We start from the raw sequence: 62,023 nt of genomic DNA on the forward strand, positions 1-62,023 counted from the left end.
AGACAGGGTCTCATTGAGTTGCTAAGTGCCTCACCATTGCTGAGGCTGGCTTTGAACTCACGATCCTCGTGACTCAGCCTCCCAAGATGCTGGGATTACAGGCCTGTGCCTGGTTTATGTCATTATTTTAAGTAGAAGTAGGTCTGTGTGATTATCTGAGTGACAGTAAGAAGCGGGTTCCTATCCCAGTTGGAAGAAGGCAAGGGGAGATGAAGCTGGATGAAGCTCTGTGGGGGTTATGTGGTTCTCAAACTCCTCAGGGAGAGTGTGGCCAAGGCAGACAGTCAGCACCTGGGAGATCTGATGGGACACTTCGGAAAAATGAAATACACATATACTAAGTAGGGATGGAAATAGACTCTCACCCAGAGAAAACAAGTTCAACTGCACACACTTTATTATGTACATTTTTGGGAGGGGAGGCCGTGTGGAAAGATCCCTTGCACCAGGGCTCTCATCCCCCAGAGCTACCTATATGCTCCCCATCCCTGCCATGTAGCCTAATGGGCTAGGAATACACAAAGATGAAAAGCGAAGGTCATTTTGTATCTGCAGAAAGGGAAAGTCATGGAACCAAGAGCACTGTTGCTCTTCATCTGAGAAGACAGTCTCATCAGGATTTGGGGTTTCTTGGTCCTCAGTGGCCAAGGGTGAGCCCCGTCACAAAACAAACAATGCCATCATTCAAAATTCAAAATATAAATGCAATTCGAGTACCGAGCTGAAAGGCTGCCTAGGCTTCTAACATAGCTTGGAACCTGGATAGCTGCGTTCAAGGCTTTCTTAAAAATAAGCTTGGAAATGGGGTGTAGGGGAAGTGACATCCACAGGCTGGGACCATCAGAGGGCTTTTAGCTAGGGGCAGGAATCAAGAGTGGTGCCGGGAAAGGAAACTGTTATTTTTAGACTTCTGTAGGTGAATTTAGAGCCTCAGAGAGGAAGTGTCGCAAATGTCACCAGATAGCTGTCCAGGCCAGGTTGCTCAAATTTATAGGCACTTGCAAAATGGAAGGAGCTTCCTGATGTTACAGACTAAGAAACCGTGGTCCAAAGGGGCTGACCCCTTCCTCTTTCAGCATAGGCATATGTGATTGAGAAAGTAACAACGAGGCAAACGAAAATCTCACATCTATCTTGACATCCAAAGCTTAACAGGGTCTGCCCCAGATCATTGGGAATTACATGCCCAATATATGGTGAACTCCTTGTACAGCTAAATGAATGGGATTGGTAATCAGAATATTTCACAGAGTACCACAGTTAACAGCATGCAGACAGGAAAATATAATAGTTTTCTGAAGACATTTATGAAAAAGTCTCTTAGCCCTTGGTGATTCAAATGCGTATATAACAATTGTTCATAGAACTTAGAGAAAACTTTTATTAAAAAAATCAGAACTATTCAAAACCTGATATATGAAAATAGGCAAAAGTCAGAAAAAACACATTTGTTTTTATGATCATATCGTTTTTATGATCACTATTCAGCTGGCTTGAAGGAGACCACGGAGGAATCATTTACTCATGAAGGAGGCTCAAAGAAGTTAAAAATGTATCTACTATTTTCAAAGGGACTGCCCAATAGTGACTTTAAAAAATCGTTTTCACTGATCTTGACCACTTCCTCAAACTCTGGCAGTTGTAGACAAGAAAATACCTACCATCCAATGAGCATCATTTTGAAATATAGTCTGGGTTCAGAAAGTAAATGGACATTAGGAAAAATGTCCTTAAAAGATTCCCTAGAAGTAAGGCACATGCGGCCCAGAGGGGCTGGTTATAGCACAAGGACATCACTTTCTGCAAATCATGTATCCGCCAGGGGTATCAGGTGGCAGTCCTGAACTATGCTCTCGCCTCTGGCCTGCTGTTGAGAGAGGGTGCAGAACTACTCAACAGAAGTGGAAAGAAGGACTTCACCTACTACAGACCAACTTACAAATGCAAACTCTTAAATATTTAAAACAGTAGATTATCTTATAAATCACCAATCTTTCTCAGTATTTATAAGCTATCAATTCTTTCATCTACTTTTATGATCACTATACGTTCTAAGAACCCCATATTCCACATACATATAGAAAAGGAAAGAGGGAGGATAATCAAGGCTCCCTGCCCTACTCTTTGTGAGCTGAAGGCTAATTTGGTCCCCTACTTCATCCTTGGCAGCACAGAGCTCACCTCTGCACTGACCTAGGTGGCTCAGCGTTTTGCCCCCATGATGCCTTGCAGCATATCTATGGGCAGAGGGAAGACAATAGTCGAATTTTTCTCCGCAGCAATGGTGGTCAGTGTCTGAAGGTACCGGAGCTGAAGGGCTGCAGGAGACTCGGTGATAACCATAGACGCTTCTTTCAGAGCTCTGGATGCATTCATTTCTCCCTCAGCTGCAATAACCTATGGAGGAGGGAGGAGAGGTCAGCCTGGAAATCCCCAGGTGCTGTCATGCAGCCATCTTCAAACTGGGGTACCTTAGGTGGTACCCCAAACTGCCCAGGAGTATGCCAGAATAGTTCCAAGGAAATCAACCCCAAGATTTCTAGATACTCAGTTTCTAGATTTGGTTTCCTAACTGATTTGCCTGAGGCTGTGCCTGGCTCAAGACACTCTCTTTTACCAGGGACAAGTCACAATACTGTGTGGGGGTTGAGAAGGTGAGCGAAGGTGAGGACTGAATACAAATCCTCTGGCAGTCAGACAGCTTTCCAATGCTTTGATTTCAAAGAAAGAAAAGAGAATCTTACTGAACTGCAAACTGATAGATCATTAAAAAGTAAAAATATATTTTGACGAAAGATTGCTCTACGACTTTTTACCACACAAATTCAATTTTTTTTGAGCACAAATTCTTAGTGCTCAAAGGGAGCACTAAGAATTACACGATGTTACTTCAAACAAAACTTTACTTCTCATAAGTTTTCCTAGTTCTTATGTTTGTAAAACTAAAAAAGGGAATAAAATTGATGCTGAATTGTCATATTCTAGCAATGGTTAATAGCTATACACATAGTTATGGTTTAATTCCTCATTTGTTGCATTTAAGAGAACCATTTCTAGTAAAAAAAAAAGTTTCTTATTTAGGAGAAACTCTGAAACATTTGTAGAATCTTATTTATAATCATAGGAAAAATTTTAAAATTAATTCTAACATATACTAAATGTGTCACAATACGGTAGTAAAATATACTAGGGAAAGAATATCTGGGGAGGTGGAATGGAAATATAAGATCAAGAAGAAAAAGACACAATATACCTGATGTTAAAAAGGGTATTATCCACATATTTTTAAATAGGGGATTGAGTCATTATGTTGCTTAAATTTCATAGGATACATTTATAAGAATGATGTTAACAGTTTCACTTTAAAATGTCAATTTTTACAACATGCCAGAAATTAGATGCTTGGCAAGTACCTACATTGAAGATAAAAATTTTTACATGCAATTTGAAGTGGAATATATAACTTTCAAATTCTTTAAGGGTTTATATGGGCAAAAATATTTGCAGATCACTGGATGGTGGAGAGAACAGGGGTTTTGGAGGGAGCTAAAGATACTTAAGCTAAAATCCCAAATCTAACACTTACTAGTCGTATGTTCTCAGGGATTATTTTACATCCTGAATCTCAGTTTGTTATTCTTTTTTTTGGTGGGGGTTGGGATTGGGGATTCAACCCAGGAGCACTCAACCACTGAGCCACATCCCCAGCCCTATTTTGTATTTTATTTAGAGGCAGGGTGAGTGCCTCACTGTTGCTGAGACTGGCTTTGAACTTGGGATCCTCCTGCCTCAGCCTCCTGAGATGCTGGGATTACAGGCGTGTGCCACCTTACCTGGCTCAGCTTCTTGTTCTTAAAACAAGACACAACTTATTCATAGGACCCGTGTGAGGAAGAAAGAAGGCATATAAAGGGTTACATGAATGAGTGGAAATTGCTACAAAAGAATGGCAAGTGACAAGCCAAGACCTGATCTTTGAATCCAACTATGCTTTAATGCACACAAGATTTAGAATCTAAATCAAGGCTGCTAATTTCAATTCATAAGTCCTAGAAGAGGAAAAGGTACAAAAATACCATAATTATCAAGATTAAAATTGCAGTTTCACCATGTTGTCCCACAGGGATCTCAAAATACATACTTCATAGTATTTTGTGATTGTCAGAATGGCAGCAATGCTCTTGTGCCCAGGGAGATTTCATTTGCTTATACAGAAAACTTTGGGGGCCTTCTAGGTATTAGTGAGCGCCTGCAGGAGCTGGGGATGAAGGGCAGCAACACTGGCTTCCTACAGCTCCTGGTCAAGTAGGGGACATAGAGCTGGGACAGACCTTTTCCTTCTAGTGTGATAAATGCTGACAAAACCGTGACAAGCTGAACACTGTGAGGAAGAGGTGAACAGGGCCAGGGCTCCCAGGGCAGTGAAGGCCAAGGTGTTTGGTCTCCGTTCTGTAGATGAGTAAACTCATCAGTTCTAGCTGGAAAACACTGAGGGGTGCTGAATTTAGAAAGGAGGAGATTGGGAGCCGTTAGTGGAACTGCTTTAGAGGGGTCGGTGGGATTCATTGGTGTTGGGGACTGGGGACAAGTTGGACTGGGGAGTGATGGGAGTGGGAAACAACAGTACTTAGAGGCTGACTGGGCATGGGGAGGGAGCGGACAGGGGCTGAGTCCCAAGTTTTGAGGTTTTGGTTGCACTGGAAGTGCCATTAACAGAGAGACAAGGGATAGTACTTAGTGAGAGAAGGGATGCAATTTGCAGGATAAAAACCTTATCAAGGCAAACCATTGTGTCCTAGCTAGCTCTAGAAGAAGGGGCGAGTGCCAGACACACTCAAAGAGAGCTATGTAACTGTACTCCAAGGCAAGCCTTACAGAGGCCTGCATAGGAACAGCAGGCTCTGATTTTTTTTTTCCATATCATCTCATATGTCCAATTAGGCACTTTTTTTCCTCTGGACATGGACCAACTGCAAAGATATCTCATTTCCCACCACCAATCAATACACAATCTCTTGGCCGGGAAGCCAGACCACCAGGATGGGCACACATTTTGTTTGCAGAAAAGCTGCTCTAAGCAAGCTGCCAAAGACGTGAACATAACACCGCAGGCTTTGTCTAGATACAGGCTGAGTACACTCTGTTCAGCAAAGCAAGCTCCTTGTGGGTGTGTGCGGCTTTTGCTAAGCATGCAGTAACTGCACATCAATCAATACTCTACGTTCACAGATCATCATTTTATTTGTTTTTGTGGTGCTGGGGATGGAACCCAGAGCCTTGTGCACGCTAGGCAAGTACTCTAACACTGAGCTTCACTGCCAGCCACACAGATCTGATGTTTTATTTATTTATTTTTTTTTAAAGAGAGAGAGAATTTTAATATTTATTTGTTAGTCCTCGGAGTACACAACATCTTTATTTGTATGTGGTGCTGAGGATCGAACCCGGGCCGCATGCATGCCAGGCGAGCGCACTACCGCTTGAGCCAAATCCCCAGCCCAGATCTGACGTTTTAAATAGTAACCTTTTCACATGCGTGAGACTGGCATTGTTTGTACCCTTCCTGAGACCAGGTGGGCTGGTCAGAGGGAAGGGAAGAGAAAAAAGATCTTGTTTGGTTTTGCCCTCCATTCTTTCAATAGACCACTAACCCTAGAAATATGAGCTGGACAGCACGTGCCAGGCATTTTTTCTGAGAGCTATCAAAAGAAGGAAGGGAGCATGAAGCACGGTAGATGCTACATTCTGAGTATAGGTCTAAAAACTTTAAAAAGAGGTTTGACTAATGTGCAGTGCAATGTGTAGAAAATCGGTCCTCTTTTGTGTCTGGCTGCTTCTCCTCAAATTATGTCATGAGCAGTTACACATTCATCTTCTACTACATTGTTCTTTCATGTGACTAAACCACAATTTATCTCTTCACCTAGCAAGGGACATTTGGGTAGTTTCTAGTTTGTGTCAACGAGGCAGTGCTACAGTGAATCTCCCAGTGCCTGCCTTTTGGGAAACAGAATGAATGAAAGCATTTTCATGAGATACATACTTACCAGGGGAGCTATAGGCTCACAGGTTGGTATGTAAACTTTCGGTTTGGATAGATGCTACCATACTCTTTTCCACACTGCTTGGACCAACAGACACTCTCCTGAGCAGCGAATTTCCAGTTCTTCTCCTGCCACTTTTGGTCCCTTTCTTACTTTTTTTTTCCCCACCCAAGCCATTCTGGTGGCTATCTAGGGTGGCATCTGCCTATAATTTGAATCTGCATTTCTCTGATGGCTAATTAACTTCAGGAAATTTTCTCTGACTTTTCATCTATAGGTTCTCCTAACCCCTCTCTCTGTTCCTCTGCAATTTATTTGTTGAAGAAATGATAACCCCCTATTTTCCATGAGAACATGAATTTATGCCCATGGCTTCTATTTTTGTTTTGACAATGATGGCAAACAAATTTCATTTTTAGGGCTAACTCCTAGCAGTTGAGGGTTGTTACTTAGACTGTTACAGAAGGATTCTGAGGTCAAGCTTAGTGGAAACCGTACAGTACTTAATTACTGGCATAGGAACAAGGGTGTGTGTGTGTGCACAACTGGGTGAGGTATGTGTCACTTTTGGAAGACAGTTTCTGAGGATTCTTCAAGTGCTGACAGTCTATGTAGTCTGTGTAGGAAAGTACATTATTTAATATGGTTTAGAAAAGGGGCTTTTGATTAATGACAGATTCTAGTAAAAGCAATTCCTGATTTTCAGAATAATTAGACACTAATAGGGAACATTTGATAACATTGTAATAAATATAATTAGTCTTTTAAAAGGGACAGGTGTGTGTGTGTGCACGCGCGTGCACATGTATGGATTGAACCCAGGGCCTTGTGCATGCTAGGCAAGCTCTCTATCACTTAGCTACATCCCCAATCCTTTTTAAATTTTTCATTTTATTTTCGAGACAGGGTCTCACTAAGTTTCCCAGACAAGCGTCAAATTTGTGAGCCCCTGCCTCAGTCTCCCAAGGAGCTGGGATCATGATGTGTGCTGCCAGCAGGCTTGGCTAGAAGTGACAATTTTGAAAGAAGACACTTGAGGATTCTGAAGTATCTTCAGGTTATTATCATGAACACTGACGATCACATTAGGAAAACCTAAAAATTATGATTAATAGAATATTCTGGAGGCAGCATGTCAAATGGGGTACTTTTCTATTTGGTACTAAGAAATTATAGTGACCAATTTATCATTTAAAGGGCATCCTAAGAGAAGAAAAGGTCAGGGTTCTGTGGCAGAGTGGGGCTGTGGGGCCATGTTAGTATATGACTTTGCCCTTTGGCCAAAGTTGGACTGAAGAGAATCTTTCTTCTGCACATGTGCAATCAGGACTGGTTGGCCTCCTTTACTGGTCACCTGTGAATGCAGGTGAATCTTGGAGTCAGATGTCCTCCCCACACAGTAGTTCCAGAGGGATGTGGCTCAGAAATGGGATGACCAGCTCCCTTTAGTGTTAGCGCCTTCTGGTTCCTGCATCAGGTTTTGGTGAGGCCTGACTCTACTTCCTATCTTGGGGTTTGGTGAGATATTCCTATATTGTTATACATTGATGTCTCAAAGGCAAGGTGGTGACATAAAGAAAGGAGAAAGAGCAAATGTCAGAGAAAGGAAAGAAGAGGAAGAGGTAATAGGAAGAAGGAAGAAGGTCCTGAAAAGAGAAAGAGTGAAAGAGAAGACAGAATAAGTGAGGAATGGATGACAACAAATTGACATGATGCCCATCTGCTCTCAAACTGTCAATCCGCCCTTGACAGTGGGCTGAATAAAGTTGGAATAAAGAATAAAGTTGGGGCTCACTGTCATGAAAGAATGAGCTGACTCTAATGGAATGATATGCCCATCAGGTATTAAGGGAAAAGGGCAAGGTACAGGGCACTATGAACCCTGTGACCCTGCTTCATAAAACAAACAAGCCAATAATGCAACAACCCAATCAAAACATTACCTTGGCTCGAGCCTCCCGGGACGCTTCTGCCTCGGCAGCCATAGCTCTCTGGAGCTGCACGGGCAGCTTCACATCCTTAATTTCCACACGTTCCACCTTTATTCCCCAGTCGTCGGTGGCATCGTCCAGAGTACACTGTCAGGAGGAGAGAAGGCAAGTAAGAGTGGTCAGCCCAGCCCAGACGGCTGCACCCACTGGGATGTGGAGCAGATAAGGTGCTGGGGGAGTGGCAGAGGAAGGGTTAACCTGCAGTGGAAGGAATATGCTGGGGAGGGACTGGGTCACTGGAGAACTGACCCTGACTTGGCTGCTAATAAGCTAATGCAGGGCTTGGCGTGCTTCTTCTAGCAGGGCCGCGCAAGATTCGCTTCTTTGCAGTCTGGTCACAACTGTTCAACCCGCTGCTACAGGTCAATGGCAGCCATGGGAATACACAAGGGAATGCACGTGGCTGTATTCCAATGAAACTTTACTTTCAGAAACAGGTGGCCAGGCTGGGGGCTATACATATGACCCTAAGCTCATGTGTAAACCATATTACTTCTTTGTGTTTCACTTTCCTCCTTTAAAAAGGCAGAAATGAAACCATATTATTTCATAAGGTTGTGGAGAGTATCAAATGAGATTTGACCCACAATGAAGTCTGCACAAATAGTAAGAATTCAGACTTTTAACTCTTTACTTAACATCTACTACTCAAGAAGATTGGGAAACAGGCACGAGAGACTTCTTGGGACTCACACACAGAATAAAGCTTCAAAACCTGCCTGCCTTGCAGGACAACCTCTGAACTATTATGCTTAAATAAAAAGGTTAATGCTGATACTGGAAAAAAGAAATACAAAAGTATACGTATAAAAACGACACTTGTGTCGGGGTGTTATGAACCCATGAACTCTAAGTGTGAAAAGCATCTCCTTCCATCAAGCCTGAGGAACCTTACTATGAAGGTAAAAAAAAAAAAAAAAGGCCAGATTCTCACACAACCACCAGCGCTTTGCTTCGGTTTCCAGTCTCTAGCGGGTGCATTCCTTACCTGCATGTTGTGTGCAATTTCTTCTCTGTCAGAGAGGATCTGAGAAAGGTTCTTGGTGCCCAGAACATTCCTGAGAGTAGTTTGTGCCAAAAGACGGGTGGCTGAGTCTGCATTGGTGATATTTGCCACAGCCAGGGTGGCATTCTGAACACGGTAATAGACCACCCCATCCACACTGATGGTCACCGAATCCTTTGTGAGGATCTGCAAGATGAGGGAAGCAATTCTACATCTGTCAACCAACCATTTCCTAATTGTAAGAAATGTTATCTATAGAGCATGGTAGAATGCTAGCTGATTTTCTTTAATAAAGTATCAGAAAGTTATCTTCAGAAACTTAATAAAACACACTCATTTATTCATTAAGTCCATTAACTCCTTCAGTCAGTCAACATACTTTGAGATGCCACACAACAGCAGGAACCAGATTAGGCATAAAGGTATGAAAAAACTTGGCCACTACTTTTAAGGCTGTGGGGGAATCAAGGAGGCTTTAAGAGATGAGATGGGAACTTATTCACACAGGGGTGAAAACTCAACTGAATCCACACATACTTTGTGATGCCAGAAATCATACCCACATCTTATAAGAACAAGCCTGAGAACTCCACATTATTCTCTGCATTTTTTAAAAGCCATCTTTCAAGGAAGATTGACTCTCAGAAGGAATAAATAAATGGAATGAATAAAAATGTTCTGAGAGTGGAGCAGCAGGGGTTCAAGGCAGAGAGAATCATGTGTGAAAAGACACAGAGGCAGGAGGGAGCCAAGTTCCAATGAACCACAAGTAGCACAGCCTAACTGGAACAAAAGTGCATGAGGAATGTTTATAGGGCAAGGTCAGGGAAAGAGTATATTCACAGCCAGACACGGTGGTGCAAGCCTGTAATCCCAGCAACTGGGGAGGTTGAGGCAGGAGGATTGCAAGTTAAAGGCCAGCCTCAGCAACTTAGTGAGACCCTGTCTCAAAATAAAAAGAGCTGGGGGTGCAGGTAAGTACAGAGTGCCCCTGGGTTCAATCCCCAGTACATCAAAAACAACAAAACATATGTCTAGATTTACAGCATGATACATAAAAATGCTTAACACGGCAGAACTCTGTTTTGAACTAAAATGTTTTCTGAGTGAGAGGCACCAGGAAAACCTCTCTGGGATTCAGTTTCCTCACTTATATAGTGAAGACTAATAACAGTACCTGCTTCCGAAGATCATTCTTTGAATTAGTTCGTTAATCCATTTACGTGCTAAGAATAGTGCCTGACACGTGACAAGAGCTATCTTTATTATTATTTTTTTCCTCTTAAATAATGATGTTAACTGAATTAGGTAAAACGCCGACCTTGTTAGCTGTAAGAAGTTAAATAATGAGGAAAAAAGCCATTTCAATTTGTTTGGAATTCATCCCCAATACAGCAGGTTGACTTAAGATAGTTCAGCTTATTTATGAGGTTCAAAATCAATAGGTGTTTAGTAGAAACTGAAATTCAAATTTTGAATTCTGTCCAGCAATATGCAGTGTCATGTGAGTCTCTTATGACCCTGGGGAGCAGCAGTGAGCTGCAGCTCTCCGTTGGCCCAGGACCATGAGGCAAAACACCTGATGACTCCCTGTAGCATAGGGGTTACTATGTGGCTCAGTAGGGTGGATGTCTTAAGTGCACAATATTTTCAACTTGTTTATCGGGATAAAACTGGGTCATGTAAAGAAGCACCTGTATCTATGCAAAAATGGTCTTGCAACTTCATCCCTAATTCAGTTATCTCTGACACAAATGCTTCAATGGCTCCCTACCACCTTCAAGACAAAGTCCTTTGACATCTGGCCCTATAATACCTCTCTGCTCCCTGCTCCTGCACACTTCATATCAGGCCACATGTGGGTTCCCTGCATACGCCAAGTTTGTGTCCCAAGACTTTTATGCTAGTACTGTCCTCTGCTTGGCTGTCCTCTGCTCTGTCCTTCACAAAGAGACTGGCATGTTTCTAGTCATCATTCAAGTGTCCCTCTCTGTGCAACTTCCCAGCCCCACCTGCCAGAGTCAGCACCCTCCCCTGCACATCCGCTGCACTGTGCTGGAGTAACATTGTTTAATGGTCCCTCCACTTCTATATTAGACTGTGCATTTCTTGGGGGAGGTTTTTCTTTGTATCTCCAGCACTGACAGAGCGCTTGATACATGGCAGGTGGTCAGGAAGTGGGAGATGAACCAAATTGAAATGTGGTCTCCGGAAGAATGACGGGTGAAAAGCACAGGCGTGAAGTCCAAGCCCTGGACTGTGCTTCCAGCTCTGTGTATCTGCCCCCGCCCCCACCCAGGTGACCATTAGCAGTACTTTAAGCCTCTGACCTAGACATCCCTCTGTGGGGCTAATAATAACTGCCCTATTTTACCCAAATTTCTGTTAAGATCAAATAAGGGGCTGGGTTTGGAGCTCAGGGGTTGGGCACTTGATTGGCATGTGTGAGGCTGGGTTCGATCTTCAGCACCACATAAAAATATAAATAAAATAAAGATATTGTGTTGGGGGGGTGGGGGCTGGGGTTGTGGCTCAGTGGTAAAGTGCTCACCTAGCACATGCGAGGCCCTGGGTTCGATCCTCAGCACCACATAAAAATAACTAAATAAAGATATTGCGTCCAACTAAAAAATAAGTATTTTAAAGATATTGTGTCCATCTACAACTAAAAAAAATATTTAAAAAAATTTTTTTAAAAAGAACAAAAAGAAAGACATTTGTGAACAAAGCCCTTTCGAAACTGCAAAAGAGCTGTGTAAATAGAAGGTAATTACAATCATGTTGCTATGTAGCTGTTTGGCCCTGCCAAGCATCAAAGCAGTCATCTTTTTTTTTTTTTTCTGTAATCTAAAAATACCTATAACTTGGAAGAGAAATGAGGGATTTCAGTATATTACCATCTTGTGTCAAAATTATTTCCCATGATGTGATGGGAAAATGAGTGTCACTCCTAAACAGATTCCTGCCACTTCGACTCTGCCACAGCTGCTCTCAAAGCAGCAGCTTCTCGACTGACTGTTTATGGCAGGCAGAGTGTTTATCTTCCTTCACAGTAAGTTCACAGGGGATCAGCAAAAGGAGAGCTTGCCAAGTTCCAATCCACTCTGGCTCAGCAGCCTGCAGGGAGGAGAGAGCAGCTGGAAGGCAGAAGCTCCCAGCAACCCAGCCAGATGCCTGCACTGTTTACAGAGGAAAATGCCAGAATTCCCAGCAACCCTGGAAGGGGCTCCTTCTGAGAGTCAATCTTTCTTGAAAGATGGCTAAAAAAAAAAAAAAAAATGCAGAGAATAATGTGGAGTTCTCAGGCTTGTTCTTATAAGATGTGGGTAAAAATGATTTCTGGCTTCATGAAGTATGTGTGGATTAAAAAGTCTGACCTCACCAACTATGTGGATCAGTACCAACAAGGGAGTCCCTGAGTGGGTTTCTACCTTTTGTGACAAGAGAAGGCAATGTGGCCAGGCTCTGTCATCATGCTAAGGATCTGGCCTGTGGCCAGGAAACACAGACAGTATCATTCCATCCCTCTCTTCACCAGGTTCACAGGTTTTTTGTCTGCAGTGGTGACGGTGCCTCCTGAGACATGGGTCCCAGGACAGCCATCGCTTCCCCAAGGCCAAGGTGGAGCTAATGTAGAATGCATTTAGCCCTGGACATGGAATCTGAAGGGCTGGAGTTCAGTCCTCATTCTGCCCTCTGTTCTGAGGGATTCCTTTGTCTCACTGCAACTATATTCTTTCTAGGGATTCTGTTGTGAGTGTCAACTGTGACAATATTTGGAAAGTAGTAAAAAAAAAAAAAAGCACAAAATAACTACCAATATATCTAAAATGCCAAGTGAGTACTTCTCATTATTTGGCTTCTAACCAATTTATCTAGAATAAAGTCAAGAACCTTAAAAAGGAAAAATATTGGGGCTGGGGTTGTAGCTCAGTGGTAGAATATTTTCCTAGCATGCATAGGTCCTGGGTTTGATTTCCAGTATCACAAATGCATACACAAAAGAATGATGAACCAGGGCTGGGATTATGGCTCAGTGGTAGAGCACCTGCCTAGCATTATGAGGCACTGGGTTTGATTCTCAGTACCCGCATATAAATAAATGAATAAAATAAAGGTCCATCAACATTTAAAAATAAAATTAAAAAAATATTGAACTAAATAGGATTCTCTACCTGAAACCTATACAGAATTGTGGTAGTAAAATCATGACAAGAATGGTGGTTTTAAGCAATACACTTCCATTATCATTACACTGTTTTTTAATAATAATAGCAAGCAACATATAGTGTTTGCTATTTATTGGATGCTGTCCTAAGCACTTCACATATACTATCTCATTAGCTTTCACCATAACCCTATAAAGTGGACCCTACTATTATAACCTTCATTTTATAGATGAGGAAACTGAGACATAGAAATTAAAGATCTTGCTCAAGATCACGGAGGTGGAAAAGGGGAAGACAGGACTGAAAGCACATGCCTCTCAGTAGAAAGCACATTTCCACTGATCCCTCATTTAGCCACACAGAAGACAGCCTCACCTCCTGAGGAGGAATGTCAAAGGAGATGGTTCTCATGTCTACTTTGATGAAGCTGTCCGTGCAGGGCAGAATAAAAAACAGACCTGCAAGAAAGATGCACAGAGCATCAGACACCCAAACCTTGGCAGCTCCTTCCTCCGTTCAATTCTGATTGAATCAACCTCATCAATGGAAGCCACCAGACCATCTTAGTGCATGAGCCAGAAGCCTGACTCCTCTTGCTTACTGCCCACTCTGATTGTCCCCACTAGGGCTCTATACCACTGCTGCTGCACCTCTTCCTTCACTTGGATCAGTGTGATTGCTCCCAAAGCCACCTTTCTCTCCTACAACCCATTTCCTAAGCTGCAAGCAGAGTGCTCTTTCCTAGGATACAAACCTTGCCCCATCCGTGCTCCTGCCTGACCTGCTTGGGCTCACCTACTCAGCCAGGTCCCTTCTCTTCATCCCCTGCACTCTGACAGGACTGAGCTGGAGTACTTCCTCCCTACACTGCTACACACTTGTTGCTATTTCTGCTGGGAACAGTCAACACCTTCATGTGCCTGAGACTCAGCCAAGCTGTCACCCCAGAAAGCATGGTGTCACCTATTCCTAGTTTGGGGCAGTCAATCTCCTCTGAGTTTCTGTCTTCTCAGGCCTCTGTGTAGCTACTTGATCATAGTATTTATCATGTAAAATGTACTACCTGTTTCCTTCTTGGTGTCCCACTGCTAGATAATAAAATCCTTGAGGGGAGGGACCATGTTCTAGCCTCCCTTAAATTCCCAGAGCCTAGAATACACAGGAGCACTGTCAACATCTGCCAAAGGAATAACTAAAAGTCTTTGGTAGAATTCTCTGCTCAGACGTCCATAGCTATAGCTATTCTGGCTCAATATAATCTTATCAGCTCCAATGGGAAGGGGAACAATAGACTGGCTCTAGAACCGCCGCTACTGAAAGGCAACTTCTGCTCCCTTAGAAATCACATCAGTAAAAAGAACTACAGTCTCCAGAAAAGCAACCCAGAATCCCGGTACTAACCAGGTCCTTTGGCTCCTCCTTGTAAAATACGACCCAGTCTAAAGATGATGGCTCTTTCGTATTCTTTTATAATCTGGAATAAAAACACGGATGATAATTTAACATGAGGAGTGCAAACATTTATATGCATAGCTTCTTAAATATATTTTTGTTCTAAAAAGGTTAGACGCTTCATTATTTCTTCCTCTATATCCAGATGATGTCTATAAATAATATGTTCAATGTTGTCCAATGCTCTCCAAGCATATCCATTTACTATTTTTGACTGATTATAAAAACAATAGACACTCATTGTATAAATTTGGAAAGTACAGAATAACATATGGAAATAAATTCATTACCTTACTCTTTAGTCATAAATATTATTATTCAATTACTCATTTATTCAGAAAAAGAACTTATTATTTTTCTTCCAATACCTTTGTTTTAATTAATTAATTTTTTTCCAGTGCTAGGTGCTTTACCACTGAGCTACATTAATGTAGCTTTTAATTTTTTTGTTCTTAAGGCAGGATCTTCCTAAATTGCTGAGGGTGGCCTTCAACTTGTAATCCTCTTGCCTCAGTCTCCCAAATATCTGGGATTATAGGGCTGTGTCATTGAACCCAACACTCTGATACTTTTAATTATAATAATACATTTATCTGAGAATGCTTGGAGCCTATGTTATATTTTTAGGATTATGTAAATGAAAATCATTTATCCAAGAATTAACAACTTTGTAGAAAAAAAAAACAACAGCATGAGAGCACTTTACCATGTGTCATGCTCTGCAGTAAGTAAGTTTGGCACACTAGTTCATTTAATTGTCACACCTGCAGAGTAGATACTGTTATTTCTCCCATTTTACAAGTGAAGAAACATGGCAAATATTTCCAAATGTTTCCCTTTCCTATATATGAAACAGTTTCTGATTACAAAAGGCAATGTGTGCCTCACATGGTAAACAGCAGAGCCAGCAGTCAAACACCGCCCCCACAACTCTGGAGAACTTGTTCTCAAAGGCCACCTCAAACCCCTGACCCAGAATTTCACCCCCTGCTCCCCACCATGGCATGGGGAATGGCACCCAAGGCCTCCTGCATGACAGGCAAGCACTTGACCATGGAACTACATCCCAAGCCCTGGCCCAGAAAATTTTTAATGATGATCCACACAGACAAAGCAGGCTTACATAGGTAGGAGTTTAACCCCTTTGCTGATGTGAGTGAAATGTTCTTTTACCTTTATGCACATCCATATTGATATGGGAAAAGTTATAAGCGTGAACAGGAATGAGACAGCCACCAAAATCCATCCACAAGGTCCAAGGCCTGTACTGGGGCTATCTGTTGAAAACAATAACCGAGCAGCTCTTATCACTGTTATCAGCCTGATCACCCCCAGCTTTGTCCCTGCTATTCACTGAACCTCATGTGCTTGGCCTTCTGCCAACTGCTTCACACGAACTTTGAACTTTCCCTGCTCAATTCCCATTCACCTCTGAAATGCAGGTATGTTACCTTCCCTGGTCTACTTACCACCAATACTTCCCCACATTACTCGTTACTTTCTCCAGCAAACATTTATTAAGAACCTCCTATTTCCTCTGCCCTGTGCTTGGTACTAAAGCAATAACAATAAATAAAACTCGGGCTGGGGATGTGGCTCAAGCGGTAGCGCACTCGCCTGGCATGCGCTGGGGCCCTGGGTTCCATCCTCAGCACCACATACAAACAAAGATGTTGTGTCTGCCAAATACTAAAAAATAAATATTAAAATTCTCTCTCTCTCTCTCAAAAACAAAAACAAAAACAAAAAAACTCAGTCCCAGCTCCCAAAAAGGATCAAGTACAGTGGGGAAGAAAGAAAGAATTAATTATAATCCTAGGGAGTATGTATAGAGTATCTGTTAGGAATATCTTGAAAACACAGAACAGGGCCACGCACAATACAGGTGACAGTGGAGTGGGATGGTGGGGACAATGGGAGCTGCTGTCTGTCTGAGGGTTTCCTAAAGAAAGGAAAAGTATGGAAAAAAAGGAAGAAGGAAAAAAAAGGGAACTTTAGTCCAGGGTATAGCATGATTCAAGGTGAAAACCATTACATATGAGAAAAATTGTGCAGAACTTCCTTTTAAAAATGACACCAGCAAAATATGTCACTGGGTCTATGAATCATCATTTATTATCCATATCCTAATCTTCACAAAGGTTGCTTCTGATTCCTAACTACTCAAAATAAGGCTGTAATGAGCATTTTCCTACACAGCCTTCTGCCCACATTTCAAACTGTTTCCCTTCTCTGTGTGTGAAAGAGGGTATCTGTCTGGTTCCAGAGAGTAACATACACCCTACTGCAAAAAAATTCAGAAAAATAATAGTGAGAAAAGATACTCAAAATCCAGGGATAAGAAATGCTCTGGTGGATTCTTCTAAACCTTTTCCTTGTACATACAACAATATTTTAAAACCAAATAAAATCTGTAAGCTACTTTTCTCTTCTTTTGTTATGTTCTTTTACCTGCTTCTTTAGTCTCTGTAGCTGTTTTGTACTTTTCCTGTTTTTGTTTTAATTCTTTATCAAAGTTACACTTGCATAAAATTTAAAAAGTCAAACATTCTATAAGATAAATGAAAAAAGGCCATCCCTGCTTGCCTCTTCCCATTTCTTCCATCTCAAAAGTAATTGCTCTTTTGGCTAAGTATTTTAGTATTTACCTTCATGCTTTTAAATAATGTGTGTGTGTGTGTGTTTTTAGTACTTTGTGCTTTTACAGTTTTTTAAAAGTATTTTTTTAGGTGTAGATGGACACAATACCTTTATTTTATTTGTTTACTTTACATGGTGCTGAGGATCGAACCCAGTAACTCACACATACTAGGCAAGTGCTCTACTGCTGAGTACAACCCCGGCCCCTGCTTTTTCAGTTTTAAGAATTATAGACATTATGATTGCTGTATGTATATAGGTAACTCTATGACCAGTGTGATTCTGCAATCTGTACAATTAGAAAAATGAGAAATTATACCCCAATGATTCAAATGTATGAATTGCCAAGATCATTGTAATGTCATGTGTAGCTAATAATAAAAAAAAAATTTTAAAAAAAAAGAATTATCTATTAATTTTCCTCTATGGAGAAACATTTAGTTCTTTTCCTTCTCCCTCCCCCATATGCACATACTTACTCCTCCAGCATAAGTACATCATCATTTTGGTTAGATGTATATAAAATGTTACATTACCATGAATATGCAAATGCTATTCAAAGCTAACTCAAGACAGTATAGATAATCAGCTTTCTTTTTTTAAATATCTTTATTTATTTACTTTTATGTGGTGCTGAGGATGGAACCCAGTGCCTCACATGTGCTTGCTAGGCAAGCGCTCTGACACTGAGCCACAACCCCAGTCCCTGATACTTACCTTTCTTTTCCTGTACAACTTTTTATTTTTACTTTTTGTAATGTTTGGTTTTCCCTTTGCTTAGTCTTCTATGTACTTTTCCCTGTCCAACCTCAAGCCCTTCATCCTTGTCTGAATCTCCTTCCGAAACAGTCAGGTAGTCTACTGATATCTTCTTCTGAAGGAAGTCTCTGGGAGCCTGGTGCGGACTCCTCTCTTCAGGTCTATACAGTCATCATTCTGTGACTGCTCTGCGCTGTCATTCTGGGAATTCACCATTGCCTCTTGTGTTGGGTTTTCTATTTCCTCCATCTAGTGTCTTCCTGATTTTCAGTTTGTTTTTCCTTTCTTGGAGACTATAGGAACTGAGAAGGCCAGATTGATTTTTTAAGGCTTTTCCGCCATTTTTTCAGGAGCTGTTTTGATGGTACAAGTTTGACAGGAAGGATAGGGGCAGGCCTCCATGTGTACTACTTAGAAGGAAGTGCAAAAAAGCAGTGAGACAGGCTTTGGAAAAACAGGAGACCAAGAGATATGCAGAGGGTGCAGGCAGGAGCATGGGAGAAGAGGGGGCCCATGCTGGCTCCCAGGGCAAGTGCTCTGGAACACAGGATTAAAAAAACAAAAACAAAACAGAAACACACACTGAGAACCTTGGTCATATTGAATTTGTAATTTTTGATTCTGTGTCAGAGAGAGGTTAGTGTCCTCATGCATAAAGTGACATAAATTAATCCTGGATATTAAGCTATAGTTTTGGGGGTACAGATATTCACTGAGCAAATATTCAAAGCTGGGCCTCCGTGCTCTTGTGGAGAAAGCCCTGTCAGGCATTATCACAACTGATAACACAGGAGCGGATCGCAAGGGTGTTCTATACCCTAGGCATTGTGTAAAGTTACTTGAGACATGTGTATCATTTAACTCTCACAATAGCCCTGTGAAGCTAAGTATTTTAACCAATGATGTAATGAAACAACCTCACTTTCCCAAGGTCACTAACAGAGCACTGGGGATTCAAATAGAAGTCACTGACTCCAAAGCTCCTGTTCTAAATCTCCGATCTTTCACCACTGAATTTAAAGACCTCATTAGAGATGTTTTCAAGTTTGGAGCACTTTCTTGATAAAGTGTCCAAACTGGGATGGCACGGCAGGAGTTTCGAGAATGAAATCTAATATTCTTTGGAGGAAGCCCTTTTAATTCCAGCTGTGCCTATTTATAGTAAAAGACAGATTCAAGGCTCTGTGCCAGGCTCTGGCCTAGATTTTGAGTGAAACAGATTCCAAACAAGCAACAGATTGGCCACAAACACTTATCTGACAGCATTTGGTGCTTTCCAAACTACTGCCTCAGGTCTCCCATATTCTAGGCAAAGTACAAAGCTCTATGTCCTGGAATTACTACACTGAAGACCCCTGAGGGCAGAGATGGTTCTTATTCTTTTTTCTTTCTTTTTTGGTGCTGGGGATCCATCCCAGGGCCTTGTGCGTACTAAGCATGAGCTCTACCACTGAGCTACACCCAGCACTTCTTGCCTCTTTCTGTATTTCCAATGTCTAGCACAGTGTCCTGCAGAAAGTGGGCATAAAATAAAATACTTCTTACCCAGCTTTCCAGCTAGATGTGTTTTTTTCTTTCCTCTAAATCCTGACAACACTTAAAAAAAATCTCTCTATGGCACTTAAATTTAGGCTAATACTTTAATTTCTTGTGTATTTATACCCCTTCTTAGACTGAGCTTTCCTGAGCAAAGGAGTGTGTCTAGGTTTGAATTTCAATTCTGCAGCTTCTTAGTTGTCTGATCTTTACTTCTTTGAGCCCTAAGTTTCTTCAACTATTAAAAAAAAAGGATTATTAGGCTGGCCTTATAGAATTGAGATAGTCCTCAGTAAATATAGATGATAGTTTTCTGTAATTCTTCCATTTGACTCAAGTGTTTAAATCACCATAATGAAAAATGGAAAAAGAGTTAGTACTTAACCTAAGAGTGCTCTACCACTGAGCAACATCTTAAACCCTTTTCATTTTTTATTTTGAGAGAGAATCTCCCTAAATTGCCTGGGCTGGCCTTGAATTTGCAATTTTCCTGCCTCAGCCTCCTGAGTTGCTGGAAGTATTAGCATGCACACTGACCTCAGGACACTTGATTATATATATTTATATAATTTGGTATCAGGGATTGAACTCAGGGGCACTCAGTCACTGAGTCACATCCTCAGCCCTGTTTTGTATTTTATTTAGAGACAGGGTCTCCATGAATTGCTTAGCGCCTCGCTGGCTTTAAACTTACAACCCTCTGTGTCAGCCTCCAAAACAGCTGGGATTACAAGCATGCGCCACTGCACCTGGCTGACTTTTTATTTTATTTTTTTAATGAAACTTCTTAAATGACTTTATTTGCCCCTTGCTTTATGCCATTCCCAGCCAGCATAGAATTGGCAAAAATACCCAAAGAGATCCACAGGGGACAAGACAGAAAGATCAGGCAAATTTGTTCTGTGCTGTGTTCATTGTCACACTGTGTTCATTGTCACATGTGTCACACTGGCTCAGTGGCAGAGCACTTGCCTCACATGTGTGAGGCACTGGGTTCAATCCTCAGCACCACATATAAATAAATAAAAAAGAATGGTATATCAACAACTAAAAAATATTTTTAAAAAAGTATAAGGGATTGCAAATCAAGAGGAACAAGAAGTGACATGGATATTGTGAAAACTGGGCTTGCTTCTTCACACAGCAGACACTCGGCTAGAGTGTGCACATGCTGGGGAAATGACATTTTCTTATTCTCCTAATGCCTTCACAACAAAACTACCCCATTCACAACCCTCACAATCCTTCCCAAACTGGTTACAGCTAAAAAAGGTGTTTAAACCACATTCCCAAGAGGTGAGACTTAGACACTGCAAGGCTGATAAGTGAACCCCAGTCACCTGCCATTCTTCCTTACCCACCCAGAGAGGAAGATCCACTCTCAGTCATTTCATGAAATTCCTGCCCTTCAGGTTTCCCACTCACTACTTCAGAAGTGAATCCTTGGTAACAGCTTTACCAGGTAAATGACAACAGGCAATCTGTATTCCTGAGATATTTTGGTTGATATACTTGTCAAGTTAGCCAGGTGCAATACTCTTAAAGATTAGGGATCTGATGATACTAGGTTGTAAATACTACTTTGTTAGGTTTAGAGCATTTTTTTTTTTTCTGCCAACATCTTTCCTGAAAGCTGCATTAGAATACATTTTTAGCCAATCAAAGCCAGGGTCTGGATACAAGCCTAGATATTTAAATTTCTGTACTGAGCATTCAAATTAAGCTTATCTCCAGGAAAATAATGTTTTTAAAAATATACTTTTATAAAAAGCAAAATAGTCACTGTAACAATTAGAAATTATAGCTCAATGAAAACTTATGTATACTCTCATCTCTGGATGGGGTGATACATTATTTAAGCCTTTTGTATCTTTCCCCCACCACAAGTGGAATAATGGAATACTGAATGATTTAAAGTTTACACCCCACATACTGTGAACATCTTTTCATTCCAGGACATAATCTTTATCATTATTAGTGGCTATACAATAGTCTATTGTTGCATGTGATGAACGTTTATGTTGTGTCCAAATTTCTCAACTAGAAACTCTGCTGCATTGAATATGCTTTTAGTAAAGTTTCTGAAATCCTTATTTATGTGTTATGTAAATTAATTTTGCTGAAAAGATGAAATAATACAATTAAGTTCCTCTCATTCTGGTATCTTTTATTACTACCAATAGCAACTACCATTTCTTTTTTTCTTTTTTTTTTTTAGTACTGGGGATTGAATTCAGGGTAACTTCACACTGAGCTATAGCCCCAGTCCAATTTTTTAAAAAAACTTTTAAAAATAAAAATACATATTTTAGTTGTAGATGGACATAATACCTTTATTTTGTTTATTTATTTTTATGTGGTGCTGAGGATTGAATTCAATGCCTCACACATGCAAGGCAAGCACTCTACCACTAAGTCCCAGCCCCACAATTATTTATTTTGACACAGGGTCTAATTAAGTTGCTGAAGCTAGCCTCAAACTTGCCATCCTCCTGCCTCAGCCTCCTGAGTTGCACAGGTCACTATGCCTGGCAATAACTACTATTTTTCTTTTTTTAAAAAAATATTTATTTTTTAGTTGTAGATGGACACAATACCTTTATTTTAATGTGGTGCTGAAGATCAGACCCAGGGCCTCTCACATACCAGGCAAGCACTCTACTACTGATCCAGAACCCCAGCCCAAATGACTACCATTTCTTGAATATCTAATATATGTTAGCTCATCATATACACTATTTCTAATGCTTACAAAACTCTGTAGAATATTCCTCCTGGATACCTAAAATAACAAAGCAAAAGATCTGTGAAGAAACCAAACCAAACCATAAAGCAGATGAAAAAAGAGAAGTTGTATAGTAATTTGTGTTGGATCAGCTTTTAAGGAGAAGCAGTGACACATTCTTTCTAAGATCATAACCCAGGCCAATGTTCAGAGCACTGTATGTTGTCAGCCATCCTATAACAGCAGATTTCCTCTAAGATATATTATACTTGTCACGCCTGGAAGTCATATGGAGTAATAAATCCCATGAATCATTGGGACTTAATTACCCTGAAGTTCAAAACACACTGGATTTCCACTGCTGAGAAAGGCCAGAACCACACCTTTCACCATGGCTAAAAACTGGACTCCAGAATCATATTCATTATTGCACAAAAAGAACTGGATGGGCTCAAGAGTTATTGAAATAACCTAAGTTGCAACATTTAAAGGCAATCTTTTCCTTCTCCTTCCAGAGTGTGTGAAGCACTGTGTTATAAACTGTCAACAGTGTGGTCTGGGTGGGGAAAGATAGGATGGTTGGGAATTTTATCTCAAAACACATGCTATCGGTTTTAGCAGCATTTTATAAGGGGTAATAGTAGGTCAAAATAAAAGGTCTAGGCAGTTTTTGAATTTTCTTCTTAAAAGCAATTATATTTAGGATATGAGTTCTTTGGGGCCATTATTATTCCATATCAGAAATTCTACAGCAGGATTGGGCCAACGGCTCCTGTAAAGAGCCAGAGAGACATGTTAGACTTTGCAGACCATCAAATCCGCTACCACAGCGTGTGAGCCCTCACTGGCAAAACAGACATAAGCGAACATGGCTGGGCTCCAATAAAACTTAATTTATGGACACTGAAATCTTTCATAGGCAATGCAACATTATTCTTTCTGTTTTGTTTCTTAAAGCCATTTCAAAATACAAAAGCTATTCACACCTTGTGGGCCATACAGAAACAGCCAGCCAGCCAGGTTTGCTCCACAGGTTGTTATGACCCCTATTCTTGTTCTATGTCATACAGTTATTTATTTGTGAAGGAAGACTTTCATAAATTAAACAGTGCACTTGATCTTTCTTCCTGCTATTCAAATAGGGATGTTTTTCAGTGCCATAGTTTCTCTCCTTTGCTTGTTTTGAAGCAAATCTTCCTAAGATCTGACAAATAAAATCTCAAGGTAAAAAATAGTTAAAAGGGTCATTTTCAAATGGAATTTTAGGAGAAAGACAAAGAAGGGAAGAAAATAGCAGAAAAGAAGGAAAATAAGAGAAACAGGAGAAGAGGAGAAAAAATAAAAATGAAGGCTGCATCCCACAAAGAGACAGATGAAAAGACAGAGGGGAGAGAGGGCAGAGGTTAGCACATGGTAGGGTCTCTACTTGGAGATCACAGCTTGCAACTCATCGAGACAGAGGATTTCAAAGCAAACAAGCCTACACTATAACTGGTCTTTCAAATGATTATTTTCATTAGGCCCAGTTGTTATTAGAAAGCCCTTATTCTTAAATCTCCAGGGAAGAAATTATTCTCTGGCCCAGAATGACTTCAAGCCAGAAGCTATCAAGTTAAGAGCCATCTGAAAACTGTCACTTTCTCTCTATCATAAGCCATCTATAGCTACTGATGACGCTAGTCCAGAAGAACTGATTTGACAATGCACTACATGGTTTAAATTACAAAGCTTAAAAATGTGTTTACCATGAAATATTAAGGCAAGGAAATGGACTATTTTTTAAAAAGATTTTCAGCAAAATTTGAAACAAAGGGAATCCCTTTGCTTGGCTTAAAAATAAGGAAATTAAATAAGCATAAATATTCTATTTCCAAAACATTTTGAAGACTTTTTGCAACTTTCTTTCATTTGAATGTTTCAGACCATAAAACAGGAGGGAAAAAATAGGTAAAGGAATACCAATAATGTAAAATTTGGATGCCTACATCTTTCTAAGCTGCTATAGATCATTCTACTCTGCTTAAACAATGTTTACCACACTTATAAATATCTTATTCAATGCCTATCCTCTTCACAATATTGATCCTGTTAAAACATGTAGCATCATAATGGCCTCATGGGAAAGTACCTTATCTTTCTGTGCCTCAGTCTACTCATCTAAAAACAGGGTTAACAAGAGAGCCTCCTTAGAGGGTGAGTGTGATGAGGAAATGAGCTAATATGGAAGACACCTAATGCATAATGGATGCTCAAAACACATTTGTTAAGTAAACAGTTGTTGAATGGTGAATTAAACCTGTTTCTTTGGGGAAGAAAAGAGACTACTTATCACATAAGACAAACTAACAACAAGGGTAAAAAACTCAGGCAGGGAGACGGACAAGCTGAATACAGCCTATGTCTGGAAACACCAAAACATCTATGTTCATAAAAATTGGAGAGAAAAACAATTTCATAATGGGTATTAAGTTCATTAAATTTAGAGGAGGCCCGAAACACATGAAAATGGGACCAAACCCTCCTACGTTCTAGTGCTGTTTTGTTCCCAACTCTTTTATTTGGATATCTTAGAAGCATACATAATTAAGTTATTCTCATAAAAATAACCTCTTTGGAGGGTAACATTACTCTCACTTAAAAATGGAAAAGGCGAGCCTAAGGAAACTAGATCAGAAGGTTCTGGATTCTTTCCTAAAGATGCATGGTTAAGCAGTAAGATTTTGAAGTTTTGGTATAAGATTCTAATTCTGCCACTACATCTTTTCAGCAGTAAAATAGGAGAAAATGGTGGTAATGATTTCACATAGTGTTATGAAGATTAAATGAGAAAATAGGTAAAGTGCTTGACACTTCGAAGTGTCCAGTCAGTGTTGGTAAATATTATTATTACTACAACTTTAAGATCATTATTGATCCCGTTTACAGGAATAAACTTTTTATTAAGTGAATTGTCTTCTGGGACCTATACACCATGGACGAAATATCAAGACTTAACAATCTGCTTGGGGACTCTATCTCTGGAGGAGAAAAGACCATGCTCAGGGTGATAAGTCAGAGTTCTAAACTTCATTAGGCCATCTGTCCTACAAATCTTTCAAATCTTTCCCTAAATTTGAAGGCTTTTTCAGTAGTACTCCAAATATACTGTTTTAAGTTGTAGGTCTAAGTAATTGTTAAGTTTTTTATTTTTTTGTTTTCTCCACTAAATAATATCTTAAAATTTTTTTATTTTAAAAATTTCAAAAGGACATGTTTTCACACTTGATACCTAAATTCCTGGGAGATAAATAGGGCAGTAAGATCATGCCCAATATATAGATGAGGAACTGGCTCTCTGGAGGTTGAGATTTGCCCAGGGTGACCCAGACAGTAGGCAAAGACACTGGGTTCTCAATAGAGATCTTTTCATTCTAAATTTTACCCACACTACACTACACTACCTTCCTGTAAGTGCTCAGAATGGTGGACTAGTTTGGTATCATTTAATTGTCTAACTTGAAGACAGACATTTTCTTGGTTGTATCTTCAAGGCCAATCTACTGAAATCTCAAGGCAAATGCTATGCTAGGGGTTCAAGTTTTTTTTTTTTTTTTCTTAAACTAGTCCCAGAGCACAAAGATACAAAAAGATTGGAGGAAAAAGTCCATCAACAGAGAATTAATACTTTCTCCTTTTTATTGACTGGGATCTCTAACTTCTTTTTTTCCTTGTTATCATAAATGAGGTTCCTTACTAGATATATTATCTTGACAATTACAGTCCCTTCTCTGTTAGTAACACAAACCGAAATAGTCTAGTCATATATATATATATATATATATATATATATATATATATATATATATATATAATAAAGAATGTGACGGTCACACCCTGAAACCAACAGTTTTGGGTAGAAGAAACACTAAAACAAGTTGTCGACACTAAACAAACATTTAGTCATGTGATTTAGTCTCCTTTTGCTTCCTTTTTCTTTCAACAAATGTGCTCATCTATATGTACTTGATTCGGAGCAATTACAATAAAGGAGGACATAGTCTATTTTCAAAAGCTCTCATGGCTTTTGGGGGTAATGAATAAATCAAATGATAATTATAACACTATGTAATAAATATCATGATAGAGGTATACACAGGATTCTAGGCAGATATAGAAGTGTACAGTTTTTTATGGTTACAATAGTTTTTAAGAAACTGTCTTCTAGGGCTTAAAAAACTGATTTTTGTATTCCATCTATGTCACTTTATCAACATCTTCAAAATTTTTTTTTCAAAGCTGACTAGGCAGTCGGTTTTTATAATGTAAAATTTACACTATTAGGTGGTACCAAGAACATACTTAATCATTAAAAAAAAACCCACATAAGTGACAGTTTTTGTGGTGTTGGGCTTTGATATTTGAGTTAATTTCTGATCACTACCAGTTTAACTCAGATTAATTATTGAAGAAGTCATGAAGTTCTCCCCAATCTGATCAGCTATAACAACTGAAATAAACAAATCAGTCCCATGATTCTGCTTATTTTCAGTGATTCTCCCAAAGGATTTATCCTGTTGACATGCTCTTAATTATAATGATATATTTCTTTGCAATACACCTGCATGATTTCATTACGAAGTAAATGTACTGGCTTTAGGAAAATCTAGTCCTGTCCTGGGTTTGGTTATATTTACCTGCCTGGGACTAATTCCCAAAAACGTCAGGAGATAAGAGTTTGGGTTTATGAAATTCCACTGCTCCCCTCAGAAGCAGTCCTCTGGAGTTGCCTTCTCCAAGAGGTCTTGACTGAAGCTGGGTTCCTCTGGGCTTTCTTTGCTTACTTTCTCTCACTTTCAGTGAAGTCCTAAAGTTAGACAAGACCCTGAACTTTGGTATTCATGTTAGAGAGTTCTAGAATGGGAAAATGGTTTGGAAAACCAGATAGACTGGGTTTGAAACCCACCTCTGAAATATGAGCTGTTTTATTTTATCACTGTCAGTTTCCTTATGGTAAAATGGTGAATAATGACATTTTCCTTTTGCACCTATTGCATAATTACAAGAGATAAATGTTTGTAAACCACTTAGGCTGTGTTTGGCACATGACCAACATTCAAGAAATTCTATTTAATACATTCTAGAAATAGTTTTCCTACCAGTGCCCACTTTTTGAGGTTTACCATTTAAAAAACAAGAAAAAGTGACTGAGCAAAATTTCCTCTGTATGTGTACTTTTCCAAGAGGATTCATTTGTTTTCATCAGTTTTTTAGAAGATTTCTATCTAAAAATTTTAAAAAGTTAAGTGAAAAATCAAAAAAAAAAAAAAAAAAAAGAACTTAGAAGTAAAAAACTGATATGTGACCATGAGAAAACTAAATGAACATTAAGTACAAGATCATGTTTATTCCCAAAGAACTCCAAACTGTTTTGCCTACCTAATTAGGAGATCAGGGTACAGAGGAAAGGATCCTATCCACCTTCTTATCTAGGAAAAGACAATGAAGGAAGAGATGGTCCTGTACTCTTTTTTCCCTGTTTAAATCTGAACTTAAAATTAAAATTTAAAATTTGGCTCCACTAACCTTAACTCCAATAGTGCGACTTTAAGTAATTTAACCTCTTTGAGTATCAGTTTCCTTGAATATAATGTGGTGACAGGAATAGTACCTACCAAGTTGGTTGGGGGCATTCAATAAAATAATGCATATAAAATATGTGGCACTGATCTTGAGCTATTTAGTGTTCAAAAATTTTTATTTTTTGCTATTATTCTCTCTCAGTAACTCTCAATGTTCATTTGGGAAGCTATCTCTATAAGGTGTATAGTAGATAAAGGAACTGATGAAGATCTCTTTAATTCGTTCTCTTTTTCTTTCTAAGGCTGATCTACACCACAGCCCTCTATAATTTTTTTTCATACTCCTGGGAAGGAATTAAAGCCAGAGATTTCCTTGCCTGGACAAGGAAATGGCACTTAAATTAGGCAGGTGGACAAAGCTGGCTTTACCAAAATAAGCAGAATAAATGATTCCAATACAGTGTTCTTTGTGGGGTGCTGGAGAAGCCACCCAGCCCCCTAAGACTGCTTTCATTATATCCTCCTGTTTGAAATTCCATCTTTAGAAAGAATTCCTTTGAAATTCCTAAGGGCTCCTAAGAGGATAGCAATACTCCTGGGAGGGTTATCACCTCTTTCCCTCCACCCTAAGGAGTTAGCCAATAAAGGCTCAAGGTGGAAGCTCTCTCATCAAAGGCACTAATTTCTTCACAGGGGAACAAGATTGCCACTCACAGTTCCTGCATTCCAGACAGGGAAGACCCTAGTCTCGTGGTGAGGGTCCTGAAGGAGAGTTCCCTAACACCAAGAGTAAAGTGGAGTGGGGCAGAATGGGGCAGAGGGTGGAGCTAGAAGGGGAGGGAAGAAAGCCAGAGACTCCTTTCTTTTGCAAATAAGGCCTACTAAGTGTGGGGAGCTGGAGCTTTGCATCTTACTATGAAAAAGGCCAGGTTCTAGAAGTGGGCAGTGGCCGTAGCGTGCAGGGGTTATGATCACGTCCAGAGGGGCTCACATTGGGGGCGGTTGAAGGCTGAGTGGAGGAGATGGCCTCCGAGGGGTTGGGAGGGATAGAAAGGGGAGTGGACAAGGAGTGATAACACGGGAGTCCCCACTCCACCAGTCTCTGGCTGCCAGTTACTAGTGCGTTTCCTCGACCGCGTGGATGGCACAAGATAAGGAAGCGCTGGCATCTGGCCTGGCATCTGAAGACCTAAGAATAACAAGCGCTTCTGCACGGTCTGTGCATTGAAACGCCCCCTGCCTTTGGCGCATCCACCGCGTGGAGGGCCAGGATGTGCCCTTTGTCCTCCCCCCACATCATGTCGAAATCGTGACCCCCCGGACTGCAAAACAAGGTATGAGAAAACCCGGGCTTTGAGAAGCGTTCGTGCATCCAAAAGCGGCGGAGACCAGCCCTGGATCTGGGTTGTCAGACCTCGGAACTCACGCTGCAGGCAGGGGCTTGGTCCCTAGAGGAAGGTTAAGGGTTGGGGGACTCTCAGGCCTCTCCGGGGGCGTGGACTCACCCTTGAAGGAGTCTGGGAGCCGCCGGGCCTGGGTTTCCTCTGTGCGCCGTTTATCAGACATGCTGCCTGAGCTGGAATCCACAACCACCCAAGCCTGAGCCTCCGGGAATGCAGCAAGCACCTCAAGGGGCGCAAGACCCAGGCTGCGGCCCCGCCTTCTCCTAGGGCACGCCCCTCTCCAAAATCAGCCAATAGAAGCTCAAGAATGAGGAGGGCACGCCCCCGCTTCCCGCTCTCTCCCTCCCCCGGGCTGCGCCGCGCCGAGCCGCCTTGGCTTCCCTAGAGGTTCGGGCTGAGGGGCGTGGCCTGAGCGGTGTGGCGCCCCCTGTGGCTGAGCCGGCCCCTGAGGCAGCGCGGGAAGGGAGGGGCGGAGGCTCAGGGTGTAGCGGAGGCGGCTGGCGGGCTGGCCTGAGGAAAAGGTGAGAAATAGGGAAAGGAGCCCTACTGGGTGGAGTTATTAGAGCAAGGCGCCTCCGCCAGCGGAGGAATTAGCGGAGAGAAAATGGCACCCCCCGGCGACGGGACGGGGTCACTGACACGCCCAAGAGAGCGCGCTGAGGCACCCCCTGAGCCGCGAGGGCGGGTGGTGAGAGGGGAAGGGCCCGACGAGACCACCCTCTAGCCAAAACGCACGAATTCGAGTGAGGTGCACTTGGCTGTATTCAAACAAAATCGTTTTTGAGCCCCTGTCCTTTGGCGGTGGTGTGCGCACTGCTGGGGATGCCGGACCGGGCGACCCGCGTCGCCTCGTGGAGTTTAAATTCACCTGGTGGCGGGTCTGTCACCAAGAAGCAAACGGAGCAGGACACCTGGCGAAGGGCGCTGGGAAGGGAGTGAAGCGGGAACCTACTCTGGTTAGATGGATAAGGGAAGGCTTCTGTAGGGAGGTGGCCTTGAGATGAGAAGAAGCCAACCTCGGGAAGGTGTTGGACTGTGCAGGAGGGGAAAAGGGGGAATCCAGAGAGAGGGAAAAGCACATGCAAGGACATTCCCAGCCTCAAGCTTTCTCGGTCTGGGGTTGTGACTGAAACATCACATTTGAAAACGACACTATGTTTTAATTTCCATGACTTGTCCTAATGCAAACTGTTCAGGGTATGCTAATGTACACAAGAAGGTGCACCTTTAAAACAATTTGTTTTGAATCAAGTACAGAATTACTGGAAGTCACAAAGACAACAGAGAGGTCATACTGTACCCTGTACCCAATTTCCTCTGTAGTTACTTATTACTTAACTATAGTCTCAGGGCCAGGAAGTGTACAGTGGCACAATATAGTTATATGTCATTTTATCATATGTAGATTACCAAGGTAATCAAGATACAGAACTATTTCTTCACCACAAAGATCTACCTCATGAGAAGCATTAAAAAAATGCATCCAATATTCAGTTGTCTCATAGCAGCCACCTTGTGGGTGCTTAGGTCATGAAATGGTAGACTTTCTCTGATTTTATGGCTCTGGAGACTTGAGGCTGTCAGAAAGGAAACTGGAACGTGTACAATCAACAGAGAGGTGTTAAAATGATCTTTGATTGAGGATGAAGGTGATGTAGTTTCATAAAAAGCCTGATTCAGAGCTTTCAAGTTGACTTCCAGTCAAATGGGGCAAAGAACTGTTTATATTCCTGAAGATGTTATATAATTCATGCAGTCACTTTGCTATTAGCCTTCTGAAGATAAGGAGAGAAGTGCAATAATTTAATGATCCTCTTCTCTTAATCATTCTTGATAAAGTGCACAGCTTCATTTTTTCCATTCTGCCTCAAATAAACCCCAGAGGCATGAACTTCCTGTTTATGCTGTGGTTCCCAGGAACAAGGAGGAAAACATGGGAGAAACCAAGTAAACCCTTCAGTAGAGAAAGGCTTGATTACAATTGCATATTGCAAAGAAAATATTTGGGTTTCATTTTTGCTAGAAAGAAAAATGATATTTCAAAATGAATTCAATATCTGTTATGCCTCCCTGCTACGTCAGTTCAAGTCTCAAGGCAATCCCAACAGCGTCACTTCTGAAGCTTCTCCCTTTGGGACAAAGACTTTAGTAAACACTTGTTGGCTGGATTCAGATTGCATCAGTTCTAGAGCTAATTCAAGGCCCCAAACTAAGAACAAGTTTTGACTTGATCTTCAAATTACTTTCAGAGTAGTTGAATGTTTCTAATTTTGATTTAAATATGTTGACTTCCACTTGCCCATGAAACTTGTATATTTTGGCTTTCTCAAAGTATTCTGTATAAATATATGTGTTTAATGCACTTTTAAAATAAACATTAGCAACTCTCTTCCTTTAGATTTTTTTTTGAGGAGTGGGGTACCAGGGATTTAATTCACGGGCACTCGATCACTGAGCCATATCCCCAGCCCCATTTTGTATTTTATTTAGAGACAAGGTCTTACTGAGTTGCTTAGCACCTCACTTTTGCTGAGGCTGCCTTTGAACTCAAGATCTTCCTGTCTCAGACTCCTGAGCCACTGGGATTACAGGCATGCGCCACAGTGCCCTTTAGATTTTTAATCCTAAATTTTCTCCCAGTATTGACTTGAAGTTAGAATTTTTAAAAATAACCTTATATTTTAAAAATGAAAACACATAAAATTATAAATAAATTGAAGGGAGAATTACTTATAATCTTATCACCTCAAAAGTGTTATTGTAATTTTGGTGAATTTTTCCTGTATTTTTTATTTAAAGAATATTTACATGTAGTTGAAATCAGAACATATATTCTAGGTTAATTTTATATTTTATTTTGCTGTTATTTGTCTACCATATTTAGGTACCAAATTAAGTATTGATTGATGATGATAGTGATGAAATTATGACATAGAGATGGAGTTGTGAGGATGTATCATGAATCCATAATTGAATAAACCAGAAGGAAATTTAATTAGTCTTTTTCCTGTGCTCATGCTTCGATAAGAACAACATGAAAGTCCTTACTTATTTTTTCCTTGAAACCTCTAATCCAGGCTGTTCTCAATTCCTTTAATGAAGTCAGCTAATCTGATATTTTGTGGCAACAGCGATACCAGCAGTTTGTGACATTCCACCCAGGATGGGACTAACAAATATGGTCTGTTTCTCTACATGGATTAATTTACATTTATTGCATTATAGTGAGATTATTGTCTTATCTCTTCTACAGGAAATTACTTCAGGACTTGAATCATCACAAGAGTTTCACTAGAGGATTTTATACATTTGGGGTGTGGAAGCAGATTGATTATATCACTTTACCTGGTAAGATACTAGGAGTCCTGGTCCTCATGTCTTATGAAAATAGAAAGCGTTACTGTAACATTGGTGGTATTTAATAGTTATCTAAGAGAAGAATCTTATAAATGTTTTTTAATTTATGAGTTCACTCAGAAAATATTTATTAAACACCAGCTATGTGCCAGGTATCATACTAGGTGTTTGGGATATATCAATGAACAAAAAGACAAAGAATCCCTATTCTCATGGATCTTACATTGTCGTATTTCTTTCCATATGTACCAGTTTGCCAATGTTTCTATAACAAAATACCACAGAGTAAGTGACTTAAACAACAGAAGATTATCTTTCTTATGGTTCTGAAGGCTAGAAGTCCAAGACCTATGTGTTGTCAGGGCAGTTTCTTCTAAGGGTGGTAAGGAAGGAATCTATTTCAGGCCTCTCTCTTTGACTTGTGGGTGGTTGAGTTCTTCCTGTGCCTTTATAACATCTTTCTTCTGTGACTATTTCCAAGTTTCCTCTTCTTATAAGGACACCAGTCATATTGGGTTAGGGGTCATCCTAATGACCCATTTTAACTTAATTATTTCTTTAAAAATCCTGTCTGCAAATATAGTCACATGTTGAGGTATTGGGGCTAGAATTCTAGCATGTGAACTTCCAGGTAAATACAGTACAAAATATCACATAAGGCAACAGTATATCCAAATCTTTATCTTGCTTGTTTTCTTTTTTGAAATATGCACAGCCATTTATGTTTATTTGCAAAATATGTTTTGGGAACCTGTAATTATGAATGATTTCTTTTCTAGACATGGCTTATTTTTAAACAATATTAAAAAGAAAGGTCTTGGTTAGGAAGGATTACTCTACTTGGAATGTTGCTCCATCTAGTGTCCACCATATTCTTTACTACTTTTACTAATTCTAAAAACAAATTAAGGGGAACCATGTTGGAGAAGGGGTTCTCTATTCAACTGTTAGGTAATTATTCAAAAAGCCGAAGGATTCATGGTAATATGTATTTTAAACTATATATATAGAGTTTAAAATACTGTATGTGGAAAGAGGGGCCTATATAATTGCATTATTCTTAAAAAGTCAGGTAATATCATTATCATTATTTATCATTACCACCAGTTGCTATTTATTTATTTTTTTGGAGATGTGGGGATTGAATTCAGGGGCACTCGGCCACTGAGCCATATCCCCAGCCCTATTTTGTATTTTATTTAGAGACAGGATCTCACTGAGTTGCTTAGCACCTCACTTTTGCTGAGGCTGGCTTTAAACTTGCGATCCTCCAGCCTCAGCCTCCCAAGCTGCTGGGATTGTAGGCATGCACAACCACACCCAGCTGCTATTTATTTTTTATTGCATGAGGAGTCTGGAACTGGGGTTTGTCACTTGCCCAAGATCTCAGAGATTATAAAGTGGTAGAGATACTGCGCCTCAAATCTGCTGGCTTTGATCTCTTAGTTATTCTGAATGTATAAAAAGAAGCAAAAACGACATAAACTTGTCAGAATGCATTCCTGAGATATGACCACACTAAGCATAAATCTAAATAGGTATTTAACCTTTATCTTATATTGCAATGTTTGTTCAGTATTTGTATCACTGTTGGTATACTGTATCAAAATGTGTCCATCTTAGATATTTAATTTATAAAGGACAGGACATAATCCAAAGTGAGATCAGCATTTTATAGTTTATTTCACTGTACATCTCAAGTTAAATTTAAAAATGTAAATAAATGTTCAAGTTTAAATTTTTCTCTTCAGTTTCTTGTTTACAGTTATGGGGGGGGGAATACTGGGGATTGACCTTAATAGTGCTGTACCACTAAGCTATGTCCCCAGACCTATTTATGAATTTATTTTGTGACAGTGTCTCACTAAGTTGCTGAGGCTGGCCTTGAACTTTCCTCCTCCTGCCTCAACCCCTTGAGTATCTCTTTGCAGTTTTAAAGATTAGTTTTTGGTTTTCTCTTCTATAAGTTGGATGGGACAACTTAACTGCCTAAAGCTGTCAGGAAAAGTTTCTAAGGAAAGCAGAGTTAGTAGATAAATTTGAGTTAGAAAAGGATGTTTTAGAAATACAGCAAAACTTGTAAATGCATAAGGGTTTGCTAGAGCTTGATATTTTGAGGGAAATGTAAATAGTTACACGTCAGGAGTGGTGGTGAGAGATGATAGATTAAAAGGCATATGCCAAATTTAGAAGGTAATTATGAAGCTCCTGAAAGATCTTAACAAGAACATGGAATGAACATATTGGACTTATCAAAACATCATGTTACAGCTATTCTGAATAGGCTATGGCTAGTAAAGAAATTGAATAAATAATAACGTAAAACAGAAAGCACTGGGCCCAAATGCATTTGCTGGCAAATTATGCAAATGTTTAAAAAATAAATTGTAACAATTCTCTATGATCTCGTCTATAAGACAGAAGCAGAAGAAATACTTCCTAAATCATTCTATGAGGCCAGCATTATTCTAAAACCAAATAAAACAAAGACATTACAAGAAAACTAAAGAACAATATCTTTCATGAATATAGATGCAAAACTCCTCAACAAAATATTAACAAATTTAATCCAACAGTATATAAAAACAATTATACATCATGACCAAGTATGATTTAGTCCACATTTGCAAGATTGATAACAATATTTGAAAATTAATGTGGGATGGGAATGAAGCTCAGTAGTAGAATGTTTGCCTATTCTGCACAAAGACCTGGGTTCAATTCTAGCACCACAAAAGAAATAAATATGAAAGAAGAAAAAGAAAATCAACTAATGTAATCCACCACTTGAACATGCTAAAGAAAAAAATCACATGATCATATCAATAGACAAAGAAAATCATTTGAAAAAATCCAACACTGGTTCATGGCAAAAACTCTCAGCAAACTAGGGAGATAGGGAATTTATTCATCTCAATTAAGAATATGCATATAGCCTGGACATGGTGGCGCAGGCCTGTAATCCCAGCAGCTTGGGAGACAGGAGAATCATGAGTTAAAAGCCATCCTCAGCAGTTTAGGGAGGCCCTGAGCAATTCAGCAAGACCCTGTCTCTAAATATATATATATATATATATATATATGGCTGTAAATGTGGCTCAGTGATTAAGCACTCCTAGATTCAATCCCTGGTACAATAAAAAAAAAGAATATGCATATAAATCTTATAGCTTACCATTATACTTAATGGTGAAAAATTGAAGCTTTCCTATGAGGAGCAAGGCAAAGATTTTACTTCTCACCACCTCTTTTCAACATCATGTTAGATGTCTTAGCTAATGTAATAAGAAGTCAAAGGGATACACAATAAGAAGGAAGAAAGTAAAACTCTGTCTGCAGATGACATGATTTTGTATGTAGAAAATCTGAAAGAAACCAACAGAAGTCTTGTCGGGACTAATGAGCAATAGCAAAGTGACAGAAGTAGGTTAATATATAAAAGTGAATTGTTTTCCTACATGCCAACAATAAACAAGTAGAGTCTGAAGTTAAAAACAAAATGTAATTTACATTAACACTGCAAAAACTAAATATTTAAACATAATGCTAACAAAAATATATAAGATCTTTATGAGGAAAATTACAAGATACTGATGAAACAAACTAACTAAAAACTAAATAAATGAAGGATATTCCATGTTCAAGAATGGGAAGACATTGTCAAGATATCAGTTCTTCCCAACTTGATCTGTACATTTAATGCCATCTTAATCAAAATGCCAGCAAATAATTTTCTGGATACCAACCAACTTATTCTTAAGTTTATATGAAGAGTCAAAAGAACCAGTATAAGAAATAATATTGAAAGAGAAGAACAAAGTTGCAAGTTTGACAACTATTCAACTTCAAGATTTGTCATAAAGTTACAGTGTGGTATTTGCAGGAGAAAAGACAGATCAGTGGAACAGATTGTAGAGCCCAGATATAGGCCCACACAAATATAGTGAACTAATCTTTGATTTAAAAAAAAAAAAAAGCAAAGGCAATATGATGAAGAAAAGGCAGGATTTTTAGTAAAACGTGCTGAACAACTGTATATTCACATGCAAAAAAAGTGAATCTAGATACAGACTTTACATTTACTGCAAAAATTAACTCAAAATGGATCATAGACCTATATGAAAAAATGCTAAATGTTAAAACTAGATGATAACAGAGGAGAATTTGGGTTTGTGTTGAATTTTGTATTCTAACACCAAAGGTATAATTCTTTAAAAAAAATTGATAAGCTGTTCTTCATTAAATTAAAAACTCACTGTAAAAGACACCATCAAAAGAATGGAAAAACAGACCACATGCTGGAACAAATATTTGTGAAAGACATATCTGATAAAGGACTATTATCCAAAATATTCAAAGAACTCTTAAAACTCAGGGATAAGAAAACAAACAACATGATTTAAAAATGGCTAAAATATCTGAACAGATACTTTACTAAAAAAGACAAACAGTTGGCCAATAAGCATCTCAAGATTTTCAACATTATATATCATTAGGGATTTACAAATTAAAACAACAATGAGATGTCTCTGTACACCTATTAGAAGGTCAAAATCCAAAACACTGACAACACCAAATGCTAATGAGACGTGTGGAACAATAGGGACTCTTTCATTCATTGCTGGTAGGAGTGCAAATGGTACAGTCTGCAATAGCCAGTTGGATGATTTCTTACAAAACTAAACAAACTTTCACTGTATGATTCAGTAATTATGCTTCTTGGTATTTACTCAACTGAGTTGAAAAGTTATGTTTGCACAAAAACCTATACATGGATATTTGTAGCAGGTTTATTCATAATTACTAGAACTTGGATGTAACCAAATAGTCTTTCAAATAGGAAGGTAAATAGAAAAACTTTGGTACATCCAATGGAATATTTTTCAGTGATAGAAAAAAATGAACTATCAAGCTATGAAAAGACACAGAAGAACTTTAAATGCATATTATTAAGCATATACTGTGTTATTCCAACTATATAACATTCTGGAAAAGACAAAACTACAAAGATAGTAAAAAGATCAGTGGTTGTGAGGAGTTGTAGGGAGAGGGAGGGATGAAAAAAGAAGAGCACAAAGAATTTGGACAGTAGTGAAAATACTCTGTATGCTACTATACTGATGGTACTATAATGTGCCATTCATTATATGTTTATCAAAACCCAAAGAATGTCTATCATCAAAAGTGAACCCTAGGCTGGGCCTGGTGGCGCATGCCTGAAATCCCAGAGGCTGTGGAGGCTGAGACAGGAGGATTGCGAGTTTAAAGCCAGCAAAAGTGAGGTGGAAGTTACTCAGTGAAACCCTATCTTTAAATAAAATGCAAAATAGGGCTGGTAATGTGGCTCAGTGGTCGAGTGCCTCTTAGTTCAATCCCTGGTACCCACCCGCAAAAGTGAACCCTAATGTAAAGTACAGACTTTCGGTGATAATAATATGTCAATGTAGGTTCATTGAGTGTAACAAGTATAAGAGATGTTAATGGGGAGGCAGTGGGGGAAAGAAGAGGATAAATGGGAATTCCCAGTACTTTCCACTCAATTTTTCTGTGAACTTAAAACTGATCTGCACAGTAAAACTAATTTTTTAAAAAACTATGATATCAGTAAGCCACCCCAGATTTCAATGTTTCATTCTTGAATGAATTCACCTCAGGCATCCTTTTTACATAATTTTAAATTGATTTTGAAAAAACAGATTTAGAATTTAACACTGATGATCCTGCCAGACAAAAAAGCTTCTTGTAAACATATATACCATAAGGAAACAAAATGCAGGAGGGAATTAAATAAACAAAAGATTCAGAATAAATAGTTTTACATTTAATATGGTGTTGACTCATGTAGTTTGTGAATATGTGAAGAAAAGATTATTTAAGCAAATCAGTTCTGGTGTATCATCTGTGACTAACTGAGCATAAAATATCCTGTTATCCTTAAAATCTTTTTTCTTGGGCTTTCAGACATAATGGCTTGGGAGTGACTAGATTTTCTTACAATATAATTGAGAATTTTAAAGAGTGCTGATTGTTTATATACTGTATCTTTATTTTTTAAAACTTGTTCCGAGAAGTCAGCAATCGTCATTTTAATATTGGCTATTAAGCAATGCAAGCAGAATAATGTAGAATTTGATTGTTATATTTTTGTTACTTATGTTTTATAGTATTGAATTTATATAGGAATAGGACTTGACAAGTTCCTTTATAAGTTACATTCATGTTTTACTTTTTTCATATTGACTAATTTCTTTTTATAGAAGAGGTAAATGAGTGACACATTAGCTAATATAAAATAATAGCCACTATAACTTAAATATATACTTTATGCTACAAATCATATTAACTACTTTATAATTTCTTAAAAACCTCTGCATGGTAGCTTTCATCTCCATTCTAATTGGAGGAAACTGAGCTTTGAAGAGGTCAAATAATTAGTCAAAGTCACATGGGGGAAAACTTAGAGTAGTAGTTAATAGCATAGGCTTTGTAGCACTATTTTATAGAAATTTTAGGTTAAGACAGATTAATGAAGTATGGGGTCTTGACAAATAGAAGAGATATATATGGGAGAAATTAGAATTTAGAAAGTCTCAAACATCTAGATTAATCTGAAACAGAATTCTTGACTATGATACTAGTAATATTTTGGACTGGATTTTTTTTTTAAATGGGGAGTTTCTCTCTGCATTGTAAGATATTCAGCCACATCTTAGATCCCCACCTGCCAGACGACAGTAGCATTCCATTACTGAATCATGACAATCAAGTGTCTCTATATATGGTCTAATGTCTCACCAGGTGAGGTGAGGGATGAAATTGCCTCTGGTTTGAAAAATGCGGGTCCAGAATATTTTCCTATTGTATTATTCTTGTCTGAGGAAATTATGGCTCAGTGAGAGAAAATTAAAGTCAGGTGCGGTGGCGAACACTTGTAATCCCAGCAGCTCAGGAGGCTGAGGCAGGAAGATTGAGAGTTCAAAGCCAGCTGCAGAAACTTAGTGAGGCCCTAAGAATCTCAGAGAGAACCTGTCTGTAAATAAAATATAAAAAGGACTGGGGATGTGGCTTGGTGGTTAAGTGCCCCTGGGTTTAATCCCTGTTGCCAAACAACAACAACAAAAAAAAAAAAAAGAGAGAGAGAAAACTAAGATGCCTGTGCTAGTCATCTCTGTTGTTGTGACAAAATGCGTGAGATGATCATCTTAAAGAAGGAAAGGTTTATTTTCATAGTTTCAAAGGTTTCATTGGCCATGTTGCTTTGAGCCTATGGCAAGGTGTTACATTGTGAGCACCTGGAGAGGAAACTTCCCCTGATGGCAGCCAGAAACAGAGACAGAGACAGAGAGAGAGAGAGAGAGAGAGAGAAGAAGGAGGAGGAGGAGGAGGAGGAGAAGAAGGGGAGGGGGAGGGGGGAGGGGGGAGGGAGGGGGAGGGGGGGAGGGGGAGGGGGAGGGAGGGGGAGGGGAGGGGCTCAGGTTCCAATATCTCCTTCAAGGGCCTGACCCCTGACCCTATAACCTAACTTCCTTCCACAAGGTACTATCTCCTAAAGATTCCACCATTTCTCAATAGTGCCACAGGCTGGCAACAAACCTTTAGCATCTGGGGCTTTGGGGAACATGTAAGACCTAAACCATAACTTATGACCTTTTTCTCATTATTGCTTATTGGTAGCTAGGATGTATATTTAACATATTTGGGAAGGCAAAATGTAGGATCAAAATAGGGAAGGTTATCTGTTATGTCCACAAAATTATTAGAATTTTCTAATTTATGTTATGAAACTATGGGGAATGGTTATTTGAGAATGCCTGACTATGAAAATGGCGGTATAATTTTAGTTTAAGCTGAATTTATTGACCAGATCACATGTGTCAGAGGTTTGGCAGTCCATGAACTTGCTTGGGTAGCCAGTGATAGTTCTAACAGTATACTGAGCTGGCTAATGTCTAAAAGGCTAGAAAGAATTTGGCCTAATGTAATGGAAAGAATAAGAAAATGTTAGGGAATAGGAGTGCTAGGTTAGATCTATCATGCAATTTTCCTATACAACCCTCATATGTCCTCTGATATGGTCCAGAAGACTGTTTACCTTTGGCAAAAGGATCAGATTAAAGAAAGAAGTATGTGAATCTTTAGAAAGTGCTATTTTTTTTTTCTTACTGGCTACCATTTCTAGACTGAGAAGCTAATGAGAAAGATTATGTTTGAACTTGAGTCCTAATCTCAGTGGGGGTGGCAAAACCCTATGACAGAAATGGGCATGCTTATCAAATAGACAGCAGGATAAGTATGATAATCAAATCTCGGGAAGTTCTATCATTAAAATTTTATTTCCCCCTAGCTTTATTAAGGTATAATTAACAAAAATTGTATATATTTATCATATAAAATGTAGTATTTTGATTTAAGTAGACATTGTGCAATGATTAAATAAAGCTAATTAACATATCACCTCACTTGTAGTTTTTATAAAATTTATTTCTAGTTATAGGAGCAATATATGAATGTTTCTTATTGTTAAAGATTTAAACAGAATAAAGTTCCCTCCCTTGACTCCTTTCTTCTAATCCCTCTTGCTTTCATGAAATGCTCACCAGAAATTCCCCACAGCCAAAGAGGCTCTTCCTAATAAGACATTCAAGTTGCCTCTCTCTGTAGATGCTAATTCTCTACTATTTCCAGGCAGCCCAGTGCTTGCTTAGTAGGCAGTAAACAAAGCAGCTATGTGTCAGTGACAAAGGTTGTAGCACTGGTTTCAGCAAATGCACTTCCCTTCTTGAGTCTGGTCTGGTTATGACCATTGCTGGGGATTCAGTCCTCAGCAGCAACAGCCAATTCTGAGTCCTGACTTAGCATTATAGAGGGTCTGTCCATCTCTCTTTTGGCAGATGTATTACATTAGAACCCTTCTATTGTGGGGACCAGAGACCCACATTTTTAGACTTCACAGAGGACAAACTTTCTTATAGTTGAGGATTCTTCTTTTATCTGTCATTGTCTCTGTTTCCTCTATCTTCTTAGCATAATTTTTGGTTAAGTAACTATACAGTATTTACAGTGTCCCATGCAAATGTTTTCATAGCTGACCATTGTAATATATTATGATCATAATCTTTTTAATTTTTGAGATTTTTTTAAAGTTAAGAATTGCTTATTAAAAAAATTGCTTATGGGCTGGGATTGTGGCTCAGTGGTAGAACGCTTGTCTCACATGTGTGGGGCACTGGGTTCAATCCTCAGTACCACATAAATAAATAAAATAAAGGTGTTGTTGCCATAAACAACTAAAAAAAGTCTTTAAAAAATTGCTTATTTTACTTTGTACTTGTTGATTCAAATAGCCTTTCAAGACAGTTTCAAGTGGCACAAGAAAAATGCAAATGGAGGTCCACACCTGTACTAATCAGCTTCCCATTGCTGTGACTAAAATACCTGGCAAGAACAACTTAAAGGAGGAAAAGTTTATTTTGACTCCTGGTTTAAGAAATTCAGTTTGGGGCTGGGGATGTGGCTCAAGCGGTAGCACGCTCGCCTGGCATGTGTGCGGCCCGGGTTCGATCCTCAGCACCACATACAAACAAAGATGTTGTGTCCACTGAAAACTAAAAAAAATAAAAAAAAAAAAAAAAAGAAATTCAGTTTGTAGTTGGCTCACGCCATTACTCTGGGCCTCACGTGAGGTAGAAGGGTGTGGGAGAGGAAAGATGCCCAGCTCATGGAAGCTGGGAAGCAGAGAGAGGAGGATCCAGGAAAGAAATTTAACCCTCAGTGACCCACCTCCTCCAGCTACACCCCACCCAGTAATCTATTCAAATTATTAGCCTATCAAATGGATTAATCCACTGATGAGGTTAAGCTCTCATAATCTAATTGTGTCCCCTCCAGACCTTCCTGCATTGCTTAACACATAAGCAACTCATATCTAAACTAATGACACACTACCTATATAATAGTTAAAAGCTATAGATCAGGGCTAGGGTTGTGGCTCATCGGTAGAGTGTTTGCCTAGCACATGTGAGGCCCTGAATTAGATCCTCAGCACCACATAAAAATAAATAAATAAAGGTATTGAGTCCAACTACCAACTAAAAAAATTTTAAAAAGCAATAGATCAAACAACTAAATAAAATCTCTTTTCTTCTGTCTTGCCATATAGACCTTCCCAACAAAATTGAAAATTTTATGCCAAACTGTGGTTTTTATATGGCTGAAAGTCTGAAAGTATCAGACATTTGAGTTTAATTTTTATTTAAAAGGTCTGGGTCAATGATATTTAGATGAGTAGTAAAGGCTTTAAAAACTAATAAATTAAAAAAATTAATTTTTCATAATTTTAGCAGAATATCACAGTGAGACTTTACATACATTTTGACAATAAGGCTAAATTAGACCCTTCCTAGATCATTTTAAACCTCACTTATTTTTCTTTTAAAACATTTTAAATCTTTATTAAAGTTAAAATGCAGGAACAAATTATAATTAAGGAATATAAAAATTTAAATAAAATGTTTAAAACTGGAAATTTTAATTTATCATTTAAAATTTAATTAAATAATACTAAAGATTATATAAAAGTAAAAGAATCATAATTTTAGAAGCAATGTTCATCGGTCAGTGCAAAATACCAATAATTTGCTTTACATATATTGCATCTAGATACACACATAAGATTTAAGAGTGATATGAATTGTTTAATATTACAAAGTTTCCCAGCTGCCTTGTATAACAGTGTTGAATAGTATACTAAGTAGTGATTATTACTGGATTACTGGAGACTACACTGGAAACACCTGAAACCTAAAGAAACAAAACAAAAAAAGGACATTTTATATTCTCAGTATTTGATATCCAGTGTCTATTTTATTTTGCTCTCAGAGAGAAGGGATTTGTCAAACTAATTCACTTATATTTTCCCTTACCAAAGTACTTCTACTATTCAAATTTTTCCATGGCCCAAAGCACAGTCTATCTCTGGCATCAAAGGTGCAACCCACAGACCACATAGCATGCCAGGGCAGTCATCTTTTATTATGAATGAGAGATGTGCATTTTTAAAATTTGCATTTTTAGATTTATAAAAAGGTCTTAAAAATGGAAAGAGAGTTCCTAATACCCTTCATTAAGCCTCTCCTAATGTGCATATCTCATACAATGATGGTACACTTATAAAAACTAAGAATTAATATGAGTACCTTGCTATTAACTAAACCACAGACCTCATTTGGATCTCACCACTTTCCTACTGATCCTTTTTTTGTTTTGAATCTCACATTGCCTTTAATTATCATGTCTCCTTATCTCCAATCTGTGATAGCTTTTTGGTCTTTCCTGATCTTGCAGTTTTGAACAGTTCTGGTCAGGTATTTTGAAGGATGTTCCTAGTTTAGGTTTGTTTGATATTTAAATTTTCTTTGATTAAATTGGGAATATAAGTTTTGGGGGAGAATACCACAGAGGTGAACTTCCCTTTCTATTGTATCATAGCAGGGAACTTGATATCTACATGGCTATAACGTGCTGTTAATCTTGATCACTTGTTTAAGGTGGTCTCTGCAAGGTTTTCTACTTACTATTTTATCTTTTCATATTCTGTTGTTTAGAAGCAAGTCAGCCCACATGCAAGGAGTGGGGAATGTATTTAAAACTTTCATTCTACCAGTTCTTATTTGATACCCTTCTTCACCTCACTTCTAATAGTTCTTGAGTCTTTGGAAGATTCTATGGCATATGTCAGTTTAATTCTTGGCTTTCATCACTATATCCTAAGCCTTTTTTCTGTAGTTCAGCTTCCAAAATTTGTTCCTATTGTCTCATTTTCTATCTGTATTTACAGGCTTATGGGATTTTAATAATCCCTTTATTATATTTTAGTGGAGTTTCAGAAGGAGTGAAATTGGATTATGTTTAATCTGCCATCTTTACCTAGAAGCTTTGGGGTAAACACTTTCTAATCAACAAAGTTGATATTTAATCTGTGTCTGTATTTGTCATTTCTGTTTGTCATAATTGTTCCATCTACATAATCCATAGAATCACTGAATGATTTTGTTTTGTACTATTGTTGTAGTCTATGAAGCATTGAGATCAGTCAGAAACTCAGTTTACAGCTAGGAACTGTTTGATGTGTCGGGCCCTGATTTATGAAGGTAAATGATGAAGTGGGACTTGCAAGAAGTTTAGGGTTCTTTCTCATACTACTACACCCAGTTGTTAAAGTTAACAAAAAGGAAAGCAGGTTTGGACACCTTAGGAATAAAAGCTTGGATCAGTTTGACAGGCAAGAACCTCAACAGGCTTGAGTTAACCAAAGGCCATCAAAACTTGAATGGGTATAGGAGGGGAATTCAGGTATCTGCTGTGGAGTCTTGACGGGCTACAGGAATGAGGGCTGTCGTCCTCTGTATATTGGCTCTTCCTTTCTCCCTCCCTTCTCTTTCACCTTTCATTTTCCAACAGTTTTATATAGGCTTTTTGATATTGGTTGTTTTTATCATTTAGTGACTAGGTTGTTTTCTTCTTCTTCTTTATACATTTTAATAAACTATTTCTCTTTTCTTTCTTCCTCTCTCTCTCTACTGGGAATTGAACCCAGGGGTACTCTACTACTGAGCTATACATCTGGCTCTTTTTATTTTTATTTTTGAGACAAGATCTTGCTAAGTTATCCAGGCTGGCTTTGAACTTGGGACCATCCTGCCTTGGTGTTGCAAGTGGCTGGGCTTACAGGTATGCACCACCATAGGCCTGGCTCATTAGTTTCTTATTAGGGAGTATGTCTGTGTGGTTTCTGAACCAGAAAAATGTGAAAGAATAGGTATTGAGAATTCTTGTTGTTGTCCCTCACTGCCTCTTACCCCCTTATTCTGTCCCCTATTGTAAATATGTTTATTAGTCTCTTCTTTGTGTTTTTGTTATTTCTTTATGCAAATGCAAACATATTCTTATTCTCCCCCTTCTTACACAAAAATTACACAACTGTTTATACTGTTCTGTACTCTGCTTTCCTTATTGAATCATATATATTAGTATGTAGGGAGTTTCCTTATTCTTTTTTATGGCCCTATGGGTATATCAGTATTTATTTAACCAGTTCCCTATAGCAAGTGACTTGGGTTTGCTTCCCATTTTTTTTCTTTACAAACAATACTGCCACAAATAACCTCATACAAACCTCATTTTTAGGTGTATACGTATATTTTTATAAAAATTCCCAGATGTGGAAGAGTTGCAGAATATTGACTTAGTATAATGGTGTATCTAGAGTGGATTAGTTATAATCTGTTTTAATAGAGACAATGAGGAAAATAGCAATCATATGTAGCATTTATAATACAGAAAACTTTAGTAAATGTTTTCTTGTTTTAAATTAAAATTTTTTTCTTTTTCTTTTTTTTTGGGGGGGCGGGGGTTGGTTACCAGGGGTGGAACTCAGGGGCACTCGACCACTGAGCCACATCCCCAGCCCTATTTTGTATTTTATTTAGAGATAGAGTCTCATTGAGATACTTAGCACCTCGATTTTGCTGAGGCTGGCTTTGAACTCATGATCCTCTTCCTCAGCCTCCAGATCCGCTGGGATTACAGGTGTATGCCATCATACCTGGGAAATTTAAAATTTTTTGGTTTTTACTTTTTAAAAATTTTTTTTAGTTGTAGTTGATACAATATCTTTGTTTTATTTATTTATTTTTATGTGGTTCTAAGGATCGAACCCAGGGCCTCGCATGTGCTAGGTGAGTGCTCTACCACTGAGCCACAACTCCAGCCCCTGTTTTTTACTTTTTAATGGAGAAAATTTAATGCAGAAAATGGTTACCAGGTGATGGAGGAAGTGAACACCTAACTGCAAAAGTGACAGAGACTAGTAGCAATGGAAAAAACATAGTTAGAAGCCTGAAAAGCCTAAATTAGAAGGCCAGGTCACCAAGTCCCAGAGCTGGGGGTGGGTCATTTGTTGGAGGCTAGGGCCTCTACTGACCTGTGTGGTAGGAGCTGGGGCCACTGAGAAGATGCAGTCACTGCCAGAGAAGTGCCTGAGATAAAAGGGTGAAGTAGACAGCTAGCCGCAGACACCAGCTGAGAGCCTGGGAATAGCAGTCAGCAGAGAAGGGGAAGGGCAAGCGATGAATCTGAGCACAAATGGACTCAGAACACTTGTGGTCTACCCCTTTTTCTCTTTAGTGTTCAACTTCGTCCTTCTACCCATATTTAATATGCTCATACAAATAAGAAGAGAGACTCAAAATCCCATCAATCATTGTAACCAGCTCAGGATCAGGACCGGTAATGCACATTCCTCTCCATTAGGACCAGATATGACTTTCTGTGGCCTGGTGACCTATGACTTAAATTGTTAATTAAATAACCACCAAAGAGAGGAAGACAAAATAGAAGTCATTAGTTATTATATGCATAACAAAAACAAGTGCTTGTTTCTGTAAAAAGTCAGAAGGTCATGATAGATTTTTGTTACCTTTTTCTTATTATTTCATATTTCTTTTTACAGTTACTAGGACCCAAGTGATTAGGTTTTTTTTTTTGTTTTTTTTTACTTAGTAGTATGACTGTATCAATTAGGAAACATTCAGAACAACAAAGATCACATTTGGTGTTTCAATGGAGAGATTTTAATATTAGAAATTGGGTAAGCCATTTTGGGGAACTGACCCCCCCCCAAAAAAAAAAAAAAAAACAGGACGATGATGATGATGATGCTAAACCAACAGAGACAGTATCTATAGGAGGAAGCTACCACTCCTAGAGCTGGAAAGGCTAAAAAGTAATTTTGCCAAAAAAGAGGAAACCTGAAGAATCAGCTTCAGCCTCTGAGGAGGGGCTACTGCCAAATATGGCTGTATCTTTGCTTAGCTATGATGATGCCAATCCTAGGGGTACCCCACCCCCTACACAAAAGCTGGGTATTATAATTGGTAGCCACTTGTCAGGAAAGGAACATATCCTCCCCTACTGCCTTGAAAAACTTTTCAGAAGCCAAATAGCAAGGTAGAAATTCTGTTCTCATAGTCCTGGCCCGAGTAGCACAAGAAAAATATTGAGAGTGTGAGTTTGAGCCAAGAGACAGTGCATAATAACTGGGGCAGTGAATTACTTTGCCTACTCAATAGCCTCATGCAACCTTCTACATATATTTGAACTTCCCATGTAGTAATAACAAATTTCCTCAAGAAGATACTATCTTTGGTAGAATATACACTCCCACTCTTCCCCCCCCCCCAAAAGAAAATTCCAGTGTCATTACATAAATCTCCAGGTTATGTTAATTACTCCTTAATTCACTTGGAGTCCCAAAGATGAAATTATAAAGTTAATCACTGCCTTGAGTTCTTAAAATTACAGTGGGAAAGAAGTAAAGTTAATATAAACAAAAATACATAAATATACACATTTACACATATACACTAAGCAATGAATAAAATTATGCTTAGGTGTTAGTCCTTTTATTCTGTCTCATCAGAGGTCCTGTCTTTTCCTGTTTAATTATAGTTTTCCATCATATTTTAATAACAGCAATGAGAATATCAAGAGGTCTCCAAAACATCCCAAGATGCTTTGTACTGAATAGATGCTTATTCTGGGTATGGATTTGCCCTGCTTGCTCATTGTGTTTCTGCCAGTAATACCACATGATCTCTTACTCACTGTCATTAATGTTCCACATAATATTGCCATCCCTTGGCCTCACTGTGTAGCAGCAATCCAATTTTTCTTTAGTGATCAGTCAGTATCAGTCATTCTTTGCCCCTTTGGTTCAGTTGCATAAGGGGTCCAAAATGGCCAAGGAGCTGTTAGAAATTCAAAGAAATCATTCCTCCTTTGGAAATTAAGACCTCTAAACCAACAAATTTAAGTTGTGAAGTTATGAGAAACAGAAATTCTGTGAATAAGTATAACAGTGAGAGAAGCTACTTTCTCTTCCATTCCCAGACCATGGACCCATGTATTCTGGCTACGGGAGAAATGGCACCGTATATTGTTTGATAGTTCAACACATATGTTGGTCTTTTTTTTTTTTTTTTTTCCAGTGCTGGGGATCAATCCTAGGGCCTTACACTTGCTAGGCAAGCTCTTTTCCTCTTATTACCCTAGGCCACATATATTGTTCTTTTAAGATAGAATCTCAAAAAAAAAAAAAAAAAAAACTTACAAAATGTCCCTTGGCTAATGCTCCAAGTCTTCAGTAGGCCACCCCATTATTGGATCAGGCCAGCTGTCTCTGGGTGATGGGGTGTATGTAAGAATAGTGATTTCTGGGGCTGGGGTTGAGGCTCAGTGGTAGAGTGCTCGCTTAGCATGCGTGAGGCACTGGTTCAATCCTCAGCACCACATAAAAATGAAATAAAGATATTGTGTGTCCACCTTAAACTAAAAAATATTTTTTAAAAAAGAATAGTGAAATCTATAATTTATAAAACATAGTCACAATTCTCTTGTGAGATGATTCCTTGGTCAGAAGCTGTGTTGAGTAGAATATTATGACAGTTAGTGAGGGATCATGTGGTGGTATTGGCAGAAACACAATGAGCAGCAAGGCATATCCATAAACATAATAGGCATCTATTCAGTAAAAATGGCTTTCCCTTCCATGATGGAAAAGTACACTGTAATGAATCTATCAACATATGGTTGACTTATCCACTTGAGAAATGGTGCTGTATTGGGTACTGGCAGTTTAGATTCTGCTCTTGGTAATTTGGGCACTCAACAGTGCCAATAGCCAGGTTAGCTCAAATGCAGAAAAGTCTGTGTTTCTGAGTCTGTTTCCATCCCTTCCGCTATAGATACTTTGTACACAGGCCTATTAAACATAGTGTAAGGAAGGATGATGACGGACAGCCACAAGACAAGCTGTCTTGCTCACCCCTATTATTGAGACCTCCTCTGTGGTTGCTATTTATTGGCCAGTGTTCATATTTTGTGCTCATTTCTGAAAGATCATGTATGTATCTCTGCTTTAGACTTCCTTGTTTTCAGTCTTTTAGGCTTGTTTTTTTCAAGTTCCTGATTTACTAGAGTATTACTGTCTTTGAATGAGTATACACCTATATCATAGGTCACTTCTCTTTCCTGGCCAAGGGGACTACAAGTTGAACTGCCAGAAGTTCTTCCCTCTGAGAGGATTTTCCTTCACTGTTCCCCTTCAGTGGCATCCCTGAGTGAGTATGCTGGTGTCAGCAGAGTGTGGACACTCTTTTGTAAATTAGGCCCACGGTTTTTATTCTTCCTTCTTCAGCAGGTCATATGAAACCATAAATGTGGGGTGGGAGGGACCACAAGGCAGCAGGAATAGGTTGTGGGGGCCTGAGCTACCTACTTGTTCATGTACTACTGTGTCTTCTGAACTTGCTTGACCCTGAATTTATATATACAATTTCCATTTGATGATAGATTGCTACTGCAAATGCCCAGCCTTGGCACTGTTTTTAATGTCTTGCCCAGATAACTCTTGTTCATAATGGGCAGTATAGGTCATATAATGATTTTGAATTCCACATTAAACATTCAGTTCCTGCCAGGGCATAGTGGTAAGCTATGAGTTCCTTCTCTACAGAAGAATAATTACCAGCATAAGAAGGCCATGGTTCTCTTTCAAAACCATAGATATTTATTCTTTAATTTTCCTGTAGAGGCTTGCAGAGGAGCCATGCAGCATTCTTAATCACTGACAATTTGGGCATAATTGGATAGACTGTAGTGAGAGTGTGGCTCTTACCACTGCCCTGTCCTACTCCAGAGCCACCTTCTGTTCCAGGCACTATCCAGAAGTAGCAGCCATGGAAATTACTGGGTATAAACAAGCCAGAGATATTCACCTGAATGTGGTGCATTTGTACCTACAATGTCTAAAGAGGCCCAGGACTGGCATGCTATTGATTTTGAACTTGGAAAACAAGGATTTCATAACATTACTTGTCCCTAGCAAACTGGGACAAGTTGGTCACACTAGATGTAACTGTCTGCTTTCTCTTCATATGTGGTTGTACATAGCATAGTACATTTTGTTAGGTAGGAGCTTTTTTGGACTTATATGATGGTAAGAAGGAAGAAGGGTACATGTTCATCCTTCCAGCTAAGGGTGGAATTGAGAGGACTTTTCTTTTTTTCCCTTTTCTTTTCTTTTTCTTCCTTTCCCTTTGTATACAAAGCATCCTCTACTGTAGGCAAAATTCCCTTCCCAAGTAGGTATTTCTATGAGTAGAAGTTACCAGATAGAAGGCATTCTAGAAAATGACAACTACAGAAGCAAAGGTCTGTAGGCATGGTGAGTTCTGGGAGCAGCAATTTGTTCAGTATGAGCAGGAAGTAGCATTTGGGGGGAAGTAGCACTCCATATAAGGAGTGGAGAGGTGAGAGAGAAAATTGGAAGGATTGGGTAGGGCTATACTGCAATGAGATTTATGTATCATGCCAAATTATGAACAATATACTAGGGAGGGGCTCAAGGAATGTAGTTGATGATTTTTTGTAGGGTTATAGTATAATCCAGTTTGTATGAAAGATAATCTGTAACAAAAAGAAGGGAGAATCAGAGATGAGCAATTCTGGGGGTGGGATCATTGTTTAAGATTCCTTAGTAATCTTGAGGTAAAATGATGAGGCCTGAACTAAGTAGGGCAGTGAGAATCTAGAGGAGAAAATGAATTTAAGTGACACATAGGAGGTGAGATTAAAGGACTTGGTAAGTGACTACATGTGGTGTGGGAGAAGAGGACAAGAATTAATATATATGATCAAAGAATTTTATATCTGGGTGGCACAATCCTGGTTTGAGACTGAGTTAGGTTCAGACAGATCTGGAGCTAATTTAAAGCTACCAGCTGTTTTGGTTTGTTCCAGAGTAATGGGTTTCTTGGGATATGAGAGTTCCTGCACTGAAACTGGGAAAGTCCCTAGCAAACTGGGACAAGTTGGTCACACTAAAGTAATATGGGTGGGAAGATTAGTGGCAGGAGCTTATTGACATAAGCACTAAGAAACTTTGGATACCAATGACCCAGTAAGAACTTTTAGTGGTCAGAGGGAGTGGTAATTTTACTGCATGGTAGCTGCCATTTAAATCCATTCCCCAATGTATTCAATCTGAGTTTCCAGGGGGAGAGGAGATTAGAAATAAAATACAAAAGAACTGATTCACTAATCTGTAACCCACTCTAACAGATTGTAGCCCAGAGGGGATAGATTCTTTCTCAACATAGATCACCTACAGCTCTGGAACTTGAGGGCTTTAGTATACTAAAGTTCAGTTGACTATAGGTTGGGAGAGTTGCAAGGGATGGGGAAAACGGGGAAGAGGGAGAAGGAAGAACTTGGTATCCTGTACTGGCACACGGGAGAATGGAAATTCTTAGAAGAGCAGAATAATATCCAGCCAGGCATGTGGGGCATTAATCAGTGAAAATTGAGTTGTTACAACAAAGGCATGGTTAACTGGCTTCTCCGGAAGCAATTTCATTCATGTGTTGATTAGGGTTACTTTCTTTGTTATGTTGTGCCATCTAGTGTCAATTCTTATGTACTTCTTGTGTCCTAGTTAGAGGATTGAAAGAAGGCAGATGAATTAAGAATCAGGACTGTTTCCAAAATTGTCATTTGTTCGTTTATTCATTCACTTATTCATTCATTCATTTGCTCGTTTGATAAATTTGATTGAATATGAATACCTTCTAGGATATAGAAATGAAAGGATCAAGAAGAACCAGGACAATCTTGGAAAAAGAAGAATGAAGCCAGAAGCCTTTCTGTTTGGTTAAGATACCCCTGGGCACTTATGCCCCCCAGACAGCCCACAACCTTGGTCCTGCCCTCCTTGCCCCCATAGCTTACATTCTAGTGAGGGAAAATAAATAAATAAATGATAAATGTTTAGTACTTTAAATGGTGATAAGTGCTATGATGAAAATAATTAGAGAAGGGGCTCAAGTGGTAGTGTGCTCGCCTAGCATGCGTGAGGCACTGGGTTTGATTCTCAGCACCACATAAAATAAAATATTGTGTCCACCTAAAAAACTAAAAAATTTTTTAAAAAGAAAATAATTAGAGAAAGGGATAGGAAGGAAATAGGTTGGATTGCAATTTTTAAAATGCCAGGCATGCAAGACCTTACTGAGGTTACATGTTTTTTTTTTAACTTTTTATTTTGAAATAATTATATATTTACAAAAATTTACAAAGATAGTTCAGAGAGTTACAGCTAGCCTTCACCCAGTTCCTCCCCAAAGTTGTAACTTGTATAACTATAGTACAGTATCAAAACCAAGAGAGTGGCAATGGTACATAGTGTGTGTTTAGTACCATGCCATTTTATCATGTGAACAAACTCCTGTAATCAAAACCACAACCATGATACTGCCGCGTCCGGCCAAGGGAGCCGAGTCCGGCGAGGGACGGCGAGGTTAAAAGACACACAGGACATCAAGGTTCTTCATCCAGGAGTCAATAATCTTTATTGCTAACACACCTTTTTTTATACCCCAAGCAGCAGAAGTGGAAAACTACCCAAAAGCAGGAGGGAGGGGGGAGAAATTTAGTTTCAACATCTATTATTGTCAGGTACCGAAACCTCCCTTAACAATAAGTCCATCAGACCAGAAAAGGTCAAGGCATTCCCGTGGGATACATATGTCTCAGACGGACAAGCAGGAACAGAAAAACCGCAAGTTCGCCATGGCCTTGTGAGCTGGCCACACTGGCATGCAGAACAAACTAGTGGAGGTAGGGCTCCAGGGGCCAGGGTGGACCTGTTGCCAACATGATACAAAATATTCCATCACCACAAAGATATACCCATGTTTCTGAACACAAGAATATCTTCACAGTCATTCCACCATCCTAAAATCTGGCAACAATTAATTTGTTCTCCATCTCTATAATTTTGTTATAATGTTAAAAATGTTATATGGATGAAATCATACACATGTAACCTTTTGAAATCATCTTTTTTCCCCCACTCAGTGTAATGTTTTTATGTTCCATCTGAGTTGTTGCATCGGTAATGTGTTCCTTCTTTTCTTTTTGGTACCAGAGATTTAACACAGGGGTATTTTACCAGAGTGACATCCCAGCCCTTTTTATTTTTTATTTTTTTAAGACAGGGTCATACTAAGTAGCTTAGAGCCTCACTAAAATGCTGAGGCTGGACTTGAACTTGTGACCCTCCTGCCTCAGCCTTCTGAGCTGCTGGGATTATAGGCACGCACCACTGTGCTTGGCAGTTTGTTCCTTTTTATTGCTGAGTGGTGTTCCATGGTGTAGGTATACCACAGTTTAACCATTCACTCATTGAAGTACATTTTGGTTGTTTCCAGTTTCCAGCTATTACCAGTAAAGCTGCCATGAACATTGACATATGGTTTTGGTGTGGACATAGATTTCTCGGGGATAAATACCTAGAGGTGCTTGTGGTACATTTTAGTTTTTAAAAGAAACTGCCAAAAATATTTTTCAAAGTGGCTGTACAGTTTTACTAGCAGTAGAGAGATATTATCTGCATCCTCCCAGAACATGGTATCATTAAAAATTCTTATTATAGTTTTTCCAATAGAACTTGGCTAATTTGAATTTATTTCAGAATTGAAAGATTAATTTCGATTAGAATATCAACCAGCATAATTAACTCTAACAAATAGTGAAGAAAATTACTTGATCATCTCTATGGACACAAAATAATTGATGAACTTTATCAAATATTCATGATAAAAATTTTCAGTAAGCTAGAGTAAAAAAAAAAATTCAGGCCTAGGGTATAGCTTGATGGTAGAGCACATGCTTAGCATGCATAAGTTCCTGGGTTCAACCACCAGCACTGAAAAACAAAGAAACAAACAGAAAGAATGAAAAAAGAAAAAATTAAGTTCCTTAATATAAAGGGTTAGTACACTGAAGTACCAAGAATAGCCTTTTTAAAAAACAACCTGTGAGAGACATATTAAAAAATGCTCAGTAAAGCAAAGTGGAATTCAAACATATGTTCAAGTTATCCACAGGAAAACAAGAAAAAAGAAACAGAAATAATAAAAAATAGGGGGAAAACAAAATAAAAAGTTAAATCTAAACCCTAACATACAATATCAATAATCAGAGAGTCCAGGATTCCATTATTTGTTCCCTGAACCTTGCTCAAGATTTTCAAAAGCACCACTCATTCCCTTCATGGGCTTTTCTTGAGTAGGAAATGACCCAGGAGAACAGTCATCTCAAGTGCCAGGCTCACCTTTTTTCTGGGCCCTCCTGTCTGGGGAATTCTTCATAGATCTCTTATGCAAATTTAAAGTCAACACTTTCCCCAGCTTTGTAATTTTCCTCAGCCTTTGCCTAGTGCAAATTTTCCAAATTTTGGTGACCTTACCTATCTAATGTTTGCTCTGTTCTTTTAGATACTTAATGAGATTTGGGGAGGACCACAGGATAAAAATGTAAGGATGTACAGAATCATTCCCTTAGCTTACATCTTCTTGGATCCTGGTCTGGGAATTAATTCTACATTGTCTTGTTCACTCTATTATGTTCCCAATTGATAACCATGGTATCTTATTGCTTAACCTAGAGAATGGCAAATTAGGGCCTGTGCATTTTTCACATGGCCGGGCCCATGAGCTACTAAATTAAAAAAAAAAAAAAATCTTAAACTTTTGTTTTCAAATAGTTGTAGATTTACAAAATAGTTGTAAAAATGGTACAGGGAATGTATGGTATGTTTGTCACAATTATTGAACCAACATTGACACATTATTAGCTAATGCCTCTACTTAATTACATTTCCTTAGCTTTTATGTAATGTCTTTTCTGTTCTGGTATATCACATTACATTTAGTTTCTTTAGGCTCCTCTTAGCTGTGACAATTTCTCAAACTTTCCTTGACAGTTTTTAGGAATATTAATTACTGCACAATTTTACTTGTCTGCAGATGTCCCTTAATTTGACTTGTCTGATGTGCTCATCACAATTAGACCAACATTGTGGGTTTTGTGGGAGGAAGACCACAGAGGTAAGTTGCCTGTGATACACAACAAAGTACTACAACCTGGGTGACTTGAAACAACAAGAACTTATCGTTCTTCACAGTTCTGGAGCTAGAAGTCCAAAATCAAGGTGTAAGCAGGATCAGTTCCTTTGGAAGTCTGAGAGGAAGAATCTGTGTCATTACCTCTCCCTAGCTTCTGGTGATGGTCAGTAATCCTGTAGACACATCACTCTGATCTCTGCCTCTGTATTCATATGGCCATCTTCTTTGTGTGTCTGTGTCAAAATTGGCCTCATCTTTTGAGGATATAAGCCATATTGGATTAAGACCCACCCTAATGACCTTGTCTTAACTAACAATACCTGCAAAGACCCTATTTCCAAATAAGGACACAATTATAAGACTGAGGCTTAGGACTTGAATACATATTTTTGAGACATAATTAAACTCTAACAGTACCATTATCATTACAGCATATGAAGGATATCTGCTATCAACATGGTTTATCACTATTGACACTTACCTTGATAATTTGGCCAAGTTAGATTTTTATCAAATTTCTCCACTGCAAAATTACTTTTCTTTTTCTCCACTTCTCTATTGTTTTTTATCTTTGGAAGGAAGTCACTATGTATAGCCCATAATTTATTAATTGATTTTAGACTTGATTTGGGGGAGCTATTCTCCATCTCCTTGAAGACAGATTATCTGAATAAATTACTCAGAATTCTTTTGTAATTATTCACTTTTTTCGGATATGTATGGACTCACGTATATTTGTTTAAGACTTTGGGTTAGAATCCAATACTATATTATTTATTTTATTGTTCAAATTGCCCCACTGGAAGCTCTTTCAATTGACTTCTGTGTCCCTTGAACATGTTTCCATCATTGTGATTCCTTTCTCTTTCCCTTTTCTTTTTCCTTCCTTCTTTCTCTTTTTCCTTTCCTGGAGATTGAACCCAGAGCCTCACATATGCTAGGTAAGTGTTCTACTTTTGAGCCACATCCCAGCTCCCATCATTGTGTTCTTTTTGCTCTTTCTTAGTTTCTGGCACTAGAACATATTTCAGGCTCATCTTGTATAGTCCCCATGAATTCTCTGGAATCAGCCATTTCTCCAAGGAACCCCTGGTTCTTTTTATTAAAGTATTAGAAACCAAGATGTAGGTGTGAGATCTACTTGTTGCTACTGCAGTGTCATTGTTTCTAAGTCCCTCTCAGCTAACATAACAAGGAAATATGTGTGTTTCTACTAATTTCTGTACAAACACATATTTATGAGTATTTCTACAAAATTCATTCATATCTATATTAAGCTAAACATGAGTTCATATGATGTCTTCAATTTTCATGGAAATCATGGACATCATTCTGGCCTCCTCTTGCTTGTCTGTAACTTTACATTGTAACAGGGAAACATCTTGCTCCCACCATCTACCATCCATTTGCTTAATTGTTCAATTTTGGTATGTCTTTGTAGTATGACCTGAGAATTATTGATCCATACCCCCATGAGAAACAATTTTACCAACTAGAGTCCAGTTTTTATGTGTAGTTCTTTTGTCTTTAGACTTATGGTTTCCACTTATTTCCAAAGTTTCAAAGTTAGGTTAACATGTTTTCTATTCAACCTGTTCAGTGAGGTTATTTCCTACATTTGTAATATAGTTAGATTCTTTTATCAGTGTTCATATATCATCCTGGGATCTTCTGACCACTTACATGATTTCAAAGAAAATTACGTGCATAAAGGTCCATTCAGTGCTGTGAATACGTGCACAATGACATGGATCCATCATTAGAGCATCACACAGAATAATTTCACTATCCCCCCAAATCCCTTGTGCTTCACTTATTTAAACTTCCCTTCCTCAAACCCCTGGCAATCACTGATCTGTCTATTCTCTACAGTTTTGCCTTTCCCAAATGTCATATAAATGAAATCATGATGGTTAATTCTGTGTGTCAACTTGAGTGGGTTAAAAGATGCCCAGATAGCTGCTAAAACACCATTTTGGGGTATGTCTGTGAAGGTGTTTCTGGAGAAAATTAGCATTTTAATTAGTAGATTGAATAAAGAAGAACTGTGTACACACATATGTGTATGTGTGTTTATATACATTTTTTCCTTTGTATTGTCTGTTTTATTGCAGAACACTGACTAATACAGTAGTTAGTTCCTGGCTTACTTTTTGGGGTGTGTTTCCAATGGAAATACAGTTTCAGAACCAATACAGAGAGATTCTGGTTTGCTCTGTTCACCTGGTACTGCTGAGACTCCTGCTTGATCCTGCTGGTCCTACTTTCATGAGTGGAGTACAGTTTTTCAGGCCTGTTCCTGCTAGGTGGGGTGTGAGAGCATTCTGGGCCTTGGGGCAGCGAGTGCTTCTCTGAGCCTGCCCTCTGGACTGCTTGTTTTCTGCTGGTGTTGCTTGAGGGGTGGAAGGGGCTTTCCTGGGCTCTTCAGTACTGCTAGGTGGTAGGAAGAGGATGCTGGGCCTATACAGCAGAGAGTGTTTCCCATGGCCTGCTCTCCAGGTCACCTGGTGCTGATGGCTTTTTCCTCAGTTTCTACTGTTGCCCCTCAGAAAGTGAAGCATCCTCCTGGGCTGAGGAGGGTTAAGAAACATTGGGCATGGGTCACTGTGTAGGTTAGGAACCTGGACAAGGCTTAACTGGATCTTCTCTCACAAGGCAGAAATCAGAGTGTTAGATGACAATGAGGTCTCATCTGAAGACTTGACTGGGAAAAGATTTGCTTTCAAGCTCAGTTATGTGGTTGTTAGTAGTAGTCAATTTTTTGAGGGTTGTTGGACTGAGGACCTCAGTTTCTTTCTGGCTGTCAGCTGGAGGTTACCCTCAGTTCCTTGCTATGAGGGCCTTTTCAACATGGAAACTAACTACCTCCAGGGCAGCAAGAAAGTCTGCTAGTAAGATGGAAGTCACAATCTTCCCCAACCCAGTCATGAAAGTGACATCTCTTAATTTATTGGGTGGAAGCAACTCACTATGTTCAGCTCATACTCAAAGGTAAGGAGCAGGGCAGCCATATTATGCAAGAAGATGAATGCTAGAACTGGCTCATTTGGGGTCCTCTTAGATCTGCCTGCCACAGTCGTCATCAATATTCTTTACAATTTTAATGTTTTATAGCTAATAATACTTAGCTTAACTTACTAAGTTTCAGTTTTTCTCCCATAAAAGGGACAAAAATAATGACTTACTTTGGTTTTAGAGCCTCTAGTTTTTCTAACTCTCCTATGTCTCACTAAACTTATGAAATTATTTATGACATAATTGTGATGACTATATGTTCTTACAGAGTGACTGCTTCCTTTCCTGAGTCACTATTGCATTCTATCTATAGCTTCCTGTGATTTTTTTAGCACTTTTAAACTTGAAAAAGAAACACTAATAAATAGTCTTATCACCCAGAGGATAAATTATTTTTTAACATTTTCCTATCTATCCCTAACTGCACTCAGAAGAGTACTTTTACCTTAGAGTTCAGTAAATGTCTACTTAAACAATAACACTCCTGTAGCATTAAGAAATATGAACTCAAGATCTCTCTTTATAACAATAAAAGTAAGATATTTATTTGGAAGGATATCGGTTTTTGTTTGCTCTTTCCTTTTTCTGGTACAGGGGATTGGATCCAGGGGTGCTCTAACACTGGGCTACAGCTCCCATTCTTTTTATTTTATTTTTTTTATTTTGAGACAGAATCTTGTTAAGTTGTCCAGACTGGCCTTAAACTTGCAATCTTCCTACCCTAGCCTCTGGAGTAGCTAGGATTACAGGTGTTTGCCACCAAATCCATCCTAGAAAAATATCTTTAATTTGCCTAAATTCAGTCAGATGTTAGACTGATTGAATACTGATTGAGGTTATTAATCACAAGCAATGTATATCACAATGCTGAAAAATATCGTAAATATCTGATGTACAAGTTTTTGAATAATAATTTTTTCCTTACACATTTATTTTGATGTTGTATATATATAAATATGTATAATTTCCTCCTGAACTAGGGCCTATGTTTCTTCATAAAAATCACTGTATACCTCCAAAGGTATTTCCACATTATTTGTAATACACATATAATAACATTATATAAATAATAATTTCACATGAAAATATCTTCTGTTTATTCTTTATCCAACCAGGTAGAATTAAACAATGCAAAATTGGAAGGAGAAAAGTAATTTATTTTGGAAGGTTGTACATTTTTCTGAGTTTCTGAAAAACTCAAAAATTTCACAAGTTATATAGTTGAGGAATTGTTGTGATTCCTTTATTAATCCAGAAGCCTAATATAACTATCAAGTCATTTCTGACTGCCATACTATTTTAACATGTTTTATTTGTGGAGGAGTTTTAAATTTTGGATCCCAATTGTATTCTGGTGATAACAGTTTAGTGGGTTTATTGACAAAAAAAATATTTGTTTAGGTAGCTTTCATACATGCAGTTAAGTTCTTTTGTGGTGTCTTGCACAAATCCTTTTAGATATTGTCTAATGAAGTTTAAAATCATACGTGGTGTTCCACCAAAAATAGCACGATGGTAATAGAAATCTCCTTGTCCAAAGGGAATGAAAGCTGTTGATTTAGTTCTTCTCTCATAAGGATACTCTCTAGTATTTTTAAAATACCACCATGCATGGAGTTGAGCTACTGATTTGCCCAGAGATTCTACTCCAAAGTCACTCTTAAAGATCTGGTTTATAGTCATAAGGAAGAAAAAGTTGACTTCACGCTGGATGCTGTCTATGAGATACACACTCAAAGTCTTCATGTATATGAAGTCACTGTCTGCCAATGATCCTTCTTCAATTAGAAGCAATATTTTATACGTTCTGAAAGTATCTAACTCCACTAGAGGTATTCTTTTGGTGTTATCAGTGAAGATGTAGAAGATAACATTGTAGCCAACCATAAAGTGCTTATTAGCAGATTCTAGGAACTGTTCCAGGTATAGATTTGTAAATCTATGAAACATGAAAAAAGGGATTGTTTTGCTACAATTCATCAGGAGAATATATGTCACTTAGCATGCTAACGTTTGCATCAAGGATGGTAACAAAGGTAAGGGTAAAGAGGCTGGGTCTACAACTTCAACTATATTTGTTAGTGAAAAAGACCTCAAGTATATGTATGAAGACACGAATGGTGTGGCTCTACTTTATGTACAATAAGAGACATGAAAAATTATGTTCTATATGTGTACTATGAATTTAAATGCATTCTGCTGTCATATATAACAAATTAGAAGAAATAAATAAATAATTTTTTTTTTTAAAAAGAATGGGAACATGAGAAAAGCCATAAAGTTTATTGTGAAGAAAGAGAGTTAAATGGATATTAATGAAAAGATTTAGAAGTAGCATTAAGGACTCAATTAGGCTTGAGAAAATAACCACTATACAGTTAGACAGACAGCCAGAAATAATGATCAGGGTTAATCATGAGTAGTTCTGTGCATATAGAAAGACCATGCATGTTCATCCATATTTTTCCAAAATAAAAACGACAAATATTAGTATCACCTACTTTCTAGTAGCAAGTGTAGCCAAGCCTATGGTAATGTTCAGCCTTTTGTAATATTTTTCCAGGACCTGTCTATTGTAAGTTTCTTGCCATATGATTGGAGCATGCCAGTCAGTTATTGTTATAACATCAGAACGTTTTCTGTGAAACAGAGAACAAATCAAGCAATGTCACTTTTTTTTTTTTTAATGAGAGTAGAAGTTGTCTACGTGGTAATAGCTAGAGGTTATGGAGCACTTACTGAATGCCACGCACCATGTTTAAGTGCTTATATAACAGTGAATCCTTTCAATGTCCTGTTATTATTATTAAATGCTGTTATTATCATTATTTTCATATGAGGAAAGATGGGTTCAGATTAATTGAATAATTTGCTTAGTACCAAACAGCTAATAAATGTCAAAGTCAGTATTTGAGATCCAGCCAGTCTAGCTTCAGAGTCTGTGCTTTGGTTGTTCTCCCATACTGCCTTTTGAGCTCAAGGGTTATTTTCTTCAAGCTCTAACTACATCTTAATTTTAGGAAGTCCAGCATCTGAACATTTCTGTGATTATTTTCTCAAGCGAACAGTACCAATGTCTCCTTATGTATTCTTGTTTTTTTCTTCATTGTCCTTTTTCTTTTTTTCTCTCTTCTTTTCTTGGAAGATCTAGAATACTCCCTTTTCATCTTTTCCCTAATGTTTTAGACCCATATATGCAACCTGGAAGAAAATGAAGTTAGTCCAAAAAGGTAGAAAAACATGAGGTTTACTTTTTTTTTTTTTTTAATGGTGCTGGGGATTGAACTCAGGGCCTTGTGCATGCTATGCAAGCACTCTGCCAACTGAGCTATATCCCCAACCCC

At 38.6% G+C, this 62,023-nt stretch overlaps 2 protein-coding genes across 2 annotated transcripts; both read right to left on the bottom strand.

Annotated features, from left to right (window-relative positions):
* Nucleotides 1-374: 374 nt before the first annotated feature.
* Stom (stomatin) lies at nucleotides 375-29,539 on the bottom strand. The gene is made up of 7 exons (XM_046451870.2): nucleotides 29,386-29,539; nucleotides 15,836-15,939; nucleotides 14,612-14,684; nucleotides 13,586-13,668; nucleotides 9,024-9,227; nucleotides 7,988-8,122; nucleotides 375-2,397 (listed from the first exon to the last, which is right to left on the bottom strand). The coding sequence occupies exons 1-7, from the start codon at nucleotides 29,444-29,446 to the stop codon at nucleotides 2,203-2,205; spliced, it is 855 nt and encodes a 284-aa protein (XP_046307826.1). The 5' UTR covers nucleotides 29,447-29,539; the 3' UTR covers nucleotides 375-2,202.
* Nucleotides 29,540-59,950: 30,411 nt separating this feature from the next.
* On the bottom strand, nucleotides 59,951-61,435 carry LOC124097313 (N-acetyllactosaminide alpha-1,3-galactosyltransferase-like 1). Its single transcript, XM_046451755.1, is given in 4 exon segments — nucleotides 59,951-60,067; nucleotides 60,069-60,618; nucleotides 61,181-61,318; nucleotides 61,419-61,435. Coding segments are annotated over 4 exon segments (822 nt in total).
* Nucleotides 61,436-62,023: the final 588 nt, after the last annotated feature.

The sequence above is a fragment of the Marmota monax genome, unplaced genomic scaffold, assembly GCF_021218885.2.
Source record: "Marmota monax isolate L192 unplaced genomic scaffold, Marmota_monax_Labrador192_F-V1.1 WCK01_AAM20220418_F8-fsc00020, whole genome shotgun sequence".
In the NCBI taxonomy this organism is placed as follows: Eukaryota; Metazoa; Chordata; class Mammalia; order Rodentia; family Sciuridae; genus Marmota; species Marmota monax.

Bases quoted from the DNA above. Each gene is read 5' to 3' on its own strand.
- Stom (XM_046451870.2), bottom strand. From the start codon at position 29,446: ATGTCTGATAAACGGCGCACAGAGGAAACCCAGGCCCGGCGGCTCCCA. The intron at 15,940-29,385 runs GTGAGTCCACGC...TGTTTTCAACAG, and splicing joins GCTCCCAGACTCCTTCAAGG to ATAGCCCCAGTACAGGCCTT. The intron at 2,398-7,987 runs GTAATGTTTTGA...CCTCCTCCATAG, and splicing joins CCCGGGAGGCTCGAGCCAAG to GTTATTGCAGCTGAGGGAGA.